The following is a 72089-nucleotide window of genomic DNA, read 5'->3' as shown; positions in this document are numbered from 1 at the left end:
TTACAGTGTTTGCTTGCCATTTTACCATAGCTTTCAATACACATCAGTTCAGTTCAGTGTCTTCTCTGAAGGAAGGATGCCAGATTCTGATCTCTGTTATGCTCTTGAAATTCTTGCCCTGAGTCTGGCCCATCCCCATTAGTGATTGTTTTAAAGTGCATTCACATGTCAGGCCCAGTCGAAGTCCTAGTGTGGGCCTTACCATTCTTCACGCCATTCAGGCTTAGAGGACAGAGTTAGCATTATTAACTGAGCTATCCTGATATGCTGCAAATGTGGTCTTGTTCTGATGTTCTAATGGTATGTGTCCTATGGGGAAGACAGACAAGCAGTCATTAGTCTTTAAAGTGCTACGTGACTGCTTGTTTGTTTTGTTAGAATACAGACTAACACAGCTACCTCTCTTGGACAGACTTCAGACTCTCTCAGACAAAGAGTTAATGGGCACAAAACAGACATCAAAACATTCCTGATCCACAAACCAGTTAGTCTACATTTTAATGGAGTGAGCCATTCTGTTAATGACCTAAGAGTTTCCATCTTATTGAAGAATTTTCCCTCTGCTTTGGAAAGAGAAACTGCTGAACTCTCTTTCATATTCAAATTCGACACATTAACATGTGGTTTGAACCGAGATGCAAATTTTCTGGGACACTATAGGGGCTCTTTTGCATACTTGGCTTAATCTAATTCTTGACTCCCCCCCTCCGCCCCTCTGCTCTCTGATTTGCTCACCTTGATAATTTTTTTCCAATTTGTCAACCTTGCTTACTGTCTTTGGTTCTCTATGCCTTAAATATTGAGTCTGTGCTGGTCTGGCTATGGTCTGAACAAGTGGGTCTGTCCCACAAAAGCTCACCTAATAAATTATTTTGTTAGTCTTTAAAGTGCTACTTGACTGCTTTTTTGTTTCGATAGTATATAGACTAGCACGGCTTCCTCTCTGTTACTAGCTACCTCTCTGTTACTATTATGGGCAATGAAGAGTAGGTGGGAACTGACAACTTCCCTATGAAGCACAGATTTGGGGAACCCTTTTTTCTAAAGTATCTGCCATGAGGTAGATGTAATTTCTAAGTATCTGTATTGTGCTCCACTCCTAACATTGGCATCTGAGCAAATTGTATCATGTTTGCCTAATGCAAGCCTGGCTGAGGAACATCATTGCACTGGCTGTGACCATATGGCTATCTGAGGTAAGAGAAAGGCAGTAAGGTGACTGGACTTTTTGTTTTATTTCTAAATCCTTAGTCCTACCACCACAGACCATGCAGATCAGGCGTTTGCTGGCAGCGCTGGTGGTAGGCACAAAGGAACGACAATGAAAAGGCTGATCTGAATGATTAATGTCCCTCCAGTAGAATAGGAAGCAGCTTTTCACACATCTGGACTAACAACAAGATAAAAATTGGCTTTCTTTTAAAATTGGTGGGAGTGGGTAATAAGTTGTCATGTCTGTCCCTGGCTGTTCGGAGCAGAAACAAAGAATATGAGGGTACATCTGCGGTGCACATTTCTTTCCATGACCTCTACATTGCAAGATTTTGTAGCCCCTAATTTGAACAGGAGAGCTACAGACTTGCTGGCGCCCTGAGCAAGGAGAGCAGGAGCAGCCTCACTCCTGGAAGGGGCAGAGCCTGGCAATAGGGGCAGGACTGGGGCAGCCAGGAGCAGTGGCTGAGAGCCCTGGGCCCTTTGGAATCAGCAGGCCCCAAAGGAATGGGCCCTCCCGCTCCTCAGTCAGTCTGAATAGACCATGAGGCATGGCTTAGGCAAGCAGAATAAAGGCAAGGCTGAAGGGCAATGGGGAGCAAGGGTGAGGCTTACTACCAGCAGTTGATCTGGAGGTGTGAACACCAAGGGAGGATATCAGATACCAAATCAGATATCAGAAATGGCAATATACAAAAACCCGTAGGAGAGCACTTCAATCTCCCAGGCCACACAGTAGCAGACTTAAAAGTAGCTATCCTACAGCAAAGAAATTTCAGGACCAGCCTCCAAAGAGAAATTCATCTGCAAATTCGACGCCCTCAGCTCTGGCTTAAACAAAGACTGCGAATGGCTGGCTAAATACAGAAGCTGCTTCCCCTCCCTTGCTGACTGAGCTAACCTTGTTATCCCCACCCTTGCTCTGGCTTATTTATACCTGGCCCTGCAGATTTCCAAGACCAGCATCTGATGAAGTGAGTCTGTGCTCATGAAAGCTCATGCTCAAAACTTTTCTGTTAGTCTATAAGGTGCCACAGGACCCTTTGTTGCTAGTTCAAGTTAAATGACCTGTTATTACAGAATAACAAGCTTTGCAGTGTGGCTGCAAGGAGCTTTTTCTGTGAAAAAAGGGTTTTCCCGGGGGAAAAAAAATCACCACTTTAGACAAGCCCACTGGGAGGATGTATTTTTTGCACAAGAATAGATTTTGGTCCCTTATGCTTTTTTACACCCAGACAGGATAATCAGAATCTCATTCACTTTCCTCCCCACTTTGAACACTTTAAGGGAAAAATGCCTTGGCTGCTTAATCCTTCAATCTCTGCACGAGCCTACTAAACAAACACGAACTATACTTGATGATTCTTTTGAGATGCTGATTTTCGATTAAATCTTTTGTTCAAGGGGACAGAGAACCCAACAAGGAGGGAATAGCTCTGTTTTGTTATTCAAAAGCTGAAAAGCTTTAGATTATGTTTTTTTAATGTTTGTACACTGATTTTGAAGAGCTAACACAATACAAAAATGCTGGGCAACCATCTGATCTGTGTTACTTCTAACTGCCTATTACAAACTGTTTTCTTGCAGACATCTTTACAACAACAAATGCAAACCAGAGCCAGTGTGCTGTATATAGGACTCATGTTTAGACTTCATGTCATGTTTGAGTTTTTGATAACAGTCTAGAATAGACAGTCCTCTTGCTATGAGTGCAGGGGATGAGACTGGATGACCTCTAGGGAAACCTTCCTTCCAGTCCTAGGACTGTTTTATTCTGGTTTCTAATTGTGGAACGGCTAATGAATATAGAGGAAATGTATTTATTTCTGAGGTGGCTAGCTACAGACAAGACACTGTATTAGATCCCCCTGGTTCTCTAGCTCCTGCATTAACCTAAAGCCACCTGGTAGCCGGAGTCCCCACAGGGCCAGGGTCTGTAAATCATGGCCTGACCTACACAGCCATCCAGGAGATGGATTTCAGTTCTACACTCACTCTGTATGCATGCTGACAATTGTGCTTACACCTTACTCTTTGCTTTGGGGAAGGAAGATGGATGATATAGGACAGGGGAAAGAGACAGGAATGGGAGAATAGGACAGGCAGCGGACAGTGCATAGAAGAAGGGGACTGGGAATTCAGTTTATTATGGTGGTTGTGGTTTTGTATTTCTCTGGGCTAAGTTTGTGGGTCCAAGCAATATTTAGCTTTCTATGCAGTATGCCTGTGCTGGACAACAGAAACTGCCCCACCAAAGGAAGACTAATGGCAGAAATTGAAGGAGGCCAGAGACAGACAGCAAAGACAAGATGTAGTGCTCAAAGCTACTCCTTGCCTCCTAACATTTTTTCCTCCTACTATGTCTGTTCATTTACAAAATGAGACTACACCAATCAGAATAGTTATCTGACCAAATCAATATTTGACAAGCAGATTGGCAAGATGGAACGTCTCATCTGTTCACCATTTTCTATTCAAAAAAGAAAGTGTATTGTTTTTATTGCTGCCTATTTTCTGATACCAAAAAGTGGAAATGTTCACAAAGGCTTCAGTGATTGGACAAATATTGCATATGATACCAGTCACACAATGAGTGAGCAGCATACATTGACACATAGCAACTACAGTGCCTGAAAGAAGGTGGCAAAATTGATACCCAAATTGAGAACCAGTTTCTGGAAGCTTGTGCTTGTCAAAAGAACATTCTCAGACACATAGTTGACCACAGTTTTTCTTGTCAAGGTCTTCCGTTTTGTAGCTCAGGTGAGACTGAAGGATCAATATACAATGGCAATTACTTTGGCATTGTAGAGATAATTGCGAAGTTGAACTTTTTTTTAGCTCAACATATCAGTGAACACATAAATCATTGAAAAGGCCATACATCTATCAAAGACAATTTGTAATGAAGTAATTGCAGTCCTGGAAAAGAAGATACTACCAGCCATTGTAGATTAGATAAATAATGTGGAATATTTTTCAGTATCCGTTGACTCAACAACAGATGTATCAGATGTGTTATGTGCTACCCAGCAAGCCTGTTGAACATTTCATGACCTTCCTTAGCATCCCTGACCACTCAAGGAAGAAACTTGCCTCAGACCCACTCAATCTCTTCACTGAAAATGGGATTGACATGAGGCTTTTTTGTGGCCAAAACTACAACTATGCAAATAATCTGACTGGTAAAATACAGAGATGCAGGCAAAGATAAAAGAGCAGAATGGATGATTACAAACCGTCAGGTGATGAAATTCAGGGGACTGCAAGGACTGCTAAGCATGAGTATAAATCAGCCAAATGCTGTAAAAGACAGAAGAGATGTGATGATGCAAATACCCACTCTCTCAGTGACAAAGAGGCCTTCAGAGCTAATAGTGTCCTCATAATCTTCGTCAAAGTGAAAAGTTCATAAGAATATTGGATCGAGGCTTATGAAAACCTTTAGTGTACTGACAGGTTTTTTTTGCCTAATATGTCAATTTCCAAAGGCAATGAAGGTATCACTTCTGCATCAGAAGCAGCCAGATGAGCTCCCAGCAGATTTTACTAAAGAATTTCTTCAATTTGTTGAATTCATATTACTCTTAGTTATAGAAAGAAAAGATGACAAAATCTTATCTATTTAGATGTACCAGTTTATCATTTAATCCAATGTGATGGATTATTTCCTAAATGTTGAGCCTGCATTACAGCTGTATTTCTCACTAATGATCACTAACTGTAGTGGAAAATGTTCTTTTTCTCTTTCTTCCAGGCTCCAAAATGACCTCCAGTTCACAGTGACTCAAGAACACCTCGGTGCTTTGCTTCTCTTGAGCATGAGAATGAAATTGGTCAGGTCTTTGAATTACAATTACATAACTCATAACTTTATTTGTCTGAAGAACAGAAAAATGTGTTAATTTTCCGCCCATTAGCCTTAGGCCTTTCACAACTTTAATCTGGCCCTGAGCATGAAATTAAAATATCACTCCATTAAAAACTCACTCCATTGGTCTGTGAGGAATGTGGCACGTTTGTCTCTTCTAGATGTTTGGCAATGTCCCTTGTTGATCTGAGAGGCAAACACTGAAGAGTCTCTGAACACAAGATTTTACAAACTAAGCCCTTGATAAGTTTCCAGTAAACACACACTCCTTAAGTGCAAGATAATTCTTTACTAGAGTTGATGTTCAAGAAATGATGCAGATGCCAAAGGACCATATCCCAGAAATTAGTTTCAAAAGAGAAACAGAGCTTTTCCAAACAGCACCCCCGGAGGTCAGTCCAGAAGGGAGGTTTTTGTGGGATTTAGGCACTAATCCAAACCAGTAAGGTTGTATTGTCACTAGCCCTGCAACCCTGAATGTCTCACAATACTACATTTTTATAGCTCCTAGCCTGGGATGCTCACAGCTAATATAAGAGGTTTGTGACTGCTCTATTACATGAGGAATACAACATTAAAAAGCACTGTCTTGCCTCCATTAGCTAAGGGAAAGAAAAGACCATAATGTAGGTATAGTCAAACAAACAAGAAATAGAGTGGTAACAGTGAATCACAATGTTAAGCTCTACATAAGTGCATAAATTGTTTTACAATTTTAAGGATTTCATAGTTAATAAAGATGGTTAGAAGTGGTTAAAGCTAGGGAAAACAAGATGGTGATCATAAGCAATCCTAGCCCAAAACATTAAAATGGCAGTCTTGAGCAATTAGTAAGAAAGCAGGAAGAAGTGAGACAAAGCTTACTCTAAAATCTGAAGGGAGGAATCACATAAGCTTAGCACAAATTCTCAGACAAGTCCAGCTTTAATAGCACAGGTCTTCAAACAGGTCTGACTTAGACTGACAGATAAGTTGGCAGCTGTGATTGATCCATAAGGAAAGGACCAATTAGAGATAGGTAGGATCTGTATATAAGGCAGACAGCTGTGACAGGCTTTAGCCAGCATGAGTGGAAAGTACCGGACTGAGTGGAGAAAGTAGGACAGAAAAGCTAAAAGAGCTGAAATTACAGAAGAAGGTGGCTGAAGTAGCAGCAGACAACCCCTGCTCAGACAGATGGACCATTCAGAGAAAAAGAAGGCTTCAGGAAAAGTCAGCTTCGTGATTTCACTGCTCAGAAATAAACTGAGTATGTGTGTATTTTGGGGATAATAAAGTTGGATTTCTGTGTATGTTTATTATTAAGCATGTAGTTATAACGTTTGAAATAAGTACAGGTTGAACAACTCTAGTCCGGCATCCTCGGGCCTGACTGGTGCCAAACAAGAGAATTTGCCAGACCCCAGAAAGTCAATATTGTCTAGTGGCATTACCAATACTTCCACTGATAAATAACAGCTAAATAACAGCACAGAACACTATATTTTTAGATATTACATAAAGAACACATGAACTGGCATACTGGGTCGGACCAATGGTCCATCATGCCAAGCATCCTGTCTTCAGACAGGGGCCAATGCCTAGTGCTTCACAGGAATGAACAGAAAAGGTAATAATCAAGCGGCCTATTCCATGTTGTCCATTCTCAGCTTTTGACAACGGGAGGCTAAGGACCCCATCCCTGTCCATCCTGGCTAATAGTCATTGATGGTCCTTGCTTTCATTAAGTTTGAACGCTGTTATAGTCTTGACCTTTACAACATCCTCTGGCAAAGAGTTCCACAGGTTGACTGTGTGTTGTGTGAGGAAATGCTTCCTTCTGTTTGTTTTAATCCTGGTGCCTATTAATTTCACTTGGTGATCCCCGTTTTTTGTGATATGGGAAGGAGTAAATAACACTTTTCTTGTTTACTTTCTCCACACTGGTCATGCATTTACAGATCTCTGTCATATCCCCCTCCACCTTAGTTGTCTCTTTTCCAAGTTGAAAAACCCCAGCGGTATTAATCTCTCCTCAGATAGAAGCCATACCCCTAACAGTTTGTGTTGTCCTTTTGTGAACCTTTTCCAATTCTAATATATTGGGTTTTTAAGACTGAATAACTGCATTTGCACACAGTATTCAATATGTGGGCACATCATGGATTTAGATGGAGGAAATCTGTTATTTTCTGTCTTGTTATGTATTCCTTCTGTAGCAGTTCCCAACATTCTGTCAGCTTGTGGTTGACTACTGCTGTACATTGAGGGATTATATTCAGAGAACTATCCACAGTGACTCCAAGATTGCTTTCTCGAGTCATACCAGCTAATTTAGACCCCATCATTTTATATAAGGATAGCTTTATTTTCAAAGACTATTGCCTGGCATCAGTCTTTTCAGCAGAAGGCTATACTTGTGTTCTTTCAAGTGTCAGCAAAGTTAGCCTGTTCTGGGAAGTACTTCAAAGATCAGAGGAAAGCCCCTGGTGAAAGCTGTCCAGTGGGATATCCCCTTTCACCTACCTAAACCAGACAAATTAAGTTATGGCTATAAGCAGGCCATTGTAAAGATGCCTTGAATATGATTTTGGGGCATGACAACAGCCAACCTACAATGATGTGGGTCAATCCTTGAGTGTTCGTATTCAAGACAGCCTTGGTTCACCAGCTCTGACCCCCAACCATCTATCTGTGACTCCATTCTGAATTCCACCAGTTTTTGTCAGTACTTGCAAAGTGACCCAATCATACTTCCAGTCCTGAGTTGTCCACAAACCTTGGACAGTTAAGAGAAATAATAAAATTTGTTTGTTCTTCTAAAGGTCAACATCACAACTTATTAACTGGGGCCGTGGCTACACTAGCTTCCTTTTTTCGACAGGGAAATGCTAACGAACCACTTCAGCAGATGCTAATGAGGCAATGTCATGAATATGCAGCACCTCATTAGCATAATGGCAGCCACACATGGTTTGAAATTGCCGTTTTCAAACTGCGTGCCACCAGTGTACACAGGGCCTTTTGAAAGCACCCCCACCCTCCCCTCGGATGTCAAAAGCCCCTTCTTCCCAAAACCAAATAGGAAGAAGGGGCTTTCGAAATCGGGGGGGGGGTCCTTTTGAAAGGCCCTGTCTACACCGGTGGCATGCATTTAGAATGCCCATTAGAATGCCCCTTTCAAAAGCGGGGAGCTAGTGTAGCCACAGCCCGGGTAAATACGCTTTTCCATTTAAACACAACACTGACTCAGTTTATAAAACAAATAGTATAGTATAGAATAGGAAAAAATAGAACAAACATTAATAATAGTACATAGGTTAAGTGATGCCAAGTAACAGGAATAAAGTTAAAAAGGGTTACAAGAGAATAAAAGTGAGAATACACATCTACAATATAAAACTTACTCTAGCAAGGTACAGATGGATTTTCTTGCTCACAGTTCTCTGCCAAGATGGTGACTACCTCATCCTTTCAGTCAGGAACTCGTCCATGTTCCCAAAGGTGATGGTTGCCTTTTCTTCTTAGGTGAAAGTGATAACTTAGGGTCTCTATCAGTGTTGCCTATAAGCTGAGCATTTGGGTAGCTACCCACAAGACATGCAGGTGCTGCCCTACCGATTTTCAGAGTGCTCACTGCTGGCAATACGTATTTCCATTGGTGGTGCACATCTTCAGAAGCCTGGGGGAGTGTGTCACAAAATTTATTCCACACATGGAAGGAAAAACGTTAGAGGGAACACTGTTCTCTACCACTTTCTCTTATAGTCCAGTAAACCTTTGAAATGGGTTCTTCTGAAGGTTACCTCTCAAAGGTAAGCTGTGAGGAAGATGACATGGAGCTTCATGAGAAGGAAAGCTCAGTACACTCATCCCTCGCTATAGAAACACGATTGGTTCCCCACTTTGTGCTTGTAGGTGAAAACTCATAAGAGGGTCACTAAGTTACGATTACAATACACGTAAAAGTCTCTGATTGCTTCCTAGTGCTGCTAACTCAGGGAAGGAGTGGCAGCAGATGGTGCTGCTTTTGAAAGGTAAGTGAGCCTTGGGTTGAGGAGGGTTAAAGACTGGAGGCAGCTTGCGGCCATGAGCAGGAGGGAGAGTTAAAACCTGGGGGCGGGTTGGGTTGGCAGGGGGAGGGGAATGGCCAGGGGGTCAGGCATCAGGGCCACAGGGGGTTCAGGCTGCAGGGCTGCAGGGTGTACAGGCAGCGGGGGGGGGGTCTGGCTGCAGGGCTGGCAAGGGGGTCTGGCTGTTGCAGTTTGGGGCTGCAGGGCTGGCGGAGTGATCAGGCTGCAGGGCCACAGGCCAGTCAGGCTGCTGTGATATGGCGCTGTGGGGCTTGCAGAGGGGTCTGGCTGCGGGGCCACAGGGCTGGTCAGGCTGCCATGGTATGGGGCTGTGGGGCAAGCAGGCGGTTCTGGCTGCGGGGCCGGTCAGGCTGCTGCAGTCTGGGGCCACGGGGCTGGCAAGGAGTCAGGCTGCGGGGCTGGTGGGGGGCGTCTGGCTACAGCAGGTTGGGGCTGTGGGGGCGGGGGGGGGTCAGATGACGGGAGGGGTTGGAGCCGTGGGGAGGGGGCTATGCTCGTATTGTGGGGGGGAGTTCGCTTGTCGACTGAACTAAGGGCGGCATATGTGCCCCTCGTTTAAGCGAGTACTCATAAGTAAAATACTCATTTAATGAGGGATGAGTGTATTCTTTCTTCCCCTTCTGGTGTTTGCTCAAACGCAAGTTGTTCTGTCTCCTTCCCTTGTCCTGCTGATGTTTGATGGGTCTGTTTACTGTTATACTGAAACTGAGGTAAACAGACATTGCTTTGTTTAGGAATTTCCCTAACATGACCAGTTTATGCACACTTTAATCACAATTCCAATATGTAGTCATAGCTTCTAATATACAGTGCATACATGCATTATACAAGAATATTAATGCTCACTAGAATGCATACTTTGAATGAAAATAACTACAGTCGTGCATAGTGGCTGAATACAGGGTACTTTGGGTCACAGAGGTACAAGACTATCCCTTTGAGGGTTGCCTGGACCACTACCCAAGTTGATGATCATGTAATAATTACCTGTTCTGTTCATTTTCTCTGAGACCCCTGGCATGCACCGCTGTAGGAAAACAGGACACTGGGCTAAATGGACCTTTAGTCTGACCCAGTATGGCTGTTCCTATGTTCTTAAGAATTCTAATTCTTTCTGAGAGACTTAGAGCTTTGATCTTATAGGCCTGCCCTTGCAGTCTCTCGGGTGCTCTGGGAGAAACCTAATCGTCATCATGTTGGAGGCATCACTCCATGTTGTCACCCTGCTGCACTGTTTGTTCATTGTTCTCTTACTGACTAGAGAATATTGGGGCCTGAGAGGATTTTTTGTCCCAAGAGTCTCAGACCTCACCACAGCCCACCTCACAGCCGTTTCAGCTTCTCCTAGGCTTAGTCTTCTGCTCAGACTGTTCTTTCCCACACTAGCAGAGCTAGTCACAGCCCCTGCTCCAAAGCAGCTGTGCTGACTCTCCCAGGCCCATCATGTAACTACACAGATACTAAGCTTCTTTTTCAGCCCTGCTCTGAGTTGACTTCTTCCCACAGCCCTGCACAGGTTAAGCCTCCTGCCCCCCACTTTCCCTGGTCTCTTTCAGATCAGAGCTCCTTACCTGAGCTTTCTGCAGCCAGCACCCACACCGCTATCTCTGCTGCCAATATGCGGGCTACTTGTGCCTTATCTTCTAATGCTGCTTGCTTTGCCTGTCATTCTAAGGCAACACAGAGCTCTCTCTTGGCTAGAGGTTGATCAGGGTCCCGTCCCATCTCTCGGCATGGCCTGTTGCCCAGCCGTTTCGCTTTGCTCATTCCAACAGGGCTGAACTCAGTTATTTCCTCAGTCGTCATGAAATAACTCCTCCACCTCAACTATACCATATCAAAGGTAAGCTTCTGACAGATTTATCTGAACCATCCTATAGCTGGGGTTCTCTCCCTGGAGGGCACAATCCCCTGTGCTTTTCCTGTATTGATAAAGGATAGCGATGTCAACTAGATCCTGACTAGACAGGAAGAGTACCCTTGGCTGGTCCCAGTTTGGGTATGATTGAGAACCACTGTGCTTTAGACATCTGTGGAGAATTATATCCTTGGCACATCCTTTTACAGCTCTTTTTAAATTATTTAGAGGAGATCCTTCTCAATTAAATACCATACCTTTATAGAACTTCACTGAATTCCTTTATGATCAATTTTACTGACTAGCAAAATCTATAAGACTTTTTCATAAGAGAAGGTGAATGTTGGCCTGCCAGAAAGATAATGACATTAACAATGGCAATTATACTTTAGCCAGAACTTCAGTTCCCATCATACATTATGGATCCTTTGTGAGGGGAAAAGTTCATTTGGGATTGACTCTGAACTATTTCACTATTTCTATATGCAGAATACATGTTGTGAGAAGCGTCTAATGACAGCTAATGAACCAGGCTGAGAGAGGTAATTCAAACAGTAAACAATGTTATTACAGCAATTTATAAATATCTTTCATTAAACATTAAAAACAGCTGCTCTCTTGTAGCATTCATGTAAAATGAGCTGGATGATGAATTTACAAGTGGTTTGCAGTTAACCAGGTGTCATCTGACAGGGTCAACTCAGAGTTCCCCAGGGAGATTCCAGGCCTCTTCCAACAGAATTGGATGTGGTCCTTCAAAATGGAAGTGCACCATGGTGCCTCTGAGTAGCTGTAAAAACATAAGTCCCCTTTTCCTCTTCACTGACACCCAGACTGCCCTGCTGAAATAGCTGCACCTTCACAAGGTGCAAATCATGGTGTATGAGAGGCGAGCTCTGAGGATATTTTAGTAGCCCCCTTGTAACATGTAATTGGAAGTCAAGTGACATGGGCTGCAGTCCTGTGCTGCACTTAAGGGAGGCACAGTGTAGAATTCACTGTCTTGATGGAGGACAAAAATGGCCTTAAGTCATCTTGGGCCTCCTATTCTGGGCTCCTTCAAGGGCAGGTGCAGCCTGGGGACAATTTAGGCAGGTCAGGAGAGCATCCAAGTCCTGACAACTTTCCCAGACTGCCCTACAGGCAGTAACACCACTGAAAAGGCCCACAGCACTGCATGCTATATGACCACTCCCTCCTACCCACACCATACCCCCAACTCTGGGTCCGTGGGGCCAGAAGAGGATGCATTCTACTGTATAGGTCTCAACTATATCTGGGGTGGGGATTTCATGGGATTGCAATGGAAGGGAGAATCCCTTCCCTGGTGTAAGCTCTGCACTAGTTTCCCATGCAACTTTGAACAAATGGTTTTGGGAATGTCCACACACTAAGCCTGAATCTGTGGGCTCAGTGTTTCTAAACCCCTGCCTGAGCACTCACACTGCATTGTAAAGCTGTACTCATAAATGGCTGGACACAGGCTTCACTGCTATACTCACACATCCATACTGTATTACACAGACCATCTGACTTAGGTCTGCCACTTGACCTGTGTCCATACTGCAAAATGGCAGAGTTTAGATCCAACTTACAGTGGGACTTGGGCTCACACCCACTCACCCCTAGCAGGGTCATAGGAACATGGGTCTTGAGTGTTTGCTGATCTGAGACAGACTGATTTATGTGGGATTTGTGAAGGGGACTTTGAACCTAAATCCGAGCCCAAGCTTGGTATTCAGTGGAGACATACATTGGTATGTACACTGGGTATGCCCCAGTGACTCCTGCTGTAGATACAGAGCAGCTCAAATTAACCCCCTCTGCAAATCACTCAGATCTCCTGCTGAAAATGCTAAGTATTATTATCCCTGAGAAAACATTGTGTGATCTCTGTGTGCGTCTTGTGTCTTGTATGGTTGCCTTACATGGCAATAATTCATCATTGCAGCTGATGAGAAAAACAAGTTAAAGACTAAGGGACTTTATGTGTGTGGGTGAAGTTTCAGTGCACAACTGAAGAGCCCAAACTCTCCATCAGTTGCTGTCTGACCTTAGAATCATAGAATCATAGAATACCATGACTGGAAGGGACCTCGAGAGGCCATCGAGTCCAGCCTCCTGCCCCAATGGCAGGACCAAGTAAACTCTAAACCATCCCTGATAGATATCTATCTAACCTGTTCTTAAATACCTCCAGTGATGGAGATTCCACAACCTCCCTTGGCAAGTTCCGCTCTGACAGTTCGGAACTTTTTCCTAATGTCCAACCTAAACCTTCCTTGCTGCAGTTTAAGCCCATTGCCTCTTGTTCTATCCTAAGAGGCCAAGAAGAACAAGTTTTCTCCCTCCTCCTTATGACACCCTTTTAGATACCTGAAAATCGCTATCACGTCACCCCTCAATCTTCTCTTTTCCAAACTGAACAAGCCCAATTCTTTCAGCCTTTCTTCATAGATCACATTCTCGAGACCTTTAATCATTCTTTTCACTCTTTTCTGGACCCTCTTTAATTTCTCCACATCTTTCTTGAACTGCAGTGCCCAGAACTGGACACAATACTCCAGCTGAGGCCTAACCAGCGCAGAGTAGAGCAGAAGAATGACTTCTTGTGTCTTGTTCACACCACACCTGTTAATGCATCCCAGACTCATGTTTGCTTTTTTTGCAACAGCATTACACTGTTGACTCATATTTAGATTGTGGTCCACCATAACCCCTCAATCCCTTTCTGCTGTAGTCATTCCTAGACAGTCTCTCCCCATTCTGTATGTGTGAAACTGATTGTTCCTTCCCAAGTGGAGCACTTTGCATTTGTCCTTATTACACTTCATCCTGTTTACCTCAGACCATTTCTTCAATTTATCCAGATCATTTTGAATTATGACCCTATCCACCAAAGCAGTTGCAACCCCTCCCAGCTTGGTATTATCTGCAAACTTAATAAGCGTACTTTCTAAGCCAATATCTAAATTGTTGATGAAGATATTGAACAGAACTGTTCCTAACACAGACCCCTGCAGAACCCCACTTGTTATACTTTTCCAGCAGGATTGAGAACCATTAAGAACTACTTTCTGGGTACGGTTATCCAGCCAGTTATGCACCCACCTTATCATAGCCTCATCTAAGTTGTATTTGCCTAGTTTTTTTACAAGAATATCATGAGAGACCTTATCAAATGCTTTACTAAAGTCTAGGTATACCACATCTACTGCTTCTCCCCTATCCACAAGGCTTGTTATCCTATCAAAGAAAGCTATCAGATTAGTTTGACATGATTTGTTCTTTACAAGTCCATGCTGGCTGTTCCCTTACCACCTTCCAAGTGCTTGCAGATGATTTCTTTAATTACCTGCTCCCTTATCTTTCCTGGCACTGAAGTTAAACTGCCTGGCCTGTAGTTTCCTGGGTTATTCTTAGTCCCCTTTTTATAGATGGGCACTATATTTGCCCTTTTCCAGTCTTTTGGAATCTCTCCTGTCTCCCATGATTTTCCAAAGATGATAGATAAAGGCTCAGATACCTCCTCTATCAGATCCTTGAGTATTGTAGGATGCATTTCATCAGGCCCTGGTGACTTGCAGACATCTAATTTTCCTGAGTAATTTTTAACTTGTTCTTTCTTTATTTCAACTTCTAACCCTACCCCTTTCCCACTAGCATTCACTATGTTGGGCATTCCTTCATCAGAATTCTCAGTGAAGACCAAAACAAAGAAGTCATTAAGCATCTCTGCCATTTCCAAGTTCCCTGTTACTGTTTCTCCCTCCTCACTGAGCAATGGCCCTACATTGTCCCTGGTCTTCCTTTTGTTTCTAATATATTTATAAAAAGCCTTCTTGTTCCCCTTTAAGGCTGTAGCTAGTTTGAGCTCATTTTGTGCCCTAGCCCTTCTAATCTTGCTCCTGCATTCTTGTGTTGTTTGCCTCTATTCATCCTTGGTAATTTGTCCTTGTTTCTGTTTTTTATATGATTCCTTTTTTATTTTGAGATCATGCAAGATTCCTGGTTATGCCAAGGTGGTCTTTTGCCATATTTTCTTTCTTTCCTACGCAGCAGGATAGCTTGTTTTTGGGCCCTTAATAATGTCCCTTTGAAAAACTGCCAACTCTCCTCAGCTGTTTTTCCCCTCAGTTTTGCTTTCTATGGGACCTTACCTACCAGCTCTCTGAGTTTACCAAAATCTGCCCTCTTGAAATCCATCATCTCTATTTTGCTGTTTTCCCTTCTACCCTTCCTTAGAATTGTGAATTCTATGATTTCATGATCACTTTCACCCAAGCTGCCTTCCACTTTCAAGTTCTCTACCAATTCCTCCCTATTTGTTCACTTATGATCTGAAATACATGGTTTCGTTCACAACGTTTTGAATAGCTGCAAATGACAATATGGGACACAGTCTTTATAGCACCACAGACATGTTCTTTTAATATCATCTCATCTAAAAGGGTTTTCCTGGTTAATTAAACAATTTCCTTAATAATCATATCTTGTATTTCTATACTGTCCTAAAAAGCCCTTTTGCAAGATGTCAGCCTTATTATCCCCTTTTTACAGGTATAGAAACTGAGGCACTGAGCAGTCTAAAGACCCAGACAGGAATAAATTTTGGGTCAACTGACTGCTGTTCTCTTGCTCTAATCATTAGATGTGCTTCTTCCTGCTTTGTAACTACATTACCCCTCCCATGTTAAAACCCCAAGGAAATTACCATGAAACTGGGTCCTTTGGGGTCAGGGTTTGCCTCCCATGTGAATAGGATCAGGATCTGCTCTCCAAACTTGGCATGTGCACTTCCTTGGAGATTAGCAATAGGCCAGGACCGGTTACACAGAACAAGCGTCTCTGTGCTGGTTCTGTATACTTCACGCTGTCTCTGTCCCCTCAGATTCCTAGCACATGGTTTCGCTGCAGCTGCTAGTCACTTCCCTTGGCCTCAGCTGCTCTGGGAACAACTTCCCCTCTCCTTTAAGGGAGCATCTTCACTGTGGGAGAAGTTCCCCAGGAAAGGAAATACATCCATGGAGCTGTATTAATATTTTCTTGCAAACTCAGCCGGACTGGTAGGTCACAGTGTCTGACCTCTCCAGCCTTACGTTGCACCCAACTCCATCACCCTGATATGCTAGACAAGTTAAACTATCATGTAGGCAACTTAACCTTGATTCCACCCAGAGGGGTGGATCTCCAGGCAGACATTTCCCTCTGCACAAGGATCCTGGAAGGGCAGCATGATCTGCAGCTTGGTTAGGTGGTACAAGAAATGTATTCATCCATCTGACCTGTTCATCTATCAAGTTCATTTTCAGTTGCACTTCACCTTTTCAGGCACTGAGAGTTCATTATTTTTGTACTATGCGTTGTTCCTTTTGAAAGACCCCGCTGTATTTTTTCCCGTGGAAGGGGAAATTTATCTTTAATGGACCTAGCTCTTTAATGGATAGCTGTGTAAATAGACTTCACAGTAATGGTGACTGTATAAAATTTCAATACTAATGCTCGCCTTCTGTTGCCTTGGTGTTGAGCTGTGCTTCCCTTCCCCTCATCTATGCGTCACCATTGTGAGAGCCAACAGACAGTCACTCATTGAAACTTCTTGGCAGATGCAGGACCCCAAAGACTGTCTTTGGAATATATTGTGCTTTTACAGCAATGACATTTGGGTCTCTGATTTGTTTCTTGGCTAGGCTGTGATAGTACTACAGGCACAGAACGGCCTGCTGCCTCAGGGTCAGCATGCTGATTTTGTACCTTGAGACGTATTTGTCACTTGACTCACCTTGGATTGCAAGACTTTTTTTTTTCTGGCCTTGCTATGTTGTTGAGGAAAAGATTATGTGCTGTGTTCCCACAAAACCTACCTACAGCTTCTGTCTCTTCTCTGTAAAAAGAAATAGCTTCTCTCACCCATATTAGGTAAAAATTAATCTCTATGGCCTTCATGTATCTACCTCAGATATACTCAGGAATGGATCATACACTTCTATACTCAGACCACACCTACCAAAATATCTTGTCTCTCTCTTCCTGCCAGATCACCCCCTTATCTCCTTCCTTTGAGAATAACCACTTGTTTAAAACTGTGCCATTTTAGAGAACTGAATCTTCTGATTTCAATGATAATGGAGCTTGTGAAAAACAGAATTCGAATGGGAGGATTTAGTGTCATAATCAGAATTGAAAGCCTAACCACATCTAAAATAGTCTGCCAGTGACTAATGGCTTTATGTTTCATAATTTTTGAAGCTACATTTGAAGAATATGCAAATGTTTTCTGAAAATGATGGTGGGGTTGTTGCTTAAAACGCCAAGCAGAAGTCTTCTTACATTGATAAAGCACATTCACATTTTATTACCACAGATGCCCAAGCAGCTGTATAGAACCCCATAAGCATTCAATGTTTTTTGAAGCTCTGACAGTCAGTTTGCAGGGAAACAAAACTTAAAAGGGCTAATCCTGGATTAAAAGGTATGCAGATTACTCTCATTTTAATGATGAATAAAACTAAAACTGTACCAACTTCCCACCGTACACACAGTAAATAGCAGAGAATATAATAAATATTCTGAGGCAGTCCATCAGTTTTGAAGAAATCCCAGACAGGAGGAATACCCAGGTATGGAAATAGCTTGGGTCTATCATTTCTTACATTGGCTATTAGTAGGTGTCTTGTTAAAGTAACAAACTAGATCATGGAGTGGCAGGATGGAAGGATTCATTCTTCCAGGAACCATCCATATTGGCCAGCCGGCATTGGTCTAGCCTTAGGGGATAGTCATCAAAAATTGAGAGGAGTTTGACAGATTGTATCACGAAATCCCAAAGATTCAAGTTAAGATAACCTGGAGTTAAGCATCATAAGTGGAACCCAAAGCTGATTACAAGTAGGGAAAGAAGATCCCATGTTCAGATGCACTCATTTCCCCAAAGCTACACCACTGACCATCTGAAGGGCTACATGTGTAACCTCCAAATGTTGGCAAATCACTTTTTGTGATCAGAACAAAAAAGCGCATCTCAGATGTTGCCTCTTCATTTTCGAAGATTGCTATGGGCACGTCTTGCCATGTGCAGGGTTATCAGTCCTACACTTTCTGCATGACGTATGTGCAAAGCTTAAATCATAAATACCCCCAAGAAGGAGAGCACACTTCTGTTGGAAAGCTTCCTGCAATGTGCCCCATTTTGACTGCTAGGCACCAGATGGCACCACACTGTCTAGTCCTTTACTTGACATAATAAAAAGCATGATATGGACAAGGAATTATCATATCTGAAGGTCATCCAATCTTCTGATCCTTATTAGCTAGGAAGGAACATCTCAGCTCCAATTTAGTTAGCCTGTAACACTTCAAGAATGATTCCTCAGTAAGTTGTATGGAGAACGAGTGTGCTCATTCTGAATGTTTCAATGCCCTCCCTAGCCCTCACCGCCTGCATACATACACACACTCCAACGCATGGCCCATTTCCAATATCTCTCCTTTCTTTGACATTACCTCACGAGTCCTCCCTAAATTAGCCTGGGGCTTCCAGAAGATTTGAGGAATTATATAGAAACATACAGCCAAAAGAGAACCTGCTGCAGAAGGTTATAAAATGGAACTATTTGGGCATATTTGCAGAATGAACGATGAATGAAAAATCAAGACCCTGGAGTTCAGCATAATGGACAGTTCAAATAAGAGAGACAGACCCCACAGAGAAGATAGATGATATAGTAGATTGCTGCAGAGCTAGTCTACAGAAACTAAGCCACTCCGCACTGGACAGGGAAAGATAGAAGGAAATAGTGAGAGAGGCATTGGATACCAACGGGTGCTGAGCCCACGGTTATTGATGATGATGATTACAAAAGATTCCCCTTATACCACATGATGCTCTTCTGAGTGGACAGAGTGCTGTATTCACCAGCTACCTTGCTCCCTAGCATGGAGCTGCTTTGAGTGCCACACATAAAAGACCCTATTGATCATCTCTTTTGTTTTCTGGACAAAGCTAAGTGCAGAATCTGGTAGCAAAGGGGGGCCGCTCACAATGGCTCTGATCCAATACTGTGTCCCATTCATTTCAGAGGAGCTGAATCAGCTTCAGAGAGAAGGTCAGCCAAGGAGGACGTGGAGGTTCCAATAGAATAGGACAGGAGGGTAAATCAGCAGCAACAGACCTTCCAGTGTTCTCATCATAATACTCCTTAATGGCCATTAGTCAGCCCTTAGTGACATATGGAGTTAAGTACAGGCTACACTTTCTAGTGCTGTAAAGAGAACTGAATTATCTTCTACTTCACAAACTGTGATTGCATGTGGCATTTTGATAGGCATTTTGAACAACTGAGGCTCATCATCAGGATTCTGCAACAGAAATGAGCCATTATTTGATGCTTTTCCCAGCAGTCACTAAGAGATTAGAAAAGCCAGCTATAAATTTTATGGTAATTTCCATAGAAACTAATGCAGACACTTGCCACTTTAGACAAGTGAAGGCCTAAGAATTTACCAACCATTACCGCCAAACCATTCCCTGTTGGCTTCACAACTCAGCAGCCATCCATCCCCAATTTATTTCATATCATATTATCTTAAATTTAAAATAAATGGGGTAATTTCACCACTGACTTCAACATAGTTGTGCCTATTTGTGCTAGCTGCAAATGTGACCCAAAAATATTGGCTTGAGACCCAGTTATTTCAGATGGTAGAATGTGAATTTGTCTGTACCTACCTATTCATGATCAAACAACTTTCCTTTATGGAGCTCTGCTATCATAAACGTGAATGGAATATGGAGATCTGCACAGCTGTGCTATGGGACAAGCTGAGCAGGTCAGCACTTCGGTATGAAAGCTGCTAGGATGCCCAGTGACTTCAGTGGGAGCTGGATCAGACCTTTAATCTAATTTGTGCAGACCCATAGTGCAAAACAGAGGCAGAACCCAGTCCCAGCATTCGTAGTTAAGAAAAGACAGGATCATTGTAAAGGCAGACTGGTTATCCACTGATGGAAGTGGAGTGCTCTGTGTTATTCTTGTGCCAACACAGAGAGCTGTAATAATGAGTACTCAGATTTTGTGGTGATGGGTGTTAGTACGTTACCATTTGCCTGATGGGCTCTAGGGGAGACCTCAGTGGAGGAAACATAGGGGCACCTGGGGAAGAAAAGTGGAGGACATGGAATCATAAAAAACATGCAATTACTGGTTGGAATGTTATAATAGGGACGGGAACTGGGAAAACTATAAAGAGCTTGTTACCCCAGTCTGAATTTATGCAGATGGAACCAAAAATTACCCAAATATTTACATTTTTGTGAATGGCTTTAATCCATTTTGCCACTTAATTGTATAAAACCATCTTCTATAACAAGAATATTGGTATTTTTTAAATAAATTTTTAAAAAGCCTGTAACACACAAAAAAGCTACAGATGGGGCTTTTATATACAGTTGTTTTCTCAGTAGATGGAATATTGAATCCTTCACCCATTAAATGTATCCTTACCACAGATTTGCTGCACCTGCTATTTTACATCTCAGTATATTTCATAGTGACTATTTATGGTCCATTCAAAATGAAATGTAGACAAGTGCTGCAAATAGCTTTTAATAACGCAAGTGTGACACCTACTGGTCAGAATTATCAGCATCCATTGCTTTGCACTACCACGTTGCGCAAAACAAAGTCCATCCAACTTGTACATGTGTAAGGGATAATGGACATAAAGCAATACATATTTCAGGCATTTGTAACCATTTTAATAGAGCTTTTGCTATTTGCTTGCTAAATGAATGCTTTGTTTTGCTACCAAAGCTACACAAAATCCTCCCACAGAAGTTGGAAAAGCTCTCTGATCACCCAGGGCTCTACAGAGCCACACCTTATGCTGGCTTCTGTCACTGATGACCATGCAAAGGTCTACTGGTGGTAGCAAAATCTGCCCTGATAGAAGTTGCAGCAACCTAAGTTGCCTTTGGCCATTGTTCCACAGTGGGACTCACACCTGACCAGCGCTGTTTTCAAAGAGATCAGCCTTACATTACCCAGAGATTCCCCCCTACCTCATGTATCAAACTAAGCCAGTTTTCAAGTGGCTTTGTACCCAAACCTGAGGCCAGCAGCTGCTACAAATCTAAAGCTCTTTTAAGATTTGCCCATCCATAATAATATCAATCATGCAGGTAAACAGCAATGAACAGTAGTGTATCATGCAGTCCACAAAAAGCAGTACTTTAGGTAACACCAGTTCTGGGCATGGAAAGTTCAGCAGCCTTCATTTGGAATTGGCATCTAATAAGATTGCAGATTGTCCCACAGACATTAGCAGTTGTCATACAGGACAAGACTTCTCCCCATTGGACCTGTTGAATCACACTCCACTTTCACAGCTTCCAAAGTCATAAGTGCCCATTGTGCTCATGTAGTCAGAATTACTCTATCACACAGGCCATAGAACTTCCCCTAAATAATTCCTACAGATGTTTTTTTTAGAAAAACGGCCAATCTTGACTTAAAATTAGCCAACTGTATCCATGCTGAGTCAGTGTTTGTGTCCACCACTGAGTGGGCTAAATTCTAGTCCCAGTGACTTGATTTGACCTTCCTCCAACCCGTTCCCCACCTCACCCCCCACAGACCCCTTGCTTTGAGCCAACGCCTCTTTTTCCCCATGAAGGGCTCCAGCTGAATTATGTTAGACATGAACAGTCTCGTGTTGCCAGAGGTAATTTTCCCCAGGATTGTGGCAGTGTGGCAGTGACACAAAATGTTCCTTATGCTGGGGTCATATGTGGCATACACCATGCCAAAGGATGCAAAAGTCAGCAGCAGGGAACCTAGAAATCCACTTGTGCTGCAGAAACAGGAGACCTTGTATTTTTACAGTCAATCTTTAGTTTTTCATTGTGTGAAAAAAAAACAAAAACTTATATATTAATTATTACTGAAAATACTACTGGCACTTATTCAACGCACACAGCTTCCCCCTTGTTGATTTTTTGAATATGCTTTGCAGTTATGTAGCTAAATGTACTCCAATAAACTGCTTACGCGCACAGAGGATACTCAGTGGCATATAGGGATTCATGTTTTAAACCCAGATCAAATTTCACTTCAACCTCCAGCTGTAATTTTAATATGAAAAGCTGCCAAAACTGTAAAAATCACTCCTAAAAACTGTGTCACTGAAGTTGGCATGAAAAAATTTCACACTGATGGCTATGTGCTATTTTGCGCTGTATGCAATAAGTCCATACAGTACAGTTGAAGGAAGCCAACTGTAGAATATACGAAAAGTGCTAAACATAAACTGGATGAAAAGAAATGAAAACAAGAGGCTAAAGCAGCAGGGCACTCAACAACAGTAAAGAAACAATGCACATGATTGGCACTGGTAGGCTTCAAATTGCCTGGGTAGCCATCCTTCAAATTGTAAATATATCAATAAAACATTGTGTTCAGCTGACACCTTTAAATTCTGGGAAATTAAAGTTCAGCATATTTTAATCACAGGAAACCACAGATTCTTATTATTTTAATTGGAGAATTTTGGCGGGGGGGTGGGAAGGCGTACCACAAAAAACTTGGATCCCTTGTCATCCACTCTAGCAAAGCCAGTCTGAGCGGAGCCATTCTTGGCTTCTCTTTTTGCCTCTCTTCTTCCAAGACATAGCAGCACAAAATGCAGTAACAAAAATGTCTCAGTGCCATAACCGATTGGCACAGCTAAACCAGTGTTCTCTTAGGTAGGGAAAGATCAATGCACTGAGACTCCATTCTAATGAGGAATGATTTGAGGACCTAATTTTCATAATTTAAAACAATCAGAGAGGGAAGCAGACAAGAAGCTAGGTATGGGAAAGGTCACTGACGAAAGGAACTGAGCAAGGGCAGAGAGACAGGAGGGAAGTGAGCAGGCTTATGCAGAGCAGCTAAGAAAGGAGCAGATGGGAAGGACGAGTGAGCACATTACAGTCTTTTTTCTTTGATTTTTTTAATTCAAAATTTGCTTTTTCTCTACCCCATTTACCCTAAATCAGTGGTATTCCTACTAACCCTTTCTGCACTGCTACCGTGGTCACCCATCCATGCTGCCTATGTCCTGAAAACTTCTAAGACACCATGGCTGTGGCCACACTTTGGCCAAAATTTCGCAATGGCCATGCTAATGGCCAGATTGAAGCATACTAATGAGGCACTTAATTGAATATTCAGTGCCTGATTAGCATTCACATACTGCCAGCCGCAGTGCTTTGCAAGCACCGCTTTTGAACACATGCAGCTTGGCACGGCTACACAGGAGTCCTTTTCAAAAGGACCCCACACATTTTGAAATCCCCTTATTCCTCTCAGCTGACAGGATTAAGGGGATTTTGATGTTTGCAGGGTCCTTTCAAAAAAGGACCCCTGTGTAGATGAGCCACATTTGAGCGAAATGCAGCACTTTCAAAGTGCTGCAGCGGGCCACATACTAATAAGGCACTCAATATTCATTTCAGTGCCTCATTAGTATTCTCCGATTTGGCCATTAGCATGGCCATTTCAGAGTTTTACCCCAGTGTAGACATGGCCCATGTGCAGTGAATCAATAAGCATGTTTTCCATATGTGTGGAGATTCTTTTGTGCTCGGGTGGGTTACAAGGCTATTTAAAGTGGCATTTATTCCCCTGCAGTGACTGCCACAAAGATCTGAATGCACCACATTGTGTCTCCTGATCCAACAGGTTTAGTGCCCTTCTATTTCCGGTTGTTCATGCTAGACACCAAACCAAACCAGCTTGTCATTTCTGTTGTCAGAGTACGCCAAAAACTCCTTGAAGTCAGTGGGTCTGGCCTACTAGTAAACACGAACCTTTACGAGCATTCTTTAATATGACTTTTACTATTGTGCATTTCCTTTCGTCCTTGGAAATACCCACATAAAGCAGAAATGGGGCACAGCTGCGACACCTGAACCGGATCCAAAGGTCTCTGCTTGGATCTGGAGTGCTAGTATGAAGGCAAATATGAACATCCACTGAAGAATGAAAGTAGAACACAGTGCAATAGCTTAAAATTTGAAATCAGCAAAATTTAAATTTGAAAAGGGGATATTGTTCTAACCATAAAGTCAACTAGCCATTGAACCAGATTACCATGAGATGTGGTAAATTTTCTCTCACTTGGGGGATGTTTGAATCAAGATGGGAAGTCATTCTAAAATATCTGCTCTAGCTCAACTACAGGTTTTTGGATTCAGTGTAGGCCACACAGGAAATCCTATGGTATGTGTTACACAGGAGCTCAGACTGAATGAGCATAGTGGTCTCTCCTGGCCTACAAGTCCGTCAAATGCATAAGTGAGGAGTGGGTGTTCAGGTCCAGAGGACTGGCTCATGACCCATCTCTGACAATATCAAATCATAACAAGTGAAAAAAAGGTGGGCAGATGGCATTAAAGTTTCAATGAACAAAACATTTTTATTTAAGATTAAAAAACTGGGGAGGAAGAAAGAAGGGGGAGAAATAAACATTGGTAAATCTATTTGTACTTCACATAGATCCAGGTGCAAACTGCAATGCATTAACCCAGGCGTGTCCAACCCACGGCCTGCGGGCCGCACGTGGCCATGGACAGCTAGTAATGTGGCCCCACAAGATCGTAAACTTTTAACATTATTATGTGATTTATATACATTAACTATATTATATATTTTATATGCGGCCCAAGACAATTCCTCTTCACTCAATGCGGCCCAGGCAAGCCAAAAGGTTGGACACCCATGCATTAACCTCACTACAGGAGCTGACATACACTCCTGTTATTAGTGCACTTGATCTGTACCACTTCAACAGGGACTTTTGATCCTGGCTCTGACACTTGGACTCTCACCTACACTACTTCAGCTATTAGTCCTGACCACCCAAATGCTGGTCTTGGCACAAAGGGAAAGAGCTCTTTAATTCCTCTATTGGTGACAAGAGAATAGCGCTGCCACAGAGCAGTTAATTTGCATAGGCTAACTACCCATAATAGCACTTGAGTAGTTACCATAACCGTACATGATCTTGGATTCGGGGTGTTAGCAGGCTCCCAGATGAGCTTAGAGAAAGGAAGGAATTCTGATCATCTGATAAAAATGCATTTCCAAGCTTCCAAGACTCTACCCCAAGGTCTTAAATTCCCTTGGTTCTTCTCTTACAGGGACTTTGCTGGAAAAGGCAATGGAAATTAAGGGCTTTGCTGTGAGACCTACAAAACAAGCATTTTGCTGTGCAGACTATGCAGAGAACAGAAGCAGTGATGAATGAACTGTGGTGAGGCGCTGTCTGTCCAGGTCCTTAATAAAGCTGAATCAATAAAACTGGTTTAAGTGGTAGCACTTTTAGTTGGACTAGTAGCTCCTAAGTGTCCAGAGACAAACCTACAACGAAATATTTACATTATTGCTACTCGCTGAGACCAACCATAAGTGTAGCTTGAGGGTTGAGTGAATTGGCAGCCATGGGGCTACTATGTGTGAGGCATTCTTATCAGTAGGTAGCAAGAGAGTTAGGCTTTGTCTGCACTACACAGCTTTCAGTGACACAGCCATGTTGGGCAGTGTAGATACTGTTGGCCCTTTTACCAACAAAATACTCACCCTCAAGCTACGTCTACACGTGAAGCCTACATCGAAGTAGCTTATTTCGATGTAGCGACATTGAAATAGGCTATTTCGATGAATAACGTCTACACGTCCTCCAGGGCTGGCAACGTTGATGTTCAACATCGATGTTGCGCAGCACCACATCGAAATAGGTGCTGCGAGGGAATATCTACACGCCAAAGTAGCACACATCAAAATAAGGGTGCCAGGCACAGCTGCAGACAGGGTCACAGGGCGGACTCAACAGCAAGCCGCTCCCTTAAAGGGCCCCTCCCAGACACAGTTGCACTAAACAACACAAGATCCACAGAGCCAACAACTGGTTGCAGATCCTGTGCATGCAGCATGGATCCCCAGCTGCCGCAGCAGCAGCCAAAAGCCCTGGGCTAAGGGCTGCTGCACACGGTGACCATAGAGCCCCGCAGGGGCTGGAGAGAGAGCGTCTCTCAACCCCTCAGCTGATGGCCACCATGGCGGACCCCGCTATTTCGATGTTGCAGGACGCGGATTGTCTACACGTGCCCTACTTCGACGTTCAACTTCGAAGTAGAGCACTATTCCCATCCCCTCATGGGGTTAGCGGCTTCGACGTCTCACCGCCTAACGTCGATGTTAACATCGAAATAGCGCCCAACACGTGTAGCCGTGACGGGCGCTATTTCGAAGTTAGTGCCGCTACTTCGAAGTAGCGTGCACGTGTAGACACGGCTTCAATGAGCAGTGTCTATGTTGTCAACAGGAAAGCAATCCCACCAGCAATGTATTGTTTACAGTAGCACTTGCCATGGGAAAACTTTTGTCTGGGGCGGGGTGTTGGGTTATTACCTCTGAATGACAAAAGAACAAAAGCTTTGTTGCTCAACTGCCAGCGTAGACATAGCCTAAGGCAGACTAACATGATTAGAAAAGGGCATATATTACTCTTTTTTTTTGCATGCAGAGTCTGTTGCTTTGTAGGACTGGACCCTTTTCTCGCACATACTCTGAGTGCTTGTGAGTGGGGAAATTCTGCCTGTTCAGGGCCTCCATGGAAAGTATGTACAGCTTTCCCAGGATTCTGGGTGGGACACAAGATAGTACAGTTGTTTGTCAAGAGGGACCCTAGCTTTGTTGAACCCAGTGCTTTTTGCTGCTGTTAACTACCTGGCAGAAGCGGTACGTGGACATATAAGCGATGATGCCTAATAATTAAATAGAAACTAATCATAGTGCTTGAGTATGCTCAATGGGCTAAATGTTAGCTTTGCTACCTTAAAAATAGAGCCAGATCTCTCCCTGTATATGCAAAGATATGTGGAATCCTGACAAGGTATTGGTATTGTATTGACTTAAGTGAGAGGCTTGTGTACGCAAGGAGTACAAGATAAGGCCCCTAATGCCTAACTCCCCACTTACGCTGTGTTAGAAGAAAGACTTCTGTGAAAATGTCTAATACTATCACATTGTGTGAATATATATTTCTTATCAGGAAACAAAATGACCAGCTCATACTATGGAGAAATAATGTGTCTAAGGATCCATAGTGGACTCTGAAGAGCAATGTGTGCCCCCCCATCCAATTTTTCTAATGTGACTTTTATTGCACTCCTCCAATCTTACAGCAGTACATGACCTGTACTAGCAAGTTACCGCCTCAGTAAGTGCTGCAGGGCAACTCTGACTACACTCAAGTCAATGCACTTGGAACACCAATAGTTTGGAAAATAAAAGAGAAATAAAAAAGAAAAGATACAGCCCGAGCAAGAGGAAAGCATTGATGTAGGTGGGAAAGTAAAACTCAAGAGAGAACAGTACTGAGGCAAAGGACAAAGGGATCAATAGAAGCAAAAGACACATTAGTCTAGAGACAGAAGACAAACGCAGACTGGACAGACTTTGCTCTCAGGTACATATCCTTGACTTCAGTGGATGATGAACATGTCTACTGGAAAACAGAATGTCAAAAACCCTGCTAATAGAAGGAAGATGCCTGCTTTTTAAAAGGCATTCATGTTCAGTTGCTGTTCTTTAGTGACATATCTCACCTCCCGTATCTCCAGTGTTCCATTAATTAGCAGTTGTGACAAAAGATCCTTCCCCTGGAAAAGCTTTCAATTTATGTTATTGAGGGCCAAACTACCTTCTTCTGTGGAGGTGCCAATAGGAGGGGCAAAGGAAATACAGGCAAATCCAAGAAGTTGATGTACTGTTTCCCCCAAATCATTTGCTTAGGAAAAATGGTCCCATTGATGATTTTAAGGGAAAGATCATCCTCACAGGGCTGCAGATCCTTAAAGAGTCTTTCCCCAAATGCATCAGCATCATAAGTGGACTATCTAGGAAAAATTTAGGGCATGTCTACACTTGCCATTTAAAGCTGAAAAAGTCCCCTTTTGTGCAAAACCATGGACACATCTAGACTTGCCAATAGCTTTTACTCAGAAGTTTCACCACAAAAAGAAAAGCCACCTCCCTGAGAGACATGCCACTCTTACCAGAGATGCTTTGACAGTAATATGTGAGTGAAGATACGATGCAAGTGAAGACATGTTCCTGCTGTATGCAGAACTTTTAGCTTCCATAGGCTATCCCACAGTGCCTTGGGGACCACTCTAGCCAGCAACTCTGCTGCTCTGAAGCCAGGTACTCAGAAGTCCACCCTTCCCTTGTAAAGCCTCTGGAACTTTGAAACTTCCCTTCCTGTATTCTTGGCAACTGCACTGCTCACTTATCATCTTGCCAGGTCACAATGGCTGCTCCATGGAGCAAAGGATCCCTTGCTTGCAGCAATGCTGAGCTAGTGGGGCTGACCAGTATCTGAGGAGTGGGAGATGTGCCTGGACCCAGGATGTCCTGTGATCACACATACCCACTCCCAGGAGAGCTGAACTATGGGATAGCTGTTCTCAGGGCTCTGTTTTCATTGGCAGTGGAAGTTCTGTAAATATAAATACTCCCTCATGCCTGTGACCCTGAGTGAGTACACAAACCAGTGCTTTTCTTTTAAAAGTTCCCCATCAGTGGTGAAAGTGACAGCACAAAAACTTTGCAAATGTAGATATAGCCTTAGAAGAGCACTACTGGTATTTATTTTTTAATTCAACCCCCTAGAGCCATGACAGGCCATGTTATGAAGTTATTAAAACAGGCCACAAGTTATGCAGCTTCTATCTGTTGAGACTCAATTCCTATGCAATTTTAGATAGAGATGCATTGAGGACAGGATGTGTGCATACTCTGCTCCCTCCTGAAGTCCTTACATTTGTTCCTTGTATTGTTTTCCAACCATAAAAGAAAGGTTAAAAGTAACTGGACATCTGTAGACCATCTTTATACAGAAACCATACAACAGAGCACTTTTACAGCTGGAAGGCAGGAGAATGAAGTCACCATGGGTAGGCAAAGTGCACGAGGAGAGCAGACTGTGTATGCAAGTGCATGTGTGTGTTGCCACTGATTACAACAAATGAAAATAGAGAGAACAGAATTACAACTTCTTCCTTTTGAGCATGTCATTTTAACTTTGGCATTGTATTAAAAAACCTTCTATGTAATGAATCACTTGTAGCATAAAAAATAACTCACCTGCGTTAACAGAATGACCCTTGGTTAGCTTATTTGTCTGCAACAAATGAAATGACTCTTAATGAACCAAGGCAGGTTATCCTGAAGGCATAGAAGATGGGGATCAGGTGCATTTTAGGGTCTTAAAACAAAAGTGTCATATACTTTGTCAGGATTTCATTGGGATTTTTCTGAATAATGAATGAAGTTGCTGTAGCATAGTGTTAATGTGGTGAGTGCTGGGTGAAAAAATTCAGTTGAAATGCTGTCACAAGATTCTTTTGTTTCACTGACAAGAGTTGTCATGTTCTTGTGACACCTGCCATGCAGCGAGCAAACTGATAAATAGCTTAAAGATGAAATTGTCAGTCACCATTACCTTGCATAAGCAATTAACTGTTCTAGTGGCCTGCAGGGCTGGGCCACAAGATCTTCAGGCTCCTATCCCCTGTGAACATGCAGAGGTAGGTGCAATCCTGTGTATAGTATATTTAGCCTCAGGGAACAAGGGAGAAACTTAGCAGAAAGATTGTTTAAAGGTTGTCAGTAATGATGTCTCTAGAAATAGCTAATTCTAGAAATAGCAGGGAGGTGCCAGGTAAAACTATGTAGATTTAAAAAAAAAGTGGAGGAAATGACAGGGTAGAAGGGTTCGGAGAAAAAGTGGGCAGTTGTAATTTTAAAAAGGAATCTTTCTATGCGCACATATATTTCCATAAATTACCCTGAATCTTTAGGATGAGAGTGGCTCTCAGGTTTCACTTAAGTTGAAGGGATACAAGCTGTAAGTGAATCTACATTATTTAGGCTTAATATGATTGACACTAACTCAGTTTGCCAGAAAAATCAGGCCTTAAAAAAGTCATACCCAAGATGAACTCCCACTGCCACTTCTCCTTATTTCCCTGCTATCTTGAAAATTGAAAGACAATCTAATTTCAGACTATCCTTGTTTTAAATCCCAACAGCACTGTAAAATGTTACAATGAACTGATTGAACAATACACAATACGCCATTGTTCCAAGTTGTTTTGTTTTGTTTTGTTTTAAGTCTCTAGGTCATAAGGAATAGTATGAATTACACTCAACAGCAAATTAAGCCTCTGAGTCCATAACAAGGCATAACAAGAACTTTTGCTTTTGGAGGGTATAGGATTTGGGAGTTGCTCAGGTGCACCAGTATGCAGGGTGTGGATGCTGCAGCTACCTCACTCTTCCTGGATTCCTTTTGCATTGGAGACATCTCAGGACTCAGGGGACGATTTTCATCTTAGTACTGAGGTAACAAATATCAAACAGTTCCATGGCCTGTGTGTGAGGATTCTGCCTTCCCACATGCATTGCCTCAGTATAGCTACCTGGCAAGCAGGGGGGGCTGAAAACCTCCACAGGCCCTAGGTTAGGTGTTGGGGGAGGAGCGGGGGACAGGTTCTGCACTCCCAGAAGGCACAGCGCCTAGGGAAACTAGGCCTCAGTGCCACCTGGACAGTACTATGCAGCCCCTTCCTCTCCTTCCAGCCCTTAGCACTGCCCACAGTGAACATCACGTGGCTTCACTCACACCCTTTACCATGCCACCCCCATCAGCAGCCTGCTAGTTAGACACTGGGTGTGTGCATGAGAGGTATAACCCTGTAATAACCCTTTGGTGGATGTGTTACACGTCCGCTCTGTTCCAGCTCCCAACTGTAGCCCAAGATCTACCAGTTCATGTTCTTAGGTTTGGATGTGCCCTGTAGAATCTCCAGTATGTAGTCAAGATGACAGTCATCACACTTCCACCCAAGCATTTCTAGAAGTGCTTCATTTAATTAATTGCATTATTTAATAGAGTGTCTCTGCTACAGAATCCTCGGGGGGGGGGGGTCTATCTAGAGAACCATGCACTGGCACAGGCTAAATGTTTATTATAATCAGCTTTTTACCACTCCCAACAGAAATGTTTCCCTTCTCTTCCAGTTTCTGGAAGAGAGGGGGACCTAGATGACATCAGCTAGCAGGGAAGTGATGTTGTTTAATATCATAGAATCATAGAATACTAGGACTGGAAGGGACCTTGAGAGGCCATCTAGTCCAGCCCCCTGCCACAATGGCAGGACCAAATACTGTCTAAACCATCCCTGACAGCTATCTATCTAACCTGTTCTTAAATATCTTGTTCTTAAATATGTTCTTAAATATCTTGGAAGAATATCAGAGAAGCCAAATATATGTCAGGTCTCCCCATGTAGGGTGTCTCCTCCTTTCTCATTCTCAGACTCCTCACTGCTCCTGGACAGCCAAATGGCAGCAATGGCCAAGAAAACCTTCTTTCATTTCCAACAGCCCAAGCAGCTGTGGTCTTCCATCTCAGATGCTAGCTTCTTTGGTCAAATCAGGGCTGGACAGTTCCAGTATGGTCTACCTGAATCTAACCTTGAAGCATAGTGAAGCTTCTTTTCAATGGATCCTATTGACTGTTTCTTTAATTTCACTCTTTGTGGCCAGGTCTGCAACCTCAACCTCCAAAATTTTCCTTTGAGTTCAGAGTTTGACCCATGCTCAGTGCAATGTGCTGACCATCACTGGGCTTCATGTTGAACCAAGGGGATCTATAGCAATTCTGAACCAAATTCTCTGGTGATATAAACTCAAGCAGAAGGAATAGGTCCAGATTCATTCACAGTGTTTCTAGTTCACCTGAAAAATAAACAGTTTCAGAGGCTTTTGAAAATAAACTTGCCCTTCATGTGGACAGCCTGATGCTATGATCTTGATGTTGGGAGGTACAGAGCCCTCACTTATCTGGAGCTGAGCATCATGGCCTCTCAGTGACATCAGTGGCACAGGATAGCAAACAGTATCTTTCAGGAAAGAGCCATATATCAGCTTTTCTGTCAGACTGTGTGTCCCATGGTTGGGATGAATGGGAGTTGTACTTTATTTGAACTCTGTAGGCTTTTCATAATTACAATTTAATGAAAAGCAGAAAAGTTTACTCAGGAGTTTTCTTTCTTCAATTATATAGTGAGGAGAAAATGAAGAATAAGAATTCCTCTCCTCTGTGGCCATACATTGCTTTATAAATAAGACACCTGTCAAAATGAATTTTTGTGTATGGGATGTTAGAGCAATTGAGTCAAATAAAAAATAAGAACTACATCTTCAACAGAATGTGTAAAAATCACAGCCAACCAACTGTAATGTGAAGGCACAGCATTGCTCTGCATCCTGGCTGGTAAGCAGGAATATCCTGAAATTTAAAACGCCATCTAAGCTATGTCTACACTAGCTCAAAACATCAATCCACTCTGGGTCAATCTTCTGGGGTTTGATCTGACATCTAAATGCAATGCCAGGTTGCTACTGTTTATGTCACAGTGTTGTCCACCTACAACTCTTCCTCTGTCAATGACTTCAAAAGTAATTCTGCTGCAATGCATGATATCCTCATGACACTGAACACAGGATAGGAGAGAAGTGTGGGATCCAGGCTTTCTCACTGCAGATGCTGGAGTGTACATCAATGAATGGGTGGTTTTACAAATGGTGTAAAAGGGAGCCAGAGGCTGTGGGAGGACTGGTAAACAAAGCAGTGCCTGCCAGGATGTCTTTCATATTCCCAAGATGTGCTGCATTCCATCCCACATTCCCATAGTACCTTGCAAAAGAAGGTGTCACCAGGCACTGTGGGTTGCATAGCCATAGTGCCTTGCTCAGTCTGTCGATGAGGGAGCTAAAAATGTGTCCATGATCTGTTGAATGAAAGAGCCGGTGTAAACATGTTTTGGCGTTTTTCTTTTTTTTTTTTTTTTTGGCAACTTCTGCATGTCAACATTACTTTTGGCACCCAGACTTTGCAGTGTAAACATACCCCAAGTCTCACCTTTTCTTTTCCTAATGCTTTTCCTAATGCTTTTCCTAGTGCTATAAATACTTTTGCTCAGAAAAGTTTATTCTTGAAATAACTGTTTCATGACCCTCTGTAATTATATCCATTGTGTTAGATAAAGAACCGTTTTTCATTCTGCGGAGCTTTTCAATTAGAAGCTGTTTGAATATTATCTGTTGAAAAACAAAATTATTTGCACTTTTCAAAAACACTCAGCTACTCTTCCTCACAATGCCTTTCCAAGGTTAGTCTATATCTTTTATTTCCCTATTGTGAGTTGTATTGTTCTTTCAGTGATGCAAGAGCACAGAACAGTGACTTCCAAACAACCTCTTGTGTCTCCTGTTTTTGTGAAATCTCAGACATGTCATCATTAGAATGGCTGCCACCTGCTCACCTAAACTGTCAGATTTGAATACTAGAAAAGCCTTTTGTGTTTGCTCCAGACACCAAGTTACCAACAGGAAAGGGGAATAAGTATTCCCATATAATAATTTGCAGAGTTCATGGGGCATTTGCAACTGCTAAAAAGGATACTAATGATGTGTTTTCTTTTTCCTGAGACGTCCGCTGCACAGCTGAAAATCAGTCAGTCCAATCATTTAGAGATGTGGGGGTCAGAAAACAATAAATATATAAGTATAATAATAATAATAATACACAGAGCAAACAATGAATAGCTGTATAACAGTTTAATGGGACTGGTGTAACCTAGTCACATAGTAAAAATCAGGACTTTTAAGCAACAGCTACACAGCAGTATTATTCCAAAATAATCTATTCCAGAATAGCTATTCTGAAATTTTTTCCAGGCATAAGAGGCTGCCAACAAAGGGGGGATTTTGCTGCCAGAACCACATTTGCATGGCATTTTTTGTGCTGATGGCAGCATCTGCCAGTGAGTGAATGTGCAAATGAGCAGCCATTTGCATTTTCGAGGCTGCCCATTTGCATACTGCTGCCGGCAGTTTGGGTCTGTGTAACCATAGCCTTTGAAAAAGCATCCAGCAATTTCAAAATAGCATGCCCAGACAGATAGTGCCTATTTTGAAATAGTGCAATTGGGCGCCATTATGGCTTATTTTAAAATAGCATGATTCCGTGGCTGGTGCTACACTACCATCCTCCCTCCCATCAGAGGTGCCATGGTAATGAGGCAATTTGAAGCAGGCTAATGAGGCACTAATGTGCATATTCAGCACCTCATTAGCATAATGGCAGCCACACAAAGGACTTCAAATTGCAGAGTGACAGTGAAGATGGGGGCAGCTTCGAAATAAGCACTCCACTTCCACATTCCCTTACTCCTACAGTACTAGATTGTAGTAAGGGAATGTTGAAGTGGAGCACTTATTTTGAAGCTGCCCCCATCTTCACTGTCACTCTGCAATTTGAAGTCTGTTCACATGGCTGCCATTATGCTAATGAGGCAATGAATATGCACATTAACGCCTCATTAGCCTGCCTTCAATTGCCTCATTACCATGGCACCTCTGACAGGAGAATAGTAGTGTAGCAGCAGCCCATGTCTTAACAGTGCCTGTTTCAAAATAGCTATTTGAAATAGGGCCTATTCCTCCTGCAATGAAGTTTACGAAATTTGAAATAATGTGCCTGCTATTTTGAACTTATTTCAAAATAGCATGTGCATAGTATAGATGCTGGCAAAGTTATTTCAAAATGACGGCTGTTATCTCAAAAGAACTTTGCTCTGTGGCTGTAACCTTATACAATAAATGTGCTTTATAAACAGAAAGAAAAGAGTGGGTGTGTGCATTTTGTGGCAGAGTCTTGGAAGCCTGGTCCACGTATCTCTTTATCCCGTTAGACTAGTGATGTGCACATTATTTGAGGAAAGGCTAGGTTATTGAAAATGAGGGGGCAATTTTCCATTTGATTACACACACAAAAATGAACAAGTTTTGCTGAGAAATTTGCCAGTTTTGTGAACATATCTGGAGATGGGACACATTTCCAGTATAGAAGAGCCCATTGTAAGGAAAAGGCAATTCTGAAATTCAGAACTGGAATTTTTGCATATTTCTGATACAAAAATAGCATGGAAACCATCAATTTTTGCAGAACAGTGATACTGCCCAAAATAAAAGAGCAAATATGTCTCTGATAAATGCAACAGAAAACAAGAGTTTTTTTTAATCTATCCCATCATTCTGTGTCTCTATTATCCTGTAAAGACAACATTATATGTTTTTGAGATGGGTGTAGGATCACAAGACTGGATTGGTATTTGAGCCTGTAATTTGGTAAAAACTAGTATAGTAGTTGACTTTTTAAACCTGGCAGAATTTCTTTCTTATTTAAGACACATTCATTAGTAATTCTCTTTTTTAGCTTGTTTACTTTCTGGATACTGTGGCAGATCACAGTCTGGAGCTGACAGGTGCCTGGGGGAGGGGGAACATTTTGGGCATTGGAGGAGCTTCTTTTTGTTCCCCTTGTAAGTTCCCAGACAGCACAGTCCTTCAGGCTTTCTATAAAAGACTTTCCCCAGGCAACAGGAGTGAGATGGGTGTAGTGCCCAGAAAGAAGGAGGCTCCAGACCAGACCAGACCAGACCAGACCAGCAGGAAAGATCCCAGAAGGTAGTGGTGGGTGAAAAGGCCCAGAGAAAGACAGCTATCATGGGGCAGTGGAAAAAGCTCCACTGGCTCCCTCCTTGCCTAGAGTGCCTGGGCCAGAGTCCAGGGCAGTGGGTGGGACTGGACTCCCCTCACCACTCTCCCTGGTAAGGCTGATCAACTGGGGTAGGGCCAGAACAGCTTGCCACAGGAGGAGAAGGGAATCTCCTCCACCCCAAATTCAGACAGGCCAACGATGAACATGTCTCATTAAAGGGAGACCCTTGCCTTTGGGAAGTCCAGGGCAATGAGGGGGGCCTCTCTGAGACCCACAAGGAGTTGCCTGGAACGCACAGGACCATTTAGGGATTGTTGAGGGGGTCTGTCACAAAACACGCAAAAAGGGCCCAATCCTTCAAGATGCTGAATCCTTATAGAGTGGAACAGTATCATTCTGAATCAGGCCAAACTAGAAGTCAGGTCTAGAAGACACACTTTACTAGATGTTGTTTCTAGCAACATTAATTAGGTCTACTAGCTGTAGTTCATAACAAGGTGGACACTATGCAAATTTAGGACTTATAAAATTGATAGAGGTGGTGATTTTTCAAATTAGCTCTTCTTTATTTAAGACAATAATGAAATGTATAATCATTTTAATTAGGGTGGGACACCCTGGGAGCAGTGGCTCCCTGGCTATAGCCCTGTGAGGGACCTCCCCAGATGTCCCATACCTCAAGCCCCTGGGAACTGGGCTGCCGCCACTGCAGGGGACCTCCCTGGCTGCTCCACGTCTTGGGGCACCAGGAATGGGGTGGCAGCCATGCTGGTGCTTCTCCCAGCACCCCTGTGCCTTGGAGAGCCAGGATCCAGGCGGCAGCCACACCGATGCGCTCCTGGCTTCCCCAAGCTGCCGGGAGCTGGAAACTGAGCAATGGCCATGCCCTACATCCCACTATGCCCCTATGGAAGGTTTCCCTTCTGGCTCCCTCTCCATCCAGCAGCTGTGACTCTGCTGGTCGGGGTGGGGGGGAAGGTCACCTCAGCAGAGGGCCTGAATATGGGGCATTTAGCCCTTTTAGTAAAATAAATGAGGACACCTTTCTGGTGCCTGAAATATGGGGCTGTCCTGGGCAAAATGGAACAGATGGTCACCCTAATTTTAATGTAAACCTCCCACAAATATTTTTTTTACATTGAAAACTTCTGTATCCCTGAATATGGTTGGCTGATATAAGCACTGATCAGACATAAGTAACTTCAAAATATTTTAAATTAAATAACTGATACATTTTTAAGAAGGCTTGACCTAGTGTTTTGAAGGTGTACATTAAAGTGTATATTCTTGCTGATGGTCCTTGTCTTTTTAACTGCTCTCCTTCATATTTGGAGGCTATTTCTTTGTTGGATGTGATATTTCTCTAGCGTATGTTATTATGCCTTACATCTTTTTTGGGGAATAACTTTAAAAGCCAAACAAGGTCTCCAGTGGCTATAAAAGGAAATCCTAATCTGTATTGTAAATGCCAGCTAAATTGTGGGCAAACAAATGCAGGGATTTTGCTGGCAGAACAGTAGGCTCAAATGCCTCATGCATCTCTATTTATTTTTGTGCGGGAACACTACAGGTAAAACAGCAGTTCGACAGGTGAAATTTGCTGGAGACAATGATGCATGTGTAGTTCCACACAGACTGGGAAAGAGGCTGTTGTCAGTGAAAGCAGCACAGAGGTCAATTAGAGAATGTAAAGTTATTATCCTATAGAAACATGAACGAGGATGAAAACAGACTTTTTTCATGCACCAGGCACACTTTCTGTGGACGTGCTATGGAGCTTCAGTGTAACATGTAAATGTTTTGTGCTGGGCTGTCTGTGAAATAGACAAGAAAAAAATTTTTTTTTTCCTTCCACAGAAGTTTCCCACGCTGCTTAGACAAAGAGGCTCCCAGTCAACATTTTTTAAAAAATTAGCAACATATGTTATCAATAGGATAAAACACATTTTAGCAATGAAATATTTGACTTCAAAAAATAAAAATATTTAAATGAAAATACATAATCTGTGCACAGATTAATTGCACACTAACCTGTTAAAATAAACTGATGTTTACACTTTTAACTGTAGCATCTAATCTTAATTGTGTTAAGTGCTCTCAGAAGGCTTGAACTATTCTTTTAAAATAATTATAAAACTCTCATGCAATTGCTAATCATGTGATCATTATAAAAGATGAAGAATATATCTTTTCCTCAAAATTATGGCAGACTGATTGACATGGGAGTACTCCTTTCTAAACATCTGTTGGAGAAATTATGTTAAAGAATGTCTGTCACGTTTGAAAATTGGAACAAACTTTGTAAGACCAATTCAGTTTAAATGTTTTGATGCATTTTTAAAACTGCTCTCCATTACATTCACAGAAAGTATTTTTTTTAGCAAATCATAAACAAATAAGGCTTATTTTAATGGTTTACAGAACATGCCTGGTTTCAGCTTGGTACTACTATACCATTTTCTTTTTTTTTTTTTTTTTTCTCATTTCTGCAAGAAATCTGGTGCTCTCTTTTTAAGGCACAGTGGAAGACTGTTTTCTAGTGCAAATTAACATATGTTCAGTTACATCAACACAAATGTTGTGATAGACTGTTATCAGATGGAAGCACATTACACTCTGAACTGATAATTCATCAAATTGAAATTGGACAGAATTGTCCAAGAAGGGGCAACTAAACACCAGTTGAGTAGAGTGAAAGGATTACTTCCTGTATTTTATGTACAATGCTCCTGCTAATACATCCCAGAATGACACTTGCTTTCTTTACATTGTTGAATCATATGCAGTTAGAGATTTTTGCCATTGACTTTAATGGGGTCTGCATACAGAGAAGACTTTTCTGCCATAATTCTGGAGATGGTCCACTGCAAGGAGCCAGATCTGGGATAAAGCCACAATCTCTTCAGAGCAGGGATGCTCCCCTCCTGTATGTTCATACATCAATTGCACAATGGGCTTCCAAATCTTGAGGCCTCTAGATACTACGGTAACATCAATAATCATTTCAATAGATACTTGCAGAGGCTTTTTTGCCTTCCTTTCCTCTCCCCCACTCCACCCACTTCCTTCCTCCCTATCTAGCTGATTCATCAGCTTCTTTATTTTTGATGTCATCAGTTATTCTCTAGGGCCATTTCTACACATGCCACTTTCTCCAAAAGTGTCATGCTAATAAAGGCCCAAATGTGCTAATGAAGCATGGGGAATTTACATTGGAGAAAGTGGCATGTGTGGAAACGGCCCAGATCTGAAGAAATGGGTGGTCCCACGAAAGCTCATCACCTAACAAATTTGTTAATCTTTAAGATGCTACAGGACTGCTTTTTTGTTTTTTAACTTTACATTGTTTCTCAGGAGGTGACCTCACAGGATACGTCCCTTAAAGTTTAATCAATGGCAACAAAGCTAACATTTGATTTTTATAAGCATACCAGAGAAATATCCCACCTACTGTAGAAAGCAAATATGAACAAGTATTTTATATTGAAATATTCTAACACATTGACTGTGTACCATTGCTCTGCTCTTCCCAAGTTTGTTACTTTAACTGAAATTAAAGCTGTAAACAATGAAAAGGAGAGACACAGTGCATGCTTCTGATACATATTGCCAACCTGATGTTTTATATCATGTCCATGTTTTAAATACTTTTGCCTTTCAAAACCAAGCACGATCACACATGCAGACAGTCAATTTTCTTCTCGCAAATATATTTGACAAAGTATATTTTTAAAATATTTTCCTGTAGTTAATGAAAGATAACAGCTAAAGTCTCCCAGAATAATACACTGGAAGTGTGTGTTATTAAAGTGCCATCTACTGTACTGAATAAAGTGGTGCATAATGTCACTGCAAGACCAACTCTTTCTAAACATTTTGGTGAGCAGCTATAATCCCTTGCTGCTTTTTGTTTTTTTTTCTTCACCTTGTTCAAAAGATCTATGCTGACAAAGTGACCAAAGACTATTTGTTTCTAACCATTATAGTGCTATCAAAGTTTGTGACATCTGTTTTAAATTTAGATTAATTATTCAGTGCCATGAACACATCAGTTTGAGACAAATGTTTGTTAATAGAGTTTGTAAACTTTCCAGGCTATGCTGCCGAAGCACAGCTCAGTAAAATTGGCTGTACCCCAAATAGCATTTTTTTTTTTGGCTATTCAGTTTGTCCTAAATCCTCTGCTCTGAACCAAGCCTAGACAATACAGATTGTTTATCTATGGACTGCTTTGCCATTCCCCCACACCTCTGCCCAGACCACAGTAACCCATGGGTCAAGAGGATTCTGCAATTTTATTACTGCTCAAATGCAACAACTGTAGAATTCCTGTGAGCTACCACTGGATACTGTGACTGCTACTCCACAATTACTCCTGCAGTCCAGTAGCTGCTTTACAGAGGCCATGGCTGCTGGATTCAGTTGATCATGGTTGCATCAGTCCATGTCTACCCCAGTCCTTAAAACTATCAAACCAGGAAAGCCTCCATAATTCAAGTAGACTGCACTGATAGAAAGTAGGATTGGCTCTTTTTCTGATTACTAGGGCCATTTAATAACATAACAGAATTTCTTGTGGCAGACAAACTCAAATGGCCCATCCATAACACACCTTCTCCAGAAATCTCTTGCTGTTTTTTCTTTTTTATTAAGTAACAACGCTGTCACATTACCTTGGGTATGGAGAAATGGAAGGTGGTAAATAACAATCCTGTAGCCAGACTCCAGCTGCAAAACAGAGTGTTAGTGTGATTTTTTTTATTAAAAAATGTGGTTACAGCATGCTAGTGCAAGTGAATAAAAATTACTAGGATGGTTAAAAAGGCTATACCTAAACACATGAGCTACATACAAGAAAATGGCTTTGACTAAGGAGAGCAGACTGGGCCTCTCCTGTTCACTGTTCCTTTTGAAAGAAAGGAGGGAAAAGGGAAAGACAGAAGAGGCTGGATGGAAAGAGAAATGTGTGTAAAGAAGGGAAGAAAGAGTTAGAAGCTGTCACATGGTGCATCTCCTGATGTGCTTTCCCAGCCACAAATGTGAAAATGTCTTGTTCCTTCTGCCCACATATCTGTGTGCCTCCCTGTACAAACATTTGTGTTTTTCTCATAATTTCCCTAGTGGGCCATTTTCCACCTTGCAACTGCCATTTTGTTTGAAGGACAGAGGGGCATATAAAAACAATGAATGGCCACACACAACTCCAGAGATCAATCAGGCTGCGTATCGCTGCTCTGGAAAGTTTGCATATGGACTCTGAGGATAAGATCATTTCTGAACACTTCCAAGCCTGGAATTAATTTTTATTTTGTTCTACTAGCTACAGGCTCAGTCCTGATGTTACAGTGAAATCAAAACTCCTAGACTTTAATGAGCATGTTGCCTGATTCTGGATTTGTACTATCAGGCTCTGCCTAACACTTTCTTTTGAGAACTGCCAAGATTATGAATTATTTGGTTTTACTGTTCCAACCATGCAAAACATCCACAAAGGTCAGCAGAGGACTACCCCTGCCTAGCAAAAAGCCTGGTTGGATGTTGCAGCTCTCTTACCACCAGCCCTAGTCCCTGACGCAGGGGTCTATGTTGGGGGAAAAAGGACTGTGCAATTCCTCTGGTCCAGGGCCAATGGAGCAATTCTTGAGGACCACTGGCTGTCAACTTAAAACAGAGCAACCCTGAAGCTGCTCTAATTTACACCAGGATTTGGAGAGAATAACACTGCTTCACCTCTGAGCAGGACCATGTGCTCCACAGCTGTAGCACAGAACTCAGCCAAAGAGCCCTGCACATATATAAAATTTGTATCTGCATCCACATCTTTAGATGCACAAATGAACCACAGATATACATATTTGAAGGGTGCTAGATAAAATGTGCATCTGCATCTGCACACATTTCCACAAAAATCTGCAGATGTCCACTTTGTATCCACACATATTCACATCCACACCCACAGATGTGGATTCCCACAGATATAAAGGGGATATCTGTAGATTTGGAGGGCTTTACTCAGCCACATTGTGTTGATGCACCAACATTGGAAGAAGTGAAGAAAAATGGGTGAGCAGACAGGGCTGACAGAATCCCATCAGAGCTGTTATAACATGCTATTGATCCTGTTGCAGAATCACTTCTGGTCATCTTTCATCTGGTGCTGAGAATTGGAACAATGCCAACCGCATGGAAGGACAGTATTGTGATTCAATTCTACAAGGACAAGAGCAGTGACTGTAAGAGCTACAGGCCAAGCACCCTGCTCTCTATTCCAGGGAAGGTGTTTGTACATATTTTGATGGCACACCTGAAGCCTTTGCTACATCAAAAGTGTCACCCCCAGTAGTCAGGTTTTACAAAGAACAGGTCCACACTAGAAACCATTTTGGCCCTTCACTTACAATCAGAGATATACTGCAAGTTCAGGAAAGTCTTGCATATAATGTACGTTGATCATAGAATCCTAGAATTCTAGGGCTGGAAGGGACCTCAGGAGGTCATCTAGTCCAGCCTCCTGCTCAAAGCAGAATCAGCCCAAACTAAATCATCACAGCCAGGGTCATGTCTGTAGACCAGTCAGCCTTACCTCAATCACTGGGAAAATAATGGAGGGAATCCTCAAGGAATCTATTTTGGAGCACTTGGAAGAGGGGAAAGTGATCAAAAATAGCCAACATAGATTCACCAGGGCAAGTCCTACCTGACCAGTCTGATTAGCTTCTATGACAAGGTAACGAGCTCTGTGGACATGAGGAAGTCAGTGGATGTGATATAACTTGACTTCAGCAAAGCTTTTGATACGGTCTCCCACAACATTCTTGTCCATAAGTTAAGGAAATATGGATGGACCCTTGGACTATAAGATGGATAGAAAGCTGGTTTGATGGTCAGGCCCAATAGGTAGTGGTCAATGGCTCAATATCTGGATGGTGGTCGGTTTCAAGTGGAGTGCCACAAGTCTCAGTTCTGGGACCGGTGTTATTCAACATCTTTATTAATTACACGGATGAGGAACTGGATTGCACCCTCAGCAAGTTTGCAGATGACACAAAACTAGGGGGAGAGGTAGATATGTTGGAGGGTAGAGAGAGAATCCAGAGTGACCTGGGTAAATTGATGGACTGGTCCAAAAGAAATCTGATGCAGCTCAACAAGGAGAAGTACAGAGTTCTGCACCTGGGGTGGAAGAATCCCAAGCATTGTTATAGGCTGGGGACCGACTGACTCATCAGCAGTAGGATGGAAAGGGACCTAGGGTTATGGTGGATGAAAGGCTGGATATGAGTAAACAGTGTGCCCTTGTAGCCAAGAAGGCTCATGGCATACTAGGGTGCATTAAGAAGAGCATTTTGAGCAGCTCTACAGAAGTAGTTATTCCCCTCTATTCGGCACTGGTGAGGCCACATCTTGAATATTGTGTCTAGTTTTGCCCCCCCCCACACTATAAAAAGGATGTGGATTTGCTGGAGCACATTCAGTGGAAGGCAACAAAAATAATTAAGGGGCTGGAGCACATGACCTATGAGGAGAGGCTGAGGGATTTGGGCTTGTTTAGTTTACAAAAGAGAAGATTGAGCGGTGATTTAATAGCAGCCTTCAACTTCCTGAAGGGGAGCTCTAAACAGGAGGGTGAGAAACTGTTCTCAGTGCTGTCAGATGGCAGAACAAGGAGTAATGGTCTGAACTTGAAGAGGGAGAGGTGTAGGTTAGATATTAGGAAAAACTATTTCACCAGGAGGGTGGTGAAGCATTGGAATGCATTGCCTAGAGAGGTGGTGGATTCTCCATCCCTCGAGGTTTTTAAGTCCTGGCTGGACAAGGTCCCGGCTGCGATGACTTAGTGGGGGTTGATCCTGCTTGAAGCAGGGGGCTGGACTAGATGACCTCCTGAGGTCCCTTCCAGCCCTATGATTCTATGTCAAGCCAGGACTTAAAAACCTCTAGGGATGGAGATTCCACCATCTCTCTCAATAATAGTAGTAGGCATCCTCTAGTCTGCATAGACTATGGATCGCGCCCTTTATAGTTTCAACTGAGGACTTCATTTACAGCATCTACTGTGACTATGAAGACCCACACGAGAGTGACAGTCCTTGCTGCATCTCTTGCAGATGTGGTGGGTGTCTGGCAAGTCCTTAGTGTGCTTTCTGTGTGCTCGCTTCTCCTCTGCTCCTCTGATCCTCATCTCGCCCTTCTGAAGGCCCCTGCATAACCCCTGCCTCCATCTGCTAGAATGAATTCTTCCCAAGTCCCACTGAACAATTTACTATAAAGACTACCAAGAGTGACCAGTCATGGGAGTTAGCAAAAGTAGCTTCTTTAAGACCACTTTGCCTTCAAAGGTTTGCATACCATACAGCAATGGGGTTCCATGACTTCCACAAGTAGTAGCTAATGACAGATGGCATCTCATCAGAGCTGGTCTCTAGGGCAGATTCACTGTAAATACAAGCTCTTCAGGACTCAGTATGCATATTCCAGCCTTTACTGCACAGAACTAGATTTTTCAAGATGCAAACATGCGTTTTAAGCACATGCAATGGTATGCATGTGCATACTACCAGCTGCACAAAAGCAAATTGAGTAGTTTACATGTGTACACTGCTCACCAGAGAAATCTCTTTATCAACTGCCATGCATGAATACTCTATTCACAGGTGTGTGTCCACTAGCAGAGGGGGCGACAAATTTACCAGGCTTCTGGGCAAGGTGGGGATGTGGTTGGCATTACACTCCCAGAAGAGGCAGGGCCTCATGGAATGGGCACAGTGGAAGGTAGCCAGCCCTCAGCACAGCCCAGAGCATGCATTGCAGCCCCAGTAAGCATGCATATGTAACCCACACATCTATGTGTGGGTCACTGTCCCATGTAGCAGTACCTAGACCACGTCACAGAGGAAAGAATGCATCCCCTGCAGTCTAAACTGAGAGCTAGCCTTTAACTCAAGCTGCAACAGCACCTGCACTAAGCTTCAGAGGTTCCAGCCTGCCTGTGGACAGTTATATACACACAGCGTTCAAAGCCACCTGGAGAGCACTATGTGGCACTACAGTAGCACTTTAGAGAGCCCAGAGCTCCAGCTACCAAGCTGCAGCAGTGGCAGTCGGAAGCTCTGGACCATTTTGAATCACCAGGCCCCAGGGGCAACTGCCTCCTTTGTCCCCCACTGTCAGCAGGGCTGTCCACTAATGTGTGCAAAAAGTAGACAGATATGCATCTGTCCATGTACAAATATGAACAAACCTTATTACGTAAAAAATAAATGTGCTGGTCTTTAAGGTGCTACAGGACTGCTTGTTATTTGTGAAACTTGAATACAGACAATCAAGCACCATTCTCTGCTATTGAAATACATCTATCCATCAAACATATATTGTGGCCTTTATTCCAAAACAATCTATTAGTATTATAGTAATACACAACCGTATTTGTATTCAAAACATTTTACATAAGGGGAATCTAGTTAGTGCCATCACACAGAAAAGAACATCTAATCCATGTCTATTCATTCTTACTAAAGTAGCTGAATAAGGCCATATTTAAGTTTTTCAATCTACATTACAAATTAATGATTTTTTAATTTACTTTACTTACAAAGATTAAGGAGAGTTCTGTTCCAGTACCTTCAATTTGTAATGAAGTTGCAGTACCAGGAGTTATATAAGATGAAGTTCATTGATTGGAGAGAAGGGAAATGCATAAATAAATCCAGCTAAGAATGGATTTCCACATTTTCTAAAAATATAAAAAATGTCTTTTTTCTCATTGACTGAAGTTCTTCTACATTAATCTGAATAAATGAGAGAATTATTATTTTACATGTTAAATAAATTTTTGTTGTCTACTGAAAGTAGGAAAACAGAGTAATAAAATTCAACTCCTAACTAATTTGAAATTTACCCTGCTGCTCAATCTAAGTCATATCACCAAGCACTATTCTAGTAGCATACTCCATCTTGCACTATGTCAAAGCTATCAGAACGGCCTTGCAGTTCACTTTTTGTGTGAAGGAGAAAAGTGAAAGGCATCATATTAATAGCATTTTTAAATGCTACATCGCAATGTCACCCTTTTTGATTTTACAGTGCCAGATCTGACTCATTTATTTTAAAGGATGGCATCCCTTGGTTGGACATTACTTGCCCAAGGCCTGTATTCCACAGGACTACAATTCTGCAATTTATATGTGAGCAGAATTTAGTGCCTGCATGGGGCCCCACTGACTTCACTGAACTTCGTATTGGTGCATATGTCTGTCTATGCCAAAGGACAGCAATCCCCTGCATGGGTGCCAAGAGGATCACACAAGCCAGTTTTCACCAGCATGTGAGATGGGAGCTGAATCCTGCCCCTCCTCCCCCATGCAGCCAGGAGTTTGCTCAAAGCCTGTAGGTTAACAAAAGACGAGTTAATGCTATGAACCACTCCCTAAATGGCAAAGCTCTGCATCTTAATTAATTTATTAATGAAGCTGCTGTAAGGAGAACTATTACTGAGTTTAAATAAGTATCACCAGCACTCAGACCATACTTAGAGATCAAAAGGTCTCCGTCTTGGAAAGGTTGCTGACCCAACCTATGAATTCCACATTGCACGATTTTAGTCCACTAAACTAGTATTATAAAACCTACTGAGAAGCTTCTAAACAATTTAACAAGTATGTTTTGACACAGTAGGCATACAAGGAATATACAAAAGCATTTTCTATAAAAATGAGAATTTGCATTTTAAATAAAACTAACAAAATGGAGCTAAGAAATGTATATGCCATAACCAGGCTGGCCAACTGGGGGAGCAGGAGGAGAGGGGATAACTGCCCAGGACCCAGCGATTCAAAAGAGCCTCCTTAAATAACTGCTGGGGCCTCATGCAGTAGACTCCAGACAGCATTAAGGGCTGCTTGATAGGTGCAGCACACTCCAGGTGGGACGGGAGTGGAGCGGAGACTGCGTAGGGGTAGCTAGCCCAAGCTATATCCCTTTCATGAGTGTGGAGCCTCCTCTGCCTGCCTTGCCTAGGGGCCTGGGGAGTTGTCAGCCCCACTAGCCATCTGAATGACCCCATAATTATATGTCTGTAAAAAATATCCTTCTGCATTTTTTTGTTTTCATTTGTCTATAAATCCAGCATCATGGGCCCAATCCTACTAAACCCTCCACAGTACAGTGGCTGCAATACTCCGATTCATGATAGTAAGTACTAAATTAGGTACAAATTGGTTGCAGAATCAGGCCCTAAATCCTCCAGAGAAGGACCAGTTTTCATCGTTTCATTTGAAATGCTCAGCGGATTGTAAATGGCATAACATAGCAATAAATAAAACTGTCAGATGATGTTTTTTAAAAGTCATTCCTGAGTGTTTATCAGTTTTCTTTTATCTCGCTGGAAAGGATAGGGTTTTCACTTTTCAAAGAATACATTGCAAAGTTTTTAATGGTCCATAAACACTGGAGATGTGGGCCTTGAACCTCAAGTGATAAGCAATTGAGTCAACTGATTATATACAATATTGCTATATCATAAGGGCATACAGAGTGAGGCCTTTCTGAATGCTGATGACAAATAGGTGATTAATATCTTTATGAGATGTATGTATTAACAAATAAGGAAGTATGGGTTCTTAATGATATTATGTTTTAAAATACATGTTCCCTTGCAGACAGGAGGGAAGGCAGCTATTTACCTGTCTTCTGTGTAAACTGAGCCTTGTGGAACCAAACAATGGAAACCTCATGTAAAGTGATGGGAAGCCCACAGGAAGGCAAGAACACCATGAGTCTAATTCAGTCCTAGAATGAAACTCCATGCAGGATATTTCAACTAGAGATAGGGAAGTGTTTTATTACCACTATAAAAAGCACTGGAATATTGTGTGCAATTCTTGTCTCCTGTGTTTAGGAAAGATACAGTCAAACCAGCAGAGGTGTGGAGAAGGGCTACTAGGATAACCAAAGGAATAGAAGACCTAAGTTACAAGAGGCAACGTAAACAGTTTATTTTGTTACCCCAACAACAGACTCAGGGATTAGTAGCACTTGTATTGCTTACTTCTAGGTTCCCAAGATCTTGGTATTTATCTGTTCCTGCAAGAGGGGCCAGCCCTAGTAGAATTGCCAGTGTTCACCAAGGATCTTCCTATATCTTCATAAAACTACCAAGAACAAATTAGATCCTTCACCCAGGAGGATGTGGATCCAGACCTCTACTTAAAGAACTGGCATCCAATCGGTTCTTTTCCAAAATGAATCATTTCCTTATTTAATGTAACCAACCTTTTCTAATGCAATTAATCTAAACATAAATCCTCCAGCACAGGTACACAAGACAAAGTACCCGATACCGTAAAGTTATACAGTTGGAATGGCTTAAGTGATTACGTTCTGCATGTGGTAATCAATCATATGCAGGACACTGACAATAATCTCAATAAACTCTACATTTTAGGCATAATAACAAACACAATACAAGCACTCATCTTTATTAGCCTAAGTATACACATCCATTAACCTTATTTCTATAATTTATACTATAGCCAGCAAGCTTGTTCTCTGTAGGTTTCCCTCTTTCTGTTCTGTTAGGCTGCGTTTACACAGCAAACTTATTCTGAAAAAACAGCAGTTCTTTCAAAATAATTTTGTAAGCATCTACATGATGTACAATCTGTTCCAAGATAGCAGGCACATTATTCTGAATTTCATAAACCTCATTTCAGGAGGAATAGCACCTATTTCAAAACAGGCGCTGCTAAGACATGGACTAGTGATATTTCAAAATAAGCCATAATGGCATGTGTCTGGACATGCTACTTCAAAATAGCTGAGTGCTATTTGACAACTTTAGTACCTCAGACTGAGGTTATGGGTCTTTTATAGGAGCGGATGGATGAAGTTTTATGCCCTGAAATGTGCAGGAGATTAAACTAGATGATCAAAATGGTCCCTTCTGGAGTTAAAGTCTTCGAGCCTAATGAGAGTTGTGAACACCATGGGCAGTGAGTAAACCTAGGTCTGGGGGAGGAAAACCACACCCACATCCCTGCTGCCTGAGGCCCTGCCACTCCCATCCAGGGCCCCTGTGGAAAATGAGCCCTCTGCACTGCACACGCACACACTATTAGGGCAGGGCACCTCCCTCCAGCAGGAGGCGCATAGCTTCAGCCTTCCCCAGCACCAGGAGAGCTGGTGGCACGTAGCCTCTGCCTTCCTGGGCCATGCAATCCCAACCTTCCCCAGTCCTGGAAGCACCAGGAGGGAGTGCAGTCTCAGCTTTCCCTGGCCCCAAGAGCACTAGGAGTCATGCAGAGTCACAGCCTTCCCTAACCCCAGGGAGCTGAGGGTGGGCAGCACGCATGGCCCCCGTCTCCCAGGCCTCAGGGCGAGCGACAGCACAGGCCCAGCCTCAGCCTCAGCAGGGCTGAAGTCCAGGCAGCTCCAGGAGACGGGGGAAGCCATGCTGAAGGGCGGGGTGGATCTGGGGGCAGAGCATGGGTGGAGCCAGCCAGGTAGTTTGGGAAGGCAATGCCTGTCTACACTAGCCCCAAACTAGCCCGTGTCTACACTAGCCCCAAACTTCGAAAGGGCCATGTAAATGGCCATTTCAAAGTTTACTAATGAAGCGCTGAAATACATATTCAGCACCTCATTAGCATGCGGGCAGCTGCAGCACTTCGAAATTGACACGGCTTGCTGCCGCGCGGCTCGTCCCGACGGGGCTCCTTTTCGAAAGGGCCCCGCCTACTTCAAAGTCCCCTTATTCCTATGAGCAGATTGGAATTAAGGGACTTCGAAATTGACGCGGCTTGCTGCCGCGCGGCTCGCCCCGATGGGGCTCCTTTTCGAAAGGGCCCCGCCTACTTCAAAGTCCCCTTATTCCTATGAGCAGATTGGAATTAAGGGACTTCAAAGTAGGCGGGGTCCTTTCGAAAAGGAGCCCCATCGGGGCGAGCCGCGCGGCAAGCCGCATCAATTTCAAAGTGCCGCGGCCGCCCACATGCTAATGAGGCGCTCAATATGTATTTCAGCGCTTCATTAGTAAACTTCGAAATCGAAGTTTGGGGCTAGTGTAGACATAGCCATGGTGAACAGTATTAGTCTGACATGCCTGTATCACAATAATCCTCTGACATGTGCCTTCAGTATGTCAGAAAACCTAAGTGAAATGTGCACCACTGTCTCATGAATGCTAGGCAGTTCCTGAGACAGGAATTAAAGACCAACAGTTCTCTAAACTGTAACTCCTGTGTGTGTGTCTGGTTCCAATTTCTGAGAGCATGCAGACCTTAAAGAAGGCTCTGCAAGTTGTGTTGGTTCTCACAATGCATCTCAAACAAAGAGCTAGAGTGGATAGAGACAGGTAAGGAACTAGCAAAAAAAAGGATGGTGATTGGTCCTGCCAAGAGGGCAAGGGGCTGGACTTGGTGATCACCCGAGATCCCTTCCAGTTCCATGATATACGTGTGTGTAAGCCTGGGAGGGGTAAGCTGGTTTGACTTTGTTCTCTGTAGGGAACCAAACAGCAAAGGAGAAAATTAGAGAGCAGGAAATTAGGAGCTGATGTCAAACAGCAGCAAAGCTCCAGTGACAATAGCTCATGCTAGCTGAGGATCTGGCCCAGACACTTTGGCTCTGGCTAGAGGCACCCGTCCATAGGATGGTTTGTGACAGCTGGTCCAGGCCCTGCACTTTGGGGGGCCCCGCAGTGGTCACCTCAACCATCCTATGGATGAGACTGGTGGGATTACCAGGGAGGCTTGGCACAAGGCAGCAGCAGTTGTCCCCTCAACCTCCCCGCCCACCCTCACTCACCGCAATGGTGAGAGTTGGAGCAGCCTGCCCTGCTCTCACACATTGCCCCTTCCCATCTGGTTACACTCAGCTCCTCTGTGGCAGCAAGCAGCAGAGCACCCCGTATGGAAAGAGAGCACAGCAGGAAAGGAAGTGGAGCAGCGGAGCAGGCTGCTGGGTTGCTTCAGCTCCCTCCTCCACAGTGTCGCGCGGGGGGGCGGGGAGCTGACCCCCGCTGCTGCCCTATGCCAGAACCCGGTAATCCCTGGTTCACGTTGCTTAGGTGAAGGGACCAGGGAGCGCAGCACAAGTGGAAAGGAGGGGAGCGGGCAGAAGCAGGGCCTGGAGGACGGGGAGGAGCGGGGGCAGAGCAGGGAAGTCGCCCTAGGCCCTGAGCAGCTCTAGAGACCAGCACTCCCTATAAGCTGAGCACTTGGGCGCCCCCGGGAGAGAGTCAGGTGCTGGCCAGCTCAGCGGCGGAGCGTCTACGTGTGCTTCTATTGGCACATGGATGCACAAAAATCGAGAGAGCGCTGCTCGGCGCGGCCCTGCCTCTGGTTCTACGCAGAGTCGTTCCTGCGGTCACCAATCCAGTTACAGCCCCTCAGCAGCGCCGGGTCCCCGGGCTCGCCCGGCTGCGGCCATGGTTGTTGTGCGCGTCCCCAGACCGCGTTGCGCAGCTCCAAACACCGTCCGGCTGAGACGCCCGCCCCAAGCCGGGGAGGGGCCGCAGTGCTGCGGCGGGAGGGAGTGGGGAGATGCCTCGCGGGGGTGGGGGGGCTACACCCCACTGCCTCCTCTCCCCCTCCCTTCCCCGACTTCTCATTCACTCCCTCAGCCCCGCCCTGCTCTCTCCGATGCAATCCTCCAGCCGCTAGGGGGACGTGTCCGCGCCGTCTCCTCTTCCCGGCCGGGCGGGGTGACTAGTCCAATGCCTGACTGCAACCCACACGCCACGTTCCTGCCCGCCGGCCTGTTTGCTCAGGCAGGGCTGGCCCGGCGCGCTCGGACGTTCGGCGGGCTGGTAGCGGGAAGCAGGCGCTGCGGGGCAGCCCCGTCACACGCAGGACCCCGGCCCTTACCTGCCGTGCCACTAGGCTCCGGAGTCGCGGGAGCAAGATGTCGACGAAGAATTTCCGAGTCAGCGACGGGGACTGGATCTGCCCGGACAAGAAGTGAGGGGGCGGGCGGGGACCGGGGGCGGCCCGCGGCGATCTCCGCCGTGCTCGAGTCTTCTTCCTGCAGGGCTCGGGAGACGTTTTTGGTCCAGGGGCCTCTGGATGGGGCGGCCCCTTAGCACCTTCTCCCCCTGCGGGGACTTCAGGTTGGCCGAATGGGGTCAGGATAGGAATAACGCCCTTTTTATCAGCGACCTTCAGCTCCCCAACCGGGCGGCTACACTAGTCTGCGGCGCGCACTTCAGGGGCGCTTCTCTGGCAGCTCTGCGCAAAAGCAGTGACTGGCTCCGGACCCCGCAACGTGGCCCAGTGTGCGGGACCAGTGCGCCTCGTCGGAGCCCAGTCTCTAGGAGTGGGACTCTGTAGGTGCAAGGGTTTGCCTGTACAGAAAAAAAAATCAGGGTCTGGATCATAAACTGGAAAATTATATGGCTATAGAGGTACTTAAAAATCAGTGAACCCCAGCCGTCCTTCAGTCTTATTTAGAGCTGTGAAGTTAGCTTCTAGTAGGTTTGAGAAGACGTTTAATGCAGAAAGTTAAATATTTATACATAGTTTCATTAAATAAAAAAAGCCAAGCTTTTGCCAGATGTTTACAATTAATGAAGGCTCTGGTGTTTGTTATGATTGTGAAGGAGCAGAATCCTAACAAAAATAAAATGCCCAGTGGCATTTTTGTTTGGTTCTTTTTGGTCTGAAAAGAAAAACTAACCACCATGTTACAAACAGCTAACTTATTTCTGATTTTAGAAAAGAAAAAATATATTATTAAGAGCACCTGTGAATTTTTATAGCAGTTTTATTTTAGCTGCGTAAGTTAAGGGCAGGTGTACATTACAGGGACAACTCAATCTAAGCAATGCAATTTTAAGTTCTGCTAGTAGCGTAAATCAAATAGATATAGTTTAGATCAGTTTACCATAGGGTCCACACTGCACAGCATCAACAGAAGAATCTCTCCCGTCATTTTCCCTTACTCATCTTGTTCTGTTGGAGTACGGTACCAGAGTCAGACTGGAGAGTAATCCATGGACAATTTAAATGATCCTTCCTAGATCCACTCACTAAATCAAGCCCTGGGGGACTGATCAGCGCAGCATTCATTCACCCCATAGTGGAGACATACCCTAAGCTACCAACATTAAAATTATTCAAGCTGGGAACATTTCATGATTCGTTTCTCAAAACAATGGCAACTTCGTAGGATTTTTCCATCTTTAAAATGTTTTCCATATACTATCACTTTTATCTTTTCCCTTTCATTGCCCTTCATAAGACTTTTTTTTTCCAGGTGTGGAAATGTTAACTTTGCTAGAAGAACCAGCTGTAACAGATGTGGTCGAGGTAACTCTCTTTCCAATTTAGATTTCTCTTTTCATTCATCCCTCCAAATGACTGAAATGTTCAATCAGTCAGAAGGTTCTTGAAAAATATTTCATGAATCTATTTTCAGAAAAAACAACTGAAGCCAAAATGATGAAAGCCGGAGGTACTGAAATAGGGAAGACACTTGCTGAAAAGAGCCGTGGCCTGTTCAGTGCTAATGACTGGCAATGTAAAACGTATGTTGATTTTGAAATTTAAAATTTGTGTGGCAGAAATAGTATTTCAATTGTTTAAAAGTTCATGTGTTACAATGTGGCTTTAATTGCATAGGCAAGAGAAACTGTCACTTTTTGGGATGTTCTTTAAAACAGGAGTTATATGTTTTTCCCATTAGATTAGTTTTCATTTTTATTTTTTCTGGCCAACAAATATTTAGTCAGTATGACTTTGGACAGACAGGATGGTCTTTTGATTAAAGAACAGAATTAGAAGTATGTGTTCTGTTGCTGATCTAACCGAAAACATTTTTGTGTGACTATAGGTAAGTTATTTCATTTCACAGGATACTGTATGTGTGGATATTTTGTTTAAAAAAAAAAAAAAAGAGGTGGCTGTGGGAGAATATTTGATTTCATGGTGGCTTTGGGAAGTTTTGGAAGGTGCGAAAGAAGGGCAAAGTACAGAAAAATTGTTTTTCCAGAAACTTTGTATAAGAATGCTTGTTGAAATCTTTTTATGAAGACAGATTTTTTTTTTCTGATACCCTGATGTTATGAAGTGCTTTATACTTCTGAAGAGACTTCTCATTTTGATTTCTCTAGTTGGTCTTAGTTAAGGTATATACATCTTCCTGGTTTTGAAACGTGTACTTACTAGAATATTTTCCTCATCTCTAGAAAATGCTGATTAAGTCTAGTTCACATAAATGTCAAGTTTCAACTTTACAACTGACATTTGCTCCTGTGATCCTTCAGATTGCATCTGTGCACTTCTATACGTTCCTGCCCACATTCTTGACCCTTTTCCAATAATCCTTTCCTTTCTTCCACCGCTATTTTTTTCTTTTTTTTAAAATAAGAAAAGCACCTTTCCCCAATATATTCAAATTCCTGGAAGAAAAGTTAGTTACTTCTGTGCTGTGTACCTTTGTGCCGTTATAATGTGAAAACTCTTTTTATGCCCCAAAACATGCCATCTTATTGCTATATGATTTGGTCTAGGTTTGTGCATGTATATGTATTTTAATCTTGACCATAGCTATGGTTCTTTTGGGGTTCTTTGAATTGACAGTTTGACTCAGGCCTGTGATTCTTACCTGGGCAAAATTCCTATAAACTTCTCTGAGAGACGTGTGCACGTAAATATTACGAGTGGATATTGCCGATGTTACAATTACCTGTTTATTTAGTAGTAAAAACAGATCACAGTTAATCGATTTTAAATTGATCTAATTTTCTGGAGCATATTTCTTAATTCCCAAGTTCTTTAACTTGAGATAAAATGTTGCATCTTTTTACTTTCTTTCCCTCCTTCTAAAGTTGTGGCAATGTGAACTGGGCCAGGAGATCAGAATGTAATATGTGTAATACTCCAAAGTATGCAAAATTGGAGGAAAGAACAGGTAAGATGAATGTGCATTTTAAATAACTCAGTTCTCTTCATAAACTTTGTAACTTTAGAAATCATAAGTTAAAAATCACGTGGCCATTTTTAATGTCCATAGCAATGCTATTTAGTCTAACTCTTGCATGCCCTATCCTTGTAATATTTAGCATTTATATAGACTTACTAGTATATAAAGTATAAACGTGATAGTGCTTCATCTCAGAAAATCTGTAGGGGGGACAATCATTCTTTTTAAACTACTTCTTCAGTTTTCATGAAGATACAGTACTAAAACAGATTCATAAATAAGTTTCCAAAAGAATATGTTTAAAACCAGGAAATATTCATTTTGAATGTCTGGTATTAGCCATGGAGTGCATCTACACTAGACGTAAGTGAGTAATAAGTTACAGCACATTTCCAGTTAATTATTTCATAATCAAACAATAGCCTGGATCGTGTTTTGGATATAATAGGGTCCCATCTGCATTACAAATTGGAGCCATGTTATAACTAGATTAGGTTTGCAATTATGTTGTAACTGGAAGTGATTTGGTTGTAACTGTGGTGTAGACAAGCCCAGTGAGTGCTCTGTTGCCTGTAAAATTAGAAGTACTGAACTTAATTTATTCCTCATAGTGGAAAAGTACAACTATCACATTTTTCTATGCCACAATTTTATTTATTCTTAAAAATAAACTAACAGGCATGTTGCCCAGTCTTGTATGTTGAAAGTACATATACCACAATGCATTTTGTTACTTACAAGCAACTATAAGTTGTAGCTGAAATTAAAGTAGAAAATTAACATAAGACATTCTGAGCTCCTTCCAGATATTCAGAAATGGTGAAATAAGTTGGAGACGCAAAACATTTGCGGAAAATACGTGTGGGATTTGTGTACTGAGGAGTGTGTCATTGCCTTGTGGAAAACTTTTACTATAGAAGTCATTCTGATCACTTTCGAGTTTGGGAAGAGAAGGATGGTTCATTAATGTCTTTTTTTACTAAGGACACCTGAATGAAAGGCTCTGTGTTTTAGGCATTCACCTTTTTGTGCTAATTATTTCCCCTTCATAGTCATCAGTCTCTTGCAGAGCAATATTTGGCAGCATTGGTGACTTTTGTTACGTCAAAATATCTGCTGGGACTTCAAATGAGTAGCAGGAGGGAAGAATAGTTATCTTGGAAATTGCACAAGCAATGAAGGAGGAAGACACGGTTTTAACTGAAATTCAAGTTTGTTACAATAGTTGGATGTATACCTTTGGAGGGACAATTTTAATTTGTTTACCAGCAGTCATTTGCTGTGATAAACATTGTAATGAATAAGACTTCACTTTATAAAATATTTTCTGAACACAATAAAAAGCAGTTGTTGAAATCAATAACAATTGTACTTTAAATAAAAATGTCTCACAGTTAATCCTCAATTTTAAAAGAACAGTGATGTTCCCTTTTTCTCTTCTTCCCTTCTGAGATCACCCTATAAAAGTAGAGTTAAACTAAATGTACAAAAATGTTTTTAGGGGGCTAGCTTATCTCCTGTGCCAAATTTGACTGGCAAGTCTCAAGGGTGTTAAGGAATCTTTTTTATCTTCTTGATTCTCAATCCAGCTCTTGGTCCTATTCAGTTTAAAACTGCTAGCACAGACTATTAAATTCCACTTCTGCGTTTATGGGCTATAATGGACCCAACACCAGAGAAGTATGGCAGTGGTGGAGCAGAGCCCCCCTCTGTCCTGATGCCTCCTGTGGATCAGAAGGAGATGCAGATGCTTCAGCGGCATGTTCTCTCTCATAGGCAGGATTTTCTGCTGGCATTTTCACTTTGATTATTGTTCCTTCGCCCCGCCCCCCGCTAGTGTCACAAAGGAGCCGTAATCTGGCCGTTAATTAGCTAAACCGTCATAGTGCAATGTGTTTTTCCCGTAGCAAGGATTATCTGAGTTTCCAATTAGATATGAAAAGCTGTTTTTGATATATTTGTGTACAATTCAATATGTTTCCCTTCAGATTGCATAATAGTCCTTGCATATGGTTCATGATAGTTTATACATCTAGAAATGTCTTCCATCAGTTATTAATAAATTGTAGTATAAGAGAAGTATTTACCAAGGAAATTGTATTTAATGAATTTGTTCCATTTAAGAAATTACCTAATACATTCTTATTTTGCAATTTTAGGATATGGAGGAGGTTTTAATGAACGAGAGAATGTTGAATATATAGAGCGTGAAGAATCAGATGGGGAATATGATGAGGTAAGATTATGTATAATTATTACGTTGGCAGAGCATAAGGAAGAGATTTGTGTTTAGAGCACACATCTGGTGGGGAAGCCTGGCTTCAGAAACTAACTCAGGGTATGTCTACAGAGGGCACAGCTGCAGGTATGCCATTTTTGTGTAGACACTGCAGCATTAGAAGGAGGTTTTCTTTTCCATGGACTTAGTTGCATATATAGTGGGTTTGAAGCACTGACCTTGCTGGAACTATTGCAGGCTGACCTAACTGCATCCTAGCCTGTGTGATGATGTAGTTATGTCAGCCTAAGTTTTAAGCATAGATCAAGCCTGAGCCACCAGGCTTAAGGTGATCAAAGCTAGATGTCTAAATCTTTTGAATTACGTCTCTTGCAGATTAGTATGTGAAGCATGATTGGAGCTGAATCTGGAAAGTTGTAGGGGGTAAACTTCCAAAAAATCAGTTAAAATTTAAACAAGTAGGTGTTAATGGTGGTTCATGTTTCATAAGTTTAACTGCTTGCAAAATCTGCTTTAGATTTCCTATTCTGTTCTCTTTAGGGTGCTCATATTGCTTCCCAAATATACTGAAGTCTGTTATAAAGGTGTCGTGTAAAGCACAGGCTGTTTGATTGCATCCAGATTTTTCATGAATTTATCAGAATCTGTTATGTGTCTTTCATTTTCGGTCTATAGTAGGCTTTCGCCAAGTATTTTTTCCTAGGTCATTCAGCTAAGATTTCACAGTTAGAAATTTGTCTTCTCTGTCTCCAAACATAGTATTATTTTTATTTGTAATTAAAGTTGTCTTTACTGTTCTTCACTTTTTACCCTAGAAGTCTTCAACAAAAGTTAAATCTTCATTATAGTCTCTCGTATTAGATCACAGGAGGCTTCTTGTTTAAGATACTCTAATTAGCATTACTTTTGGTGGGGTGGGCAGAAACAAAGCATGCATAACTCACATTTTTATGGAATACAATTCATTTGCAATTAGTTTGGTCGCAAAAAGAAAAAATACCGAGGGAAACCAGTTGGGCCTGCATCTATCCTGAAGGAAGTAGAAGATAAGGAATCTGAAGGGGAAGAAGAGGAGGATGAGGATGAAGATCTTTCTAAGTATAAATTGGATGAGGTAAAATAATTCTTCTTTGCTAGATGGGCTTTAATTGTTAGCAGAATGTACATTGGTATTGTTGTAAATATGTTGTTTATAAACAAGGTTGATGGGGCTCTCCTAACCTCTGTGAGTTTATTGGAGTGGGGGGTGTGTGTTGGGAAAAAGCATGAATTGAGGAGAGATTATCAGACTGTACTCTGTATTTGCTGCTTGGAATGATTCTGTCAGAATTTTATCACATAAGCTTGCATTTATATTTTAACTTAATTTTTCCAAAAATATCTGGGAACAGAATTAATGATTTTGATAAATGTTCATTAGGATGTCTTACACAGTAAGTGCAGGAGAGTCTGGTGAAAAAAGAACATAACAATCTTATTGAGTTATCTACTGTTGCACTATTTCTGATGTTTTCAAACTATAATAAAATAAATGTGAACATGGATTAGATATGTTCCAAAGGTCTTCTGTTAAATGATTTTGGATTCATTTTTAGATATAAAATTGAAATAAATATCCTCCTGAACTGTAGTTTTGGATGTGTTTTGGTTTTTTGGGGGTTTTTTTCGGGGGGGGGGGCGGGGGGAGGGATGGTTTTGTATTTTGTAACACCCAGTGATTGTTAAATATTAGTTGTTCCTTTTAGGCCGTGATCTTGCAAAGACTTGTGCACATACTTGCTTTTATACATTGAGCAACAAAATCACTGGGACTTCTCACAGTATGTAAAGTTAAGTATGTGAGGAATTTGCAGAACTGGAACCTAAGCCCAATCAGTCAACAAAAGAACTCTGGAGCATCTACGCTGCTTTTTTGTCAACAGGAAACTGTCGACAAAGGCATTGTACCTGAATGGGGGAGGTATAATGCTGCAGGAGGATGTGCCAGGTTTTGCCAACAAATCGTCAACAAAGCACATTTTGCGTGTAGATGCTCCATGTGTTTTCCTGACGAAAGCCAGTTTTGCCAGGAAAAGCCTCTTGTGTAGACGTAGCCTTAATGAAAATAGTAATTCTGCTTTCTGCTTATTTTCTTCATTTTAAGGTCTCCAGACCTAACTAATAGTCTACATTTTTTCAGGATGAGGATGAAGATGATGCTGATCTCTCAAAGTATAATCTTGATGCCAGTGAGGAAGAAGATGCTAATAAGAAGAAAAAATCCAACAGGCGCAGTCGCTCTAAGTCTCCATCTTCCCACTCACAATCTTCATCACGCTCATCCTCCCACTCAAGCTCAAGGTCTAGGTCAAGGTAAACGGGTACAGGTCAAGGGTAACGCCAGGCAAAATGTCAGTATCTAACTTCTTTATTTACGTCTTTTTTTCTTGATTGACTTATAGTTTCAGTTAACAATGTAAACATTTTATATATACAGTTTACACAGGTAGATTACATTTTTATAATGGCTGTATGTAATGCCACAGTTTTGAAAGTGAGCACTTCTTTTAGTTTGTCACGTTCTACTCCTTTTGGCTTGCTATTGAGTGGTAACATTTAATGTTACACACGTTTTTGGGAAGTACTGTGAATTATTAGGAAAAAAAGTAGGAAAAACTGGGAGTTTATTTGTAAAGTAAGAGATAATGCTGATGAAGTTAGAAGGCCAGTATTGGAAAGTGTCTTGAAGGTGAAGATAACAAACTTGTTTCATGTGGTAGAAAAGGGGAATTCAGTAGAGGGAATAAGGTGATTATGAGGTGGTTTAAACTTCAGGCAAGGAAGATGATCTTAACTGAATTTAAAATTTTGCTTGCATGGCCTACATAGGTCTCAGTGAGGCCAGATAATGTTTGCACAAGAAAGCTGATTCTCAGTCATTAGTGAACAGGGCATTTAATAAATACTTATTTTATTAGCTAGTTTATAAAATATCTATCTCAAGCAAACTTATAAATTATAAGCAAACTTATAAACTTATAAATTTCCTTAATACTAACATACACAAGATTAACACAGAGAGATAGAGCTAGTATTAGTATGGCTAAGAATTAGTTATTGTATGGGGAAGCTTATAATTTAACCATAATAAATTGCTCGTGCTGAAACACGGTGCATAACAACTTGGTTTAGGAGAATTTACACTTGTAGAAAAATGTGTTGAGATGGTTTCAACTTCCTGTAGTTAAATATATTTTTACACTTGAACTGCTTCTCTGTTTAAAATATCAGCAGTTGTTTTGCCACACTTTCAGGTAAGTGAGGCACACTTTGCTGAAGTGCTCAGGATTTCAAATATGTGAAAATCGACTTTTGTTTTTCCTTCTTTTCAGAATGTGTGTATTATATGTTTTTTTTACTTGGCCTACATGACACAACATTGCCCCAGCACATTCTATTTAAAACTCATGTGCTAAATGCATCTTCCTTGCCAGACTGCTTGGTACTCTCTACTAAATTCCCCTTTTCCACTGCATAATGTTTCTACAGAATGTCCTCCCTGAACAGATCCATAGATCACTACCCTTTCCCTCAAATCCATAAGGCTATAGTGTCTACAGAAAGCTAACCAAACGCTATTGGCAGAGCTGATTGACATACCAGTTTATCAAAAAACACATTTGATAGTATGGTTCAACTCTTTCCCCTCATCATTCTTCTTGGAGTGTGAGTTGAGAGACAGGGAGTGTGTCATCCTGTTTGAACTGCACCCATCACATGGGAGACATTGGAATGCAAATAAGATTTATCTGTCATACTTTTAAAAATACATCTCCTGGGATCTCCCGAGGTTGGGTGTAATTTTGTCACAGAAACATCCGTACATATTTGCAACGTTGGGCTGAGTCTTCATTTCATTACATATAAATGTGTGCTCAGAGGAATTCCTTCAGGGAATGTTTTTGGTTTTTAGAAACATAAATCTTCTCAGGCTAGAAATAAAAGCACAGCTTATTCTTTTTCTGAATATTATGATGAAAATAGAGACACTGGTGACAATACGTATTGGGCTTTATGGAATGAATTTACCAAATATGCCTGAAAAGATTGTTAAAATCGGTTTTTGCCTTCTCTTCAAAATAATTGCAATTATACTGGACTTGTAGTATTGTACTCTTGTGGCTTGTATTTTAAGGAGACACCATCAATTTGAAAATTGCATTAGTTTAAAAACATTGTAAAATTACAAGTAAAACTTAAGTGTTTGGTAAGTTAGCAAAAAAAAATGATTTTGGTGTGTGTATTGTGCCTTTTTATATGGATGAACCAGTGAGACTGATTTATAGGCATTTTCACACCTGCTGAAAAGATTCCTCTAAATATCACCAGTTGATTAACAGATCTTGATACTTTTTAAAGAATCTGTTTAAGAAATATTCATGAGAGCATATTTGGAGTACTGTATCAGACACTGAGACTTCTAATAGAACACACTTTGAAAAAGCCAAGCTGATGGTGTTCCGTTAAGGTGCAAATTACAAGATTTGGGTTGGATTCATGAACTAATTAATGGGTAAGCAATCATTTTATTAACTTCACCAAATAACTGCTACTCTACTTTGTCTGCTTTTACAATTTAACTAATAATTCTAACGAGAACGTTCAGTATCTTATTAGGAAACCATTAATAAGAACATTAATTTCTTTATGCCACTTCCTTATGCACTGGAAATTTTGAGTAGAATAATCAATTAATATGTGAAATAGATAAGTAAGTCTAATGTACAATCTGGCACAACTTTTAAAGACCAAATGATTTTTCTCTCTCTCATGAATCTGGACCCAAGTACTTTAATGTATGATAAATAGCTGCATCAGCATACTGTTAATAACAGATTATGAAGGAGAATTAATAGTGATTTTTGAAAGGTTACAGATATTAACTGGGTACTTCAGATGCCCACGTGTCTCATGCACTGCACAGAATTTGATATGTGATTTTTTTTTTATTTTTTTTTTTCCAATATTCGTGTCTCATAAGGCTGGCCAGGTACTGGAAAAAACCCTCCATGTTGTTTCAGGTCCCGTTCAAGAAGCTCTTCCAGTTCCAGATCAAGGTCTCGGTCCACTTCCAGAGAACATTCTAGATCTCGTGGGTCGAAATCAAGGTGAATGAGGTAGCATTGCAGGGAGAAATTAAAAGGGTAGCAGAACTGATTGCTTGCTTGTTTCTTCTAAAACAAACTATTTCGACAACTCCTTTTCAGCCTGGAAGCTAGTTGTTCCCAGATCAAGAAGTTATCACTATTAAACTAAATAATTCTTGAAAATGCATGTTTCTTTCTTATGAAGATACTTTAAAAGGCTGGTCTAAAGCTAGACAAGTGGATAAACCTATGTCTGCAGTATTTCAAAGCAAGAGAATCTGAATGCATATTGTTGCTTAAAATAATTCTTGCAACTTTATGTACTGTGTCCACTGGCAATTAAGTGTGAAATATTAGATTTGTTATACTCTTATTTTGTGTGTGTTGATAATGTAGTTGAAATCCTACTGGCCAAAACTGTTGAAATGTCATTGAAAATATGTGAGTAACCCACTGAAGTCAGTGAGATTACTTGTGGTCAAGGCAAGCAAGACTTGCTGCTGATTTTCTAGGTATACTCATTGAGTCAGCTATAGCTGCTCTATTTTTTTTTTTTTTTGTAATAGCAGTTACTGAACTGTACGTGGGAGCCTAAGTTAGTAAGAAACCCTTGGAATGAGTTCACCTAAGGCTTCCTACTGATAGTAGTATGCAAATCCACCTTTCCCCCACCCTCCATGCCTGGAGAGGGCCCCAAGAGTGTGAAATAAGCGTGGGCAGATAGTCCTGAATCCTTTGATTTGCGCAAACCTCTTGAATGTCCTCATTTAGCAGGGTGGAGAATTAAACAGGGATTTCATTGTTTTCTGAAGAGAAAACTGTGGAAGTGGTCTATGCAGCCTCTGTATATAACTGCATTGCACACTCCTTATGGCAGTATATTAACTCCCCTCCCCACATCCAACCACGGTATAAGTAGTGTAAATATTGAGGGCTTGGACAAAGATATACACGCTATACAGCCCTCTACACATCCAAGAAGTGCCCTGTTCCCACCTTTATTTTTAGCACTGTTAATGTCCTCCCCTGGAGTGAGAGACTCCAGAAGCTCCCTGCAGCAGAGAGAGAAACCAGCAGAAGAGAGCTGGAAAGGCTCCCATGGCCTCATGTATACCAATGCCTTTCATTGCCCCATATAGCTACTTACTGCAGTGTGGATGCATCCTGCTTTTCATTGTGGTATGCAGCTACACATAACCTCTATTACACAGCCAGTGGTCTGCAGTGTTGATGTATCTTATGAAGCAGTTCTTTGGTTGATTGTTGGAAGGATTACTCCTTCATTCCACCCTACACTTGCCCAGTGTGCTTATTAGCTATATTTACCCTAGGCATTTGTCTGAATTTTAGCCTAATGAGAATTGCAGCTGAATTAAAGTTCAGTGTTTAAAAAAAGAAAGCAAATTATTATTTGACCATCCCATTGATGTAACTACAAGTTCAGGATAAGTATCAGAGAGGTAGCCGTGTTAGTCTATAAGGTGCCACAAGACTTCTTGTTGTTGTCAAAGCTACAGACTAACATATTTTGGAGCATAAGCTTTTATGGGCAAAGACCGCTTCGTCAGATGCATGAGTGGGGGCATGGTTTCTGAGGGGTATTTAAAGAGTGGGGTCCCAGTAAGAGGGAGGGACAGACCTGACAAGGTCTATTCAGCAAGGTGGAAATGGCCCAGTATCAACAGTACTTATCAAAAGAGGAAAGAACAAGTCAGATCAGATGGGGGATGTGAGCCTTTGTCAGAGTCTAATGGGGAGATACTAGCACCCAGAGCAGAGAAACTGCCTTTGTAAGCTGCGAGCCACTCCCAGTCTCTGTTTAATCCGTGGTTAATGGAGTCAAATTTGCAAATAAATTGCAGCTCAGATTTCTCCCTCTGTATGCTTTTTGAAATGTCACCCTTAAATCTGCCATTGAATGTCTGGGGAGATTGAAGTGTTCTCTCACAAGGCTTCTGTACCTTACCATTCCTGATGTCTGATTCATGTCCATTTATTCTTTTATGGAGAGACTGTCCAGTTTGGCCAATGTAAATTGAAGTGGGGCATTGCTGGCACATGATGGCATATATTATATTAGTAGATGTGTAGGTAAAGGAGCCCTGATGGTATAGTTGGTGTTGCAACCAACTGCCAACTCTGCTCACATTTCTACACCAGTGACGACATCACAGGACCTAACACCAACTATACCATCGGAGCTCCTTTACCTACACATCTACTAATATAATGTGTGCCAGCAATGCCCCACTTCAATTTAAATTGGCCAAACTGGACAGTCTCTGTGTAAAAGAATAAATGGACATAAATCAAACATCAGGAATGGTAATGTACAGAAGCCTGTGGGAGAACACTTCAATCTGCCTGTACACTCAGTGGCAGATTTAAGGGTGACAGTCCTGGAACAAAAAAATTTCAAAAATCAATTGGAGAGAGAAATCTCTGAGCTGCAATTTATTTGCAAATTTGTCTCCATTAACCATGCATTAAACAGAGACTGGGAGTGGCTCGCAGCTTACAAAGGCAGTTTCTCTGCTCTGGGTGCTAATATCTTCCCATTAGACTCTGATAAAGGCTCATAACCCCCTGTCTGATCTGACTTGTTTTTTCCTCTTTTGATAAGTATGATTTGATACTGGGTCATTTCCACCTTGCTGAATAGACCTTGTCAGCTCTGGCCCTCCCTCTTACTGGGACCCCACTCTTTAAATACCCTCTGAAACTCCCCCCGCCCCATGCATCTGATGAAGCAGGTCTTTGCCCACAAAAGCTTATGCTCCAAAATATGTTTGTCTATAAGGTGCCACAAGACTTCTTGTTGCTCTCAGAGTTCAGGATGAGTTATTTTTAGTGTACAAAATTGGTTTAAAACTGGATTTCAGACCTCCCTGTGTGAAATTGCTTAACTTTTGAGAGTACTTTATTTACAGTGAAGATTGCAAAACTCTTCTGTGAAAAATACGTTTGGTATCTGAAAAAGTACTGTCACTAAATCCTCTTGCTCTGGTGGATTTAACATTGGGCTTGAAGCCAGGAGGTCCTAAATTCTGTTTCCATAGTCTTGTCTGTCAGCTTTTTCAAATCAACAAATTATTTCTTTTTTTTTTATGAGAGCAAAGCTTTTTCTGCGTAAACACAAGGCAACATGCTAGGGAAGAAGTTTTGCTAACATTTTTAGTTTATTAAAATTGCTTCAGCTAGACTCTTGCAAACTCAGAGGCGGATTTGGGTGGGGGAATTTTTGAGGTTTCTTCCTTTTTTAGTAATTTTTGGATAGTTTATTTTTGAAGTAGAATTGTTTGTTTGATTCATAAACAGTAAAGTGAAACAAGATTTTGAATATGATAAAGGCTTTGCTATCTGGCTTTCAGATAAATGGCACATTTAGTTAACTGGCACTGGGGCTGCCAGCCATAGGCTTGCGTCCTGGCTGGGGCCAGGTGATAGGGGAGGCTGGGACAGAGTCCGGCTGCTTGGTCAAGGTAGGGGAGGGTAGAGCAGGCATGCCTGCTAGCCCCAGCTTTGCTAACTGGCACTTTTTTTTTTTTTTCCATCTGGCCCATGGGCATGACAGATGATAAAGCTTTTACTGTAGTTTGTATTAAATCCTGTGGTTCTCCAGCCTCTCACTTTTTGGACTGCACTACTTAGCACAAATACAGTCTTCTTGTAGGCCATCTCTCATCCCCGTCTCTGCAGTATATTTAACAAAAACTTAATTCTGGAGTCTGAGGGATAGCCGACTTAGTCTGAAGCTTCACAAAAAAACTAAGCATTCCTGTAGCACCTTAAAGATTAACAATTTGGTTAGGTAATGAGGTTTTGTAGGTAAAACCCACTCTAGATTCCAAACTCTGAGGAAGTGGGTCTTACCAATGAAAGCTCATTACCTAGTAAATAAAAGTATTAGTCTTTAAGGTGCTACAGGGCTGCTTAGGTTTTTGTTTGTTTTGTTTTTTTAAATGCTGGAGAACACTGGACAAGGCTCCTAAACCAGTGGTCCACAACACCATATTTCAAAAGCATTACTTCAAAAATAAGTATTTTCATTGTTGAAGTAATTCTTATTGGCTGTTAACTAAGAAGTAAGTATTACAGTATCCACAAATGCACTTTGTAAGGTGATGTGGCAAATCTTCTATTAAATTTCTTGGATCTGAACTCTGTAATTGATTTTTGCTGTCTTCTTTGTATTGTACACAAATTAAATCAAATTTATTTCTTAATCAATAAAGATCCAGCTCCAGGTCCATCAGGGGGTCTTCAACCCCAAGAAAGAGAGATTACTCAAGCTCTCGTTCATCCACTTCCCCTGAGAGAGGCAAGAAGCGGAGTCGCTCTAGATCTTCGTCTGGTGATCGCAAAAAAAGACGATCGAGATCACGGTCACCCGAAAGGTTTGGGTTTATGTAGAATAAGAATGGATGTATTTTTAAAATGTGCATAAGACACTTTCTGAAGAAATGATATGAACTGGAAAAGGATTGAATTTTATGACTTATTCATTTTGGTGTTTAAAAATAGGTTTTTTGAGCCTCCCTCCTCCAATTACCATACTGCTTTTTAAAACAATGTTTTAAAACCCCTGAAAATCTTTGCAAAATCTCCTGTTAGGATCATATTTCATAGAAAAAGACCTGGATTACTACTCTTTCTGTTTGAAAGATATTGTGTACTCTGTTGCTTTTTTAACTTTCATAAATGAATGCTGTGAAATCAAGGAACTGTAAATTTAATATGAAGCGTGGTAAATTTAATATTAAAAATTGTAATACAGTAGTGAGCCCAAACAGAACATTTCAAATTACTTACATGTATAGTTTATATACTACCCATCAAATAAATTTGTCTTCTATTTTGGGTGTGAGTGATAAAATTAATTTTAACTTATTTCTTTGCATGCTTTGTCTGTTTGTATCTTACAGACGCCGCAGGTCATCATCTGGATCTTCCCATTCTGGTTCCCGTACAAGTTCTAAAAAGAAATAATGTATTAAAGTTCACGTTTAAAAAAAAAAAAATCCAGTCCAGTGCATGAGGAATATTTTTAAGAACTTGGTGTCTTATTTGGTCAGAAGTGCTAAATCTGCTGGTAGAAATGCATGTTTGTCCTTGCTTTCTGGGAAACTGCAGCGTTGTTCATTCATTAAACAAAAAGTAAGGTAGCATTTTAAGCCATAAATTTCTTTGAGTAGATGTGTACATTTCATTATTCCATTTAACTGTTAGATGTTGAATAATAATACTATTAAATAATGTTTAATGGGACCCAGTTATTTTAGTACTGCCATACGGGGGTTAAGTTCTTGGGGCTACAACCAATTAAAATATTTGTCCTCACTCAGCAATGAATGGAGACGGGTTAATTCATATAGTCCCATCTCCCAAAAGAGAGCTCTCTTCACATTACTATTCCTGATCTTCTTTGATACACTTTCGCTGAGATCAGAAGGAATAACTACAATTCTTATGACTAAAGTACTACATGGGGGAGGTCATATACCCAACCTTCAATTTTTCTGTATTTAAGCAGGTAGCTCACTCCTGTTCAATGCAGACGCCCGATTCTGATGCCCCTACATACCACACCAGTAGTTGGTTCTATAATGGGTGAGTGAGACTTCCTCTCTCCCAGCTTGAAGGCTTTTTGGAACATTAAGCACTCTCTCCTCCAGGGCTGAGGTGTACCTCACATCTGTCAGTCTCTATAGAAATTTAACCTATTTAATCCTGTCTCAGCCAAGGAAGAGCCTGTTTTCTCCAGTAGTTTGGTGGGTACAGTTTCATTTCCATGTATATGATCATCTTAGAAAGGAGACAGTCTTGTATAGAGTTATAATGTTGAAATCAGCATTTCATAGGTACTTTTGGAGTGATGGGAAGACTTATGAAAGTAATTTCTTGGGCATAACAGAGCAGTGTTTTAAGTCTCTGCAAGCCAACAGTCAAAGATTAATTTGGGTTATAGAGAGCTTTTTTTTTTCCACAATAAATTTTACTTGTGGTAGATAAGCTGCACAGGAATTTCTCCTGAAACACAGATAAATCTATGCTTTTAAATAAATCCGATAAAAAATAATCACTGCCCCCCTAAACTTTATATAATTTATGGCTTAAGATGCTTTGTTAAATTTGATTTACTAGCAATGTCACATTAAAAGATGGTCACTCAAGCTCCGTTTGGTTAAGAAAGATTGTGTTAACAGTTGTCTTCAGTGGCATCATAAGGTAAGTATGTTAAGGGAAAATGTGTTTTTTAAAACAAAAAAGCAATATGTGTTGTTTGAGCAGTAAAACTTCCAACATCATGGATAGTTGCTTTTGTAAAATTAACTTCAGAAAGACAAACGGAGCAAAAAAATAAACAATTTTTTCTTTTGAGCTGATTTGACCTGACAGAGCAAAATGGTTTGTTGCAGAAATATCTTGATGATCTTTTTGCAGAAAAAAAAATTGTCTGCTACAGTTTCATCACTTTCTTTTATATCTGATTTCCTTGCTAAAGGTAGTTTAGATTGCACAAGAACAGAATCTCTTTAAACTGTGCATCTGACTTCATGAAAGTCTACGTACTAAATTGTAAAAATCGGATCTGTTAGAAGCTATATGTTACCTTTTAGTTTATTCTTGTGCTTTGTATTAAAATTGTTGCTGTACTTAAATAAAACTTTTTAAATTTAGCAAATGATAGGCTACAGAAAACAGAAAAATTATGGTTTCATTTGGCTTAGATGAACTGTACTGGGTCATTTTATGAAGAAATGATTCTGTAGACAAGTGTAAATAAAGCCTGTGAGTCAGTTAAAAATGAGTGTTTGTGTTTAGACATGTGGAACAAATCTTTCTTTTTGCTGGCTCCCTTTAAACTTTCTGTAATGCAAAGCCTTTCTATCCTATCTGTGATGTAAAAAGAGCTATCAGCTTTAAGACAAAATTGGTTAATCCTATCTCAGTACACCTCATAGAATACAAGCAACATCCATTCAGACTGAATAACCAAATGAAAAAAAAATTGGGCTGTAGATCAGAATTAGGCCTGCTTTGTGTAAAACACAGATACGTAGGTCTAGATCAATCTTTAAGTTTGTTTCAGGGTCGGGAAAAATCAATCTCCATAGCCTAACCTAGTTTCTGCAGACCTCATTTAAATATGGAAAACTTATTTTAGGCCGAGAGATGAAGGAAAACTGGTTTGGTATATATTACAAAACCTGTTGAAATGCTATCGTGGAAACAAATGAAGTTGTCTCAGAGTCTATCTTCACAAAACAAAAAAGCAGTCCTATAGCACGTTAAACACGAACAATATAATTTATTAGGTGATGAGCTTTTGTGGTATAGACCCACTTCTTCAGATCTGGAAAATCCTGTTCACTGCAGGACCCCTTTTTTGTTTTGTGACAAATGAAGCTGTCCATCAAAACCATAAGTAAAACTGAATAAAAATAGATCAGTTTCATTATCCAAATCTAGTGAAAATGGAAAATATAAACCATGAATGTAAAAGATGAAAGACTGATTTAAAAATAAAAAAAACAGCTAAATTGCTTTTTTAAATAAATAGCTGGGAAAGAAGAATGTGTTGAAATCCTAAATCATTAACAGAATACATAAGTAGCTTTAAAACTGCAAAGTGGTTTATTTTAAAAGTAAACATTTACTTGCCCAAACCTAAATTCAGTGACTTGTTTCTCCTACAAAAGGGAATGGTGACAAAAGATCAAATAATTGCTTATTTTAGGTTTATCTCTTTCAGGAACAACGTAATTAAAGTCTTTCCTTTTAAATAATTTAGTATTGTACTAACTGGGAGCAGATAGGATTGGCATTAGTGTGTGATAATTTGGGATATATTTCTGTCCCTGTGCTGTATGTGAAATGTACACCTAAAATATGTATGTTTTTAAACATTAAGGTAAATAGCCAGGCTATTTACAGACATGTTCTCTTTGGATCAGACATAAATGCCATGTAATATGCACTGACCATGGGTTATACTATGCATGTTTATGTTTTGGGAGGGAGCACACAGCTCTCACAAAGTTGCATGCAGTCAGGAGACATCTCGCTTCCTTTATGTCCATGTCCATTTTGTAGTTCAGGTAGGGTTTAAAAAAAAAAAAACTATACAGACAAAAAATAGCACAATGAGGCAATCCTGTGCATGGTCAACAGTAAATACAATTTATACGTGTGGCTCACAAGACCTCAGTGAGCCTCTGGTTACCAACCCTGATGTTACATTTTGTAAAACACTTGAGTTTCTGGTTAACGTAGGCAGTGGTGTGTCTTCTCATATCATTCCTCTCCTTTCCTACATACTAAATAGATCCATATCCCCATGTACAATATAATTGATCGAAGAGCTCAGTATCTGTACCTACACTAGAATTTCAGTTTGTGCCTCATTAGCAGTTTCAGAGTAGTCTATCTTTTTTCATATGTTGTTTAGTTAGGCAAGCCCAAGAGTGCTGTCATCCACTTCAGTGTCAACAGTAGACAATACAATACATTGTCCTCTCAACCATTTTTCACAATCTTGACCCCCTGTTTATCTGATAGGCTGTGTCTTCACTAGCTCCCTACTTAGAAGGGAGCATGGTAACTAAGGTATTGGGAGATTATTAATGAAGTGCTGCACTGCACATACAGCCCTTCCTTAAGCTAATTCTCCCCTCAGCAACTTTGAAGTGTTAAGCTTTGAAGTGCTGGCTCACATGTAGCTGCAGTTAACCCACTGGTACTTAAGTGCCTGGGCACTCTTCAGGAGTAAAGGGACTTCGAACTTGCCTGGGTACTTAAATATACTGCTAGGTTAGCTGCGGCTACACGTGAGCCAGCACTTCAAAGTTTAGCACTTCAAAGTTGCCGTGGGGGAGAATTAAAGTGCTGTATATGCAGTGCAGCACTTCATTAATAATCTCCCGCCACCTTATGTACCATGCTTCCTTTGAAGTAGGGAGCTAGTGTAGACACAGCCATTGAGATTTAAAAATACCAATCTGTCAGAATCCTGAGTTTAAAAGAAAGCAGGGGAAGGAGAGACTGAGAGCAGAATATTTTGTAATGATCTAAAATGGAAATGAAATCCTAAAATGAATTGTTGGTATCTCTTCTTACTGTCTGGATTAGCACTGTAAGACAAGAATTTCAATGTCTTTGGTACGCCTTTTGAATTATTGTGGAGAACTTGATATCACTGAGTCAGCGCAGAATGACTGAGGCAAGAAGTGGCATTTAGCTGGAGTATTTTCAACAATTAGGTATTAAAACCCATTAACTCAAATGCCTTTTAATCAGTGAGAATACAAACTGGAAGGAGTATATGCCTCTGCCCCTTCATTTAACACATAAGGAAGCTTCAAATCCCCATCTGTAGTTCTTCCAGCCAGGCATACTGACAGAAGGTGTGGGGGGAGAAAGGGGTGCAAAGATGGTAATTGCCCAAGGCTCAGCAATTCAAAAGGGTTCTGGGCTTCCAGCCACTGCTGCTGTTCTACTGTGGCTGCATCAGCATCTGGAGTCCCAGGGAAGCTACAACAGGGACGTGACTAAGCAGGTGGGGGATACTGAGCAATGGCTTCCCCCTGTCCTCAGTCCCACACCTTCCACCCAAGGTACTGCAGCTTTTGTCTGAGGTTGGATGCACAGAGATGTCCCCACACCCACCCTGCCCAGTGGCCCCCAGTTCTGTTGCCTGCCCCCCTCCTCTAACAGTAAAATACAGTAATCCCCTGACATGCGTGATTTTGATTTGCACTTAACTTGCATTAACATGAGTTAAGTGCAAATTGAAAGGGCAGCAGCCCCTAGCTCCCCCAGCTGGGAGAAACTGCAGTGCAGGAGCTGTATATCTACCAGGTTCCCCCATGTGAGGGAGCCTCGGGGGCAGCTAGCTGCTGGGGTGCTATTTGTCTCAGCTGGGAGAAACCATGCTGCTAGGTCTGTCTGCCCACCCAGCTCCCCCAGCTAGGGGAAGCCAGGCAGGCAGACAGATGCACTGCCAGCAGAGGGGAATCCTGGAGCCAGGCTGCCAGCTTGTCCCCTGCTCCCCTGTGTCACTGGAACCAGGAAACTGACCAGGGCTGGTGCCCTGGTCAGTTTCCTGTCTCCC

At 41.8% G+C, this 72089-nt stretch overlaps 1 protein-coding gene across 1 annotated transcript; it reads left to right on the top strand.

Annotated features, from left to right (window-relative positions):
* The first annotated feature begins 51401 nt into the window (after nucleotides 1-51401).
* On the top strand, nucleotides 51402-68783 carry ZRANB2 (zinc finger RANBP2-type containing 2). The gene is made up of 10 exons (XM_075002788.1): nucleotides 51402-51648; nucleotides 52943-52995; nucleotides 53105-53213; nucleotides 54516-54598; nucleotides 56770-56846; nucleotides 57826-57963; nucleotides 59029-59201; nucleotides 61910-61996; nucleotides 66211-66372; nucleotides 66901-68783. The coding sequence occupies exons 1-10, from the start codon at nucleotides 51593-51595 to the stop codon at nucleotides 66962-66964; spliced, it is 1002 nt and encodes a 333-aa protein (XP_074858889.1). The 5' UTR covers nucleotides 51402-51592; the 3' UTR covers nucleotides 66965-68783.
* Nucleotides 68784-72089: the final 3306 nt, after the last annotated feature.

Source organism: Carettochelys insculpta, chromosome 9 (genome assembly GCF_033958435.1).
Source record: "Carettochelys insculpta isolate YL-2023 chromosome 9, ASM3395843v1, whole genome shotgun sequence".
NCBI lineage: Eukaryota > Metazoa > Chordata > Testudines > Carettochelyidae > Carettochelys > Carettochelys insculpta.
This window is presented reverse-complemented; position numbering and strand designations above follow the sequence as displayed.

What these genes read in the sequence shown, in the direction of transcription:
- ZRANB2 (XM_075002788.1), top strand. Translation starts at nt 51,593, where the DNA reads ATGTCGACGAAGAATTTCCGAGTCAGCGACGGGGACTGGATCTGCCCG. An exon ending in AAAATTGGAGGAAAGAACAG is followed by an intron (nt 54,599 to 56,769) that starts GTAAGATGAATG and finishes TTGCAATTTTAG; the next exon opens with GATATGGAGGAGGTTTTAAT. An exon ending in TCTCGTGGGTCGAAATCAAG is followed by an intron (nt 61,997 to 66,210) that starts GTGAATGAGGTA and finishes TAATCAATAAAG; the next exon opens with ATCCAGCTCCAGGTCCATCA.